The following is a 63,613-nucleotide window of genomic DNA, read 5'->3' as shown; positions in this document are numbered from 1 at the left end:
GCACGCGAGCTGAGGCGGCTGCCAAGTAGGAGGGAGCCGGCTTCAAATAATGTGACGCCGCCTTCTGTCCTGAATTCCCCCTTTCTGCCAAGGTGCGATTGGAAGGACACTAGAATTGGGGTTGCAACTGAAAACTGCTTTATACTTAAAAAAAGAAACAAAGGTAATATAATCGTGCATATAAATAAAAATGATTTCATTTTTTGGTTAAAAAAGGGCGCGTGAAATTAGTAGTAATAATTTGATAGCTTTTTTTCTAGCGCCCTCTTCCGCTCTTGTTGACCCGCGAGCCCACTTAACGTGTCGAACAACGCCCATGCGGAAACCATTTTACGCGCGGGGAGCCAGCGGCTGTGGTTTGGCTTCGCGGCTTTGTTGTCGTGTTGCTTTCTTCCAAGTTTCTGCGTACAACTTGTGTTATCAGTGCGAATCCTTTTGACTGTGTTGGCCGTGGTGAAGATCGTCGTGACAGAAAGGGGAAGGCTGTAAACGCACACGTTCGCGACTGCGGCTTCCCGGACGATTCCATGATGCAGCATCAGCGCTTCGTCGTCGCCTCCCCGAGATGTGGCAAGTGGCGGCGTATTCTGTTAATGCACAGCTAGAGTCACTAGATTATTCTTTGACGCTATGCATAACTGCACGACCGGTATCTCCCTGTGTCGTCAGCTTCTTTCCATGCTGTTAGGCCTTCCGCCCGTTCCTTTTGCTGAGCGTTTTAAATGCTTCGTCGGATTAACGTACCAGCATTACCTGAATGTGCTGAAGCACCTGTTACTATAGCAGATTAGTATCTCTGAAAGGTAATTTTAAGTAGGTATATTAAACGATGAAGTCACTCGAAATTTGTAGCGTTTAATATGATCGCTTTAAAAGCACCTACTGCTGGCAGAGTTGTAAAGATAAGTCTGGTCGACATGCTTCGATGCGCGCTCTCACTGGCGCTGCAATCCGTGGTGCAATTAGACACGCATATGCTTAGGGCATGATGATCCTGGATATGATTTGTACACATTTAGGCTTTAGACCTTAGGCAAGAAGAAATGTTCATTGGCTCTTAACTTTTCGCATTTTCGCTTACATTGACTTCAGTCAGCGCCAATTGTAACGAGAGCAAAACAATGGAATCGCTCAAAGCATGGAGAGTTTTTAGTTGTAGGAAGCGGAACATTATAGCGGAGTTGAGTTTGACTTCAATGTCACTATAAAAGCTCTTTTAGTGCGTTGGGAGTACTAGACGCATTTTCTAATTTCGGGCGTACGTATTCGGATTTCGGAGGTTCGTATGCCCCTGAAGCCAGCTTTTCGGCAGGAGGCCCATCGGCCCACCGGGTTGGGGGCTACCTGCAAGGTATGCATGCACCTGGCAGGCCTTCACATTGGTGAAAACTTGGATGAAGCGTACACCTGGCTGAAGACCTTTAGTGCAAAGGCCTTTGCAGTAAAGGACTTTAGGTCAAATGCCTTTAAGTCAAAGGTGCGAAGGTCTTCATGGAAAATGCCTTCCGGGTTAATGGCCTTTAGTTATAAAGCCTTTAGGCCAACTGCCTTTAGCACGTAAGGGCCTTGAGTGCCCATCGCTACTAGTACTACTGCACGATATTTCGCGCTGAGACATGCTGAACTGTCTGCTAATTGTTAACAGCAACCGGGTTGGAATGTCGCATCCAGGAGCTAATGCATCTGCGTTTGAGCGCTCGCGTTTCAGTTCATCTGTTCGCGTTTCTTTTGACGTTGATGGTACATAAAGTACTTCTCCGTGACTGTGAACATTTTACAGTCTTACCGCGTTTTGTTTGCAGACGCTACGGTGAGATCGTGTTACTTAGCAGAACGATGCTTAGACCAGTCGGCTAAGTATCAACCCAGTCCAACACCTTGTTTTACGAGTTCTCTTAGCGTGGTAGTTAAAAGTTGTGTTAGGTTAAATCGGCTGAAAAGTTACGGTGTCCATCACTCGCCGACATGTCCGACGACCGTTCCGTGTTCGTCGCCGTTGGTTTTGTCTTTCGACATCTGTAAGAATTAAAATATTCAAATTCCGCGCCATATACTCGTGATTATGACGTCCACGTTCTCTTTTTATTTCTTACTGGAAAACAGCAACTCTCCCAAGTGAACGCCATGAAACTCGCACCTCACTCTGTCGTCCCGCTTATGCCCGCTGGGTCTTTCATTTGATACAACTTGACGCTTTCCGGATAAGGCACGGAAAGCATAAACGACAATCTCGTATGTAGAGCCAGTTGTGAGCGGCTACAAGCATTCCAGATAAATAGGAGCGCGTCTATCGTGCCGAACAAAGCGATGTAGCCGCGAGCAGGCGGCTTTGAGCCCGACCAAAAACAATTACAAATTTCGGCGTCAGCTTCATCATCGTCATTATCATCAGCCTGACTACGCCCACTGCAGTACAAAAACCTCTCCCATAGCCTTTCTATTAACCCTGTCGTGTTCTAGCTGCGGCCACCCTATCCCCACAAAGTTCTTGATCTCATCCACCAACCTAACTTACTGCCGCCCACTGTTACGCTTCACTTCCCTTGTAATCCAGTCTGTTACCCTTAAGGACCATCGGTTGTCTTGCCTTCGCATTACATGACCTGCCCAAGCCCATTCCTTCATTTCGACTTAGGACCTCCCTATAAAACCAAACGTGATATTTGCATAATGTTAACGGTGACTGTGCACGTGAGGATCATGAAGACTATGGCGGGAGGTGTTAAGGAGCTCACTAAAAGCCCGGACGGCTTGCAACTGGTCTAGAGTATGCGGATACAAACAGGGGAGGAAAGCGCCAGCGACTTCCGTCCCGGCTAAATGAAAAAATTGGCAGTGGCTTAGCTCGGCTATGCCAGGACATACGTAGCGAGAAGTAAGTTTTCCTGGCTGAGCTTGTTTTTCGGAATTTCGAATGGTGTGATCAGTCACACGACGGGCCTTTGCATCCTCTGCTATTGGTTTTCGTTGACTGACTCCTTCCATGGGCTCCAACTCGGGAGGTTATGCGCCGTCTATACCGGTCGGCAGTCTGGCATCTCCGTTTGGCAAAGAGCTCCTTTCTCTGTTTAAGGGAAGAAACAGCGCAATGAAACACGGACACACGAAGAACTGTTGTGAGTAAGCGCTCGTGTGTGTCCGTTCTTCGTGTGTCCGTGTTTCATTGCGCTGTTTCTTCCCTTAAATGCATTACCAACTAGCCCGGAACCTTGCTCTTCTGAACTTCCTCTCTCTGTTCGGGCGTGTTCGATGCTCTCTTCGCCTTCTTACGCTCATTCTCTCTTTGTTGAGTAGCCATGTGCCAGGCGACAACCTCAGGATCGGAAGAGTTAATCTTCTCTTGTCTATACCGCCTTTTAGCAGCGACTGGACTCTCCTACTCAGCATGCATGTCAAACGTGATACAGCCGCCCATTGCAGCTCCATCTTTTGTACGAAATGCTGCGCATGCGACGCGCGGTTCGGGTGATAGAGCAGCGTGCGGTGAGGCGGCGGGCTTTGGAGTCCCTGGTTACCACGGTATCGGCGCATGCGCACAAATGCTCATCCGCGTAACGTCACGCTCGGTCCCGACGGTGGAGTGGGCGCGCAGCTGCACGGCCACGGCGACGGCGAAGCGCACGCCGAACCTTGCTCCTCTCGGGTTGCCATGGTAACGGCGCATGCGCACAATGGACGTCTCCCATGCACCACGAAATGCTCGACTGGTAGACCAGTGTAGCTCTCGCTACAAAACCTCCGCTGAAACCGTAACTACGTACACCATACGTTGTGAACGTAACTGAAGGAATAATTGGCGCTAGTGTCTGTAGTAAATAACAATATCTAATCGCAAGAAAGTACAGAAAGGAGAAACAATCTCTCTCTCTCTCTCTATTCCTTTTGAATTTATGACCCGCGCCGCCGTTGCAACCGCCACACATCTTTTGTATGTTTCGCGAACTCTGTCATTCGCGCTTTATATCTGGCGCTGTCGCCTGCTTTGCGGCGCCAGTCACAGACACTTTGGCGTCGTGTTCCTTCATGCGTTATGTTGGTGCTGCGACAACTACGATGGTGCTTCGTTTTGTGCTCATGACATTAGAAGCTGCTTTGAGTGCAGCGAGACCCGCACGGATATATGACGTGATCCGCTACCTGCCCTCGCTTTCTTGGGAGCCACCGCTTATTTCGGCGTCGTGGATTATGAACAATGATTCGGTCATTACTATGAACGAAGGAGTCATCGGATTTAGTCCGCGAGAGTAGGCACATAATGGGAACCGATTATGCAACTGTATGTTAACTGAATTTTATTGGTGTCGCATATATCAGCATGGAGAGTAAAGGATATCGCGTGATAGTGGCTTGCTTTCACGCGTTGACGTAAGTACTAAACAATATTTTACAATTGTCTATGTTTGTAAGGTATATCATGCATGCATTAAATTGCGTGCATTCACTGTGCACAGACTGATCGCATATGTATTGCGTGAATGATGCATGAAATGATGTACTGAAAAATCAGTGGCGCCGTTTGAGATGAACTTGACCCCTCTGGCGCGTCGACACGTATGATCTGTATTGTACGGAATGCTGTAATATAGACATGTGTAATTTAAAAAAAATATATCTTGTCTCTTGAAAGCAACACTGCATCAGCCAGCCAACCAGCTCGGGTCGTCGCGTGGTCGCACTTCAGCCGTATAACGCGGCCGATGAACGACCTCGAGCCGCCGTCGCCTAGCAATGCTGCAGCCGCGCTCCAACAGATGGCGCCGCCGTCGACTCCACTGCCGTCGGCGCTTGCTCCACCAGATGTGCTCCGCTAGGGTAGAGGGAGAGGAGGAGTCGCCTCGCTTGGTTTTATATATATATATATATATATATATATAAAGCCACCGGAAGTTGGATGGCATGTCACAGAAGTTCGGTGTCTGCTGCGTATTTCAATGCAAAAAGTCGCGTCTTTCACCCTTTCGTAATAAATTTTTCGCGTTGTTTTCGTGTAACGCCTACTGTAATATCAAAGGAAAAAGCAAGCTGAACGTGATAAATGTGAGCATTGTTCGGGGAACACTGTAATTTCAGAGGAACCGAAGTGAACAGGCATGCATGTCTCACCAAGGCGCGGCAAAGGGGTACGTGCATTAAACACTATTTTCTGACCTGGTTCTTGTCTTCCGAGCGTGATTAGGAGAAATAGTGGAATGACGATGAGCCTAGGTCATCCTGAAAGCAAATTTTTGTGTGGCAAAGAAAAGGCAATGGCGCGGAAATCCTGACACTTGAAGAGCCACTCGTTATACAGCTACCGCTGTTTCAATTTCGGGTTGGTGGAGGACGATGTCTCTTCTCATCGATGACAGGCGATGTTTATCGCTTTAGTGTGCCATTTACCTTCCATACGTGCTTTTAATCTAACTCTATAGCACAGCCACATGTGATCTACACAGCACGAGAGAAACGACTGACGAGAAAGACGAATGCAGCAGCGCATCTGACAAGCGCTGTTAGAAGTCAACTGCACCAAGCATCACGAATAAAAGTCCGTTCAGGCATAACTTTCGACAGTATCAAACAGTACAATTGATACGATCCGTCGAAAAAGAAGTACCATATATATTTTGGACGCGCTAATGTGAACCAGCAGAACACTGACGGCACCTCACCAGATTGTGGCCTCGCCATAGCTCGCTCCGGTTCGGTCTAAACGTAGTTCGGTAAAATGGCCGCTGCAAAGTCGGCTGCCTAATGAAGGTTTCCACCTATTCTTTCTTAAATTTATCCCCCATTTATGGTATAACTTGGGCTTAGAGCGTGACAACGTGCATCAAAACAAAGAGCAGAGGTGGCGACGCTAGCGCAACAGGACGACACAGTTGAGCAGACGAGGCTCCGTACGTACTGAGTGCAGCGACGTTCTGTCGTCTGCTAGTGTCGTCCCATAGCGATGCAGTGGACCCTTATTTTTGAAACGCCTTTCCGGAGGACTTTGCTGCTCTCCTCATGCAGTTGACGGCGCAACAGGTAGGCATTGTCACGAAGAAAGACGAGAACGTCGAAGAGACAAAATGCTAAGCGGGAAACGAAAACTAAAACTGAAAATCCGTGCTGAGGTCAGATTTCGTGCACTGCCAAAGGTTGACTTCCGGGACATGCCACCCAACTTACGGTGGCTTCACTTTCGAGCGCCCGATGCGGCATCCAGCCCCCTAGTGGAGATCAGTGGTCGTTATGGAGGGCGCGAAAAAGACGCAACGACAGAACGAAGCGAGGAAGAGACCGCGCGCTCAAGAGACGCCAGAAGAAAGCGTCGCACGACTCGAGAAGCGTCGTAACGAAGATGCGGCTGAAAGAAGTCGTGCCAGGTCCCGGAGTGATTGTTCAACTGCGCAAGAGACCGGTTTGAGTTCTCGATAGCGTCGGAATGAGACGGTGCGTAGACGATGTGCAGAGGAAACGAAGCTTTCGCAATTCAACTATTGTGAACCAGAGCTAAACTAGAGCCAATTTTTTGAATGACAATAACGTAAAGGATATATATGTCAATAAAAACCGTCAAAAAAAAAGAACCTGTTGGACAATTTAAGGAAAGGACGCCTGTCTCACATATATCGGTGGTCACCCGAACCGGGCCGTTAGGGACGGAAAATGAAATGAACATTGGTTTTAAGGAAATGAAATGACGCGTGTCTCACATTTGTCGCTGAACACCCGGACCGCGCCGAAAGGGAAGAAAAAAAATTGGCTGTGATTTAGCTCTAGTTAACCTTAGTTGAATTGAGAAAGCTTTGTTTCCTCGGCACGTCGTCTACGCAGCGTCTCATTCCGACGCTATCGAGAACTCAAACCGGTCTCTTCCTCAGTTGGAGTCACTCCGGGACGTGGCACGACTTCTAGCCGCATCTCCGTTACAACGCTTCTCGAGTCGTGCGGCGCGTTCTTATAGCGTCTCGTGAGCGCGTTCTCTTCCTCGCTTCGTTCTGTCGTTGTTGCGTCTCTCGCGCTCTCCATAACGACTACAATACACTGCTGTTGCTGCCATTGCTGATAGGAAGAAAGGAAAGGAAAGTGCACGGGCCTGCCTACTGGCTCGAGCCGAGCCACGCTCGCTGCCGCGTGCTGAAAGTAGGAGAGTAAAATGATAGGAGAGCAAAGATAGAAAGAAAATGCTCGCGCTAATATTCCCCGGGTCGATCCCGAAGGCAGTGCAATACCGGGTAGGTAGGTAGGTAAACTCTTTTGTTGCGCCCAAAAACAGGGGACCAGTCAAAGGACCGGTTGCGCTGACTTAGAGGAGGTCGGCGGGGATCCTTTGGGATGCCGCGGCCTCCACCGCGCGCTGGATAAGCCAGCGTTGGTCTGCTGGCTTGGAAGTACACAGGAGAGACTCCCACGTCTCTGGGGTGTTTGCGTTGTCTGTGTTGTAATGTGTACAAGTCCACACCATGTGTATGAGTGTGGCCGGAGTTGAGCAGTGTTTACACATGGGGGCTATCTGTTCCGGAAAGATCCTGCTGTATAAGAGGGGGTGTGGGAAGCTGCCAGTTTGTAGTTTGCGCCATTGGACGGCCTCGCGTCTTGTTAGATCGCGGTGTGCGGGAGGATATGTGCACCTTTGGAGTCGGTAGTGCTGGAGTATGTCCGTGTAAGTGGTGAGTAGAGAAGCGCGTGGGATATTAGTGTCAGCGGAAGCAGGGTGGCTGATCATACTCTCGGCTCGGCAGCTGAGATCTCGAGCGAGAGTGTGTGCCTGGGCGTTTCCGCTGAGCGACTCGTGGGCTGGAGCCCAAAGAAGTAAGCGAGATGTGGAATAGGGTGCTGTAGAACGTAGAATGTGTAACGCCTGGCAAGAGATACGGCCAGCATCGTAATTGCGAATAGCCTGTTGAGAGTCACTGATGACGACTTTGGTATTAGGGTCGGCTAGCGCGAGCGCAATGGCAACCTCCTCAGCTGCGGTGACTGTTTCTGCGTTGCGAATGCTGCAGGCTGTGTACCAGCTGCGGTGAGGGGCGAGAGCTACCGCCCCCATCGCTGGCCTCGATGGATGGTAAGAGGCGTCCGTATACGTGACGTCCGGACGTCCGCTGAAGCGTTTCTCGAACTGACGAGCCCGGTCGGCCCGTCTCTCGGCGTGGTGTTCCGGGTGCATCCGTTTGGGAATGGGAGGAATGCGGAGATTTAGGCGATATTCCGATGTAAGTTCAGCGTAACTTGGGGCCGATCTCGATGGGGAGATCCCAACTTGCTGCAGTACCGCTCGGCCAGCGTGTGTGAGTGAGAGCCGCTCATACTGGGCGGTGAGGGTTGCTTCGATCAGTTCGCTCACGGTATTGGAGATTCCGAGAGCCATGAGCTTATGGGTAGCTGTGGACATGGGAAGACCTAGGGCCGTCTTGTATGCTTTTCGAAGTGACGCGTCTAGCCGTTCGCTTTCGGCATGAGTGAGACGTAAGTAGGGTCCAGAGTAGGTGATGCGGGAGCAGACGAAAGCTTGAACGAGGCGCAGGAGGTTGGACTCTCGCATGCCATGATGATTGTTGGAGATTCGCTTAAGGAGGCGTCCGATCTGCACAACCGACTGGTCGATGCGTTGGATCGTGATGTTGTTGCTGCCGTTGGCCTGTAGATGCAAGCCCAGGATCCTGATGTTGTCTGTTCGAGGAATCGGGTTTCCTTGCACCTGGAGGTTGACGTCCGGAAGTATCTTTGAAGGGCGTCGTCCCGGGGAAGGAATGATGTTATACTCGGACTTTGTCGCCGAGCACGTGAGGCCAACTGTACTTAGATAATCTCCGATCCGTTCGATCGCGGTCCGTAAAGTCTCTTCAATCTGGCCGTCACTTCCGCGCGTGATCCAAAGTGTGAGGTCGTCAGCATAAATGCTGTGGTGCAGGTGGGGGATGTCGGCCAGTAGCTTCGGCAGGCCTATCAGTGAGACGTTAAAAAGCATCGGCGAAAGTACGGCGCCTTGCGGCGTGCCACGGTTTCCCGGAGAGATCATGGAAGGATCTCCCGTGCCGGCTTTAAGTTGCACTGTGCGGTCGGTGAGAAAGTTTCGGATGTACGCATACATGCGATGTCCGACACCGAGAGCTTGAAGTTGTTGAAGAATCGCTTCATGGAGGACGTTGTCGAATGCCTTGGCAACATCGAGGCCGACGATGACTTTCGTGTCTAGTGTACGTCTCATGACTACCTGATGATGGAGAAGAAGCATAATGTCCGGGGCTGCTAAATGAGGGCGGAAGCCGAACATAGTGTCTGGTAGAAGATGGTTGTCTTCAAGGTATCGTGAGAGTCTGGTCTGGATAACGTGTTCCATCAGCTTCCCAACGCAGGACGTGAGAGAGATGGGACGGAGGTTGGCCAAGGTTGGTGGTTTGCCTGGCTTGGGGATGAGGACTAGATTGGCGCATTTCCACTCTTGAGGGATGGTACCGCTGGCCCAACATTCTTGAAAATAGTCGGTAAGAGCATGAATGGATGCGTCGTCTAGATTCCTAAGCATTTTATTTGAAATGCGGTCAGGACCGGCCGCCGAAGTCGTCTTGAGGCGATTGAGTTCTGCTCGGACCTCCGCTAAAGTGATCGGAGCGTCTAGACAGAGATTTTCCGCGCCCTGATAGAAAGGGAGGTTGGTTGTTGGTTCAGGGCGGATGTAAGTATTTATAAGCTCTTGTTTAAGCTCGTCAGACGTTCCAGGATACTGGTGGAAGATTCGCTCGAGCTGTTGGCGTGTTTGGAGCTTGCCTCCTGCTGGGTCGAGTAAATGTCGAAGGAGGTTCCACGTCTTACGAGCGTTTGGAGTGTTGTTCATCTGGTCACATATGTTGTGCCAGCTCTGTCGAGTGAGTTGTATTGCATATTTCTCGATATTCGTATGTGCGCGCGCCAGTCTACGTCGGATATTGCGGTCCCATTTCCGAGTGGCAAGTAGAGCTTCGAGCGACTTCTTGCGCTCCCACAGATGGGCGTAGTAGCGGTCGCAGTCTGGGATACTGTCCTCTAACTCGACGGTTTGAGTGGCGTCGGCCACTTGTTTGACAATTTCGGTTGTCCACGCCTTGATATCAGTTATAGCGGGAGGTTTGTCCTGCTGTTTCCTGTGCGTCCGGAAAGAGTCCCAGTTAATCACCTGAGCTGGCCGCGTACATTGCCTGGTGGGCTCGTGTATTACAATTTCGAGTACGAAGTGATCACTCCCAAAGTTTTCGTGAGTGTGACACCAAGTCGCTTTAACTCCGGAGGTCGTAAAGGCCAGATCCGGCGTTGTATCACGATGTAGGCCCGTACCGTGTCTAGTGGGGTAGGGCACGTCTGTGATAAGAGTCAGCTGGTTCATATGCCAGTCATTCCAAAGGCGTCGACCTTTAGCGGAGTCATAGGGGTAGCCCCAAGCGCGGTGATGCGCATTAAAGTCACCTAGAATGAGGAAAGGTTGCCCCTGCGCCAGCTGCTGGGCTTTGAGGAAAAGCGGACCGAAAATATCCTTATGAGCTCGGGGAGGGCTGTGGACATTAATTATAAACAGACTAGTGCAACGTTTACGCGAGGGTCGGGGTAATATTTCTAAGAAGACGTATTCGGGGAAAGTTGGATCTAAATTGTGTTGGAGGACAGTGAGGTTACATTTGACGAGAGTAGCTATTCGAGGTTTTACTCGTTCCGATAGGTATGTACTGTAACCGGCAAGTTTCGTGTTCTTGTCGCATTCCTGGAGAGCTATTAGTTCGGGGCGATCACTCGTGGCGAGGAACTGCTGGAGGACCGGACGCTTACGCGCGAACCCACGACAGTTCCACTGCCAGATGGTGGTGTTACCCGAGCTGCTCGCCATGATTAGGCGGGGATAGTTGTGGGGTTTGAACGGGTGTCGGCGCAGGGGCCGCGGGTACCACGGCAGCGAGGAGTTTGCCCTGTGCTTCTATAGCTTTGTTCAGCATGTCAAATTGTTGCGTGACTTGTGAGCCGATTGTGTGGAGTGAGCGTTCGATGTGTGCTTCTAAAGCCTTGATGCTAGTTTGACTGAGGTTGCAGCTTTCCTCAACTTTGGCAAAACGCGCCTGCCAACCCTCCGCGGGTGAGTCGGTGTCGGACGTTGCTTTGCGTTTTTGTGCGGATCGGTTGGGAGGAGCGATATCCATAGGTACTGATTCATATGATCCCTGCGGATGTGGGTGAGACGAAGGGAGTGTGGCCATTGGCTTTTCGAGAGCCTCTACTCTGAGTATAAGTTGTTGGATGACTGCTGTCAGTTCCATAATCGCTTTGTGTGTGTCTAGAGTAGTGTACAACAGCATAATTTTACCGGTACTCACCTACGGGGCAGAAACGTGGAGGCTAACGAAAAGAGTTCTGCTTAAGTTAAGGACAACGCAGCGAGCCATGGAAAGAAAAATGATAGGTGTAACGTTAAGAGATCGGAAGCGGGCAGAGTGGGTGAGGGAACAAACACGGGTTAATGACATCCTAGTCGAAATCAAGAGAAAGAAATGGGCTTGGGCAGGGCATGTAATGCGAAGGCAGGATAACCGCTGGTCTTTAAGGGTAACGGAGTGGGTTCCAAGAGAAAGTAAGCGTAGCAGGGGGCGGCAGAAGGTTAGGTGGGCGGATGAGATTAAGAAGTTTGCAGGCAAAGGGTGGATGCAGCTGGCAAAGGATAGGGTTAATTGGAGAGACATGGGAGAGGCCTTTGCCCTGCAGTGGGTGTAGTAAGGCTGATGATGAGAGTAGTGGGAGTCCCTTCCTGCGTACTCACCGGTTCTTGACGTTCTCGTAGATCGGGTAGAGATGGTAGTAGCCCAGGTGGCTGCTGCAAAGGATGAGGAGAGTCCCCTGTCTGCTGGACGACTGCAGGTGACCCGGGATTGGTCCGGGAGGTCCCCTGAGAACCCATCCGTGGAGCGGGAGACTTGAGCGGTGGAAAAGAGCTCGAGCGGTCTCGGAGCTGCCGCTGCTGGCTATCGGAGCGTTGCCGGTCCCATCGGCTGGTGCGCTGGAGTGTGATCCGCTTGGCGGTCTCTTGGGTCTTGAGTTTCTCTGCCTCAGCATTTCGAATTTTCTCCCACTTCCTGCGCCTGACTTCGTAAGGAATCCTGAAGATTTCCCTGCAGCGACTATCGCCCGTGAAATGTTCTTTGCCGCACAGGCGGCAGATTGGTTTGCACGTGTGGTCGGTGGTAGGATTGGATAGTCCGCAACCTCTACACTACTTAGTAGTTGTGCTTGCACAAACATCGGCTCGATGACCGAGCTCGCCACAGCGATAGCACACCTCGTACTTCCTCTTGAATAAGTTGCATCTGTGGCGACTATTGCAAAAGTAGACCCAGGTAGGCACTTGGCGCTGAGCGAATGTGATGAGTACTGCGGTGGTGTTCCCGAGCCGCCGAAAGTCCAGAATGGGTGGGTTACGGTTGTCTTGTAACTCTGCTTGGATTGTATTTCGATCCAGTCGGAGGTCGACGCCGCGAATTACACCACGGCTCGAGCTATCATCTGGAGCGCAGTAGACGGATATCTCATACGCCTTGTTGTCAACGGTGATCTCTTTGAGTTGCATCATCCGTTCAGCTCTTTCGACGACTGGGGTGCAGTACGCGAAAGTATTCTGGATCAGGTTAGCTTGTATTAGGTCTTCGTGACGAGCAGCGTCCCTGGTGAAGCGAGCAGCAGTGCAAATTGCTTCCAGTAGTCGGTAGGTTGTAATCTTGGAGAGTAGCAGTCCGCCCCGTGGGCGCACAATTAGCTTGAGAGCGTTGCTGGGTAAGCGAGGCTGGTTCGATGCTACAGATTTTTTGGCTAGTAAGCGTCCTCGTTGCCGAGGCGTGAGTTCAGCTTCCGTCTTCGCACGTAGCCCATTGTCGATTTGGGACGCTTGGTTCGGTCCTGCTTTGTCTCCAGGGAAATCTGGCACGGCAGGCCCTGATGTTGTTCGCGCTTCCCGGAGCTTGTTAACTTTAGTCAACCAATCACTGGCTGCTAATTCTTCTCGAGAAATTGGGATGCCTTCTACGGTGACCCTCATGGCGAACTACGGCGCGCGGGCACGGTCCACGGCGCAGCCCAGCTGGCGAACGCTGCTGCGACGCAGGTGGCGAACGCCACTGCGACGCAGAGCTCCGTATTCTTCGGCGCGGCGCAGTAGGCCTAGCGAGGCATCTGGCTTGGTCACGGGGAAAAGTTGACCTAAAATGGTCAAAACTTGTTGTACGTACTTCTGGTTGGTGTCCCTGGATTCCGCTCGTCTTCAGGAAACCGGTGATATCAACGGAAGTATTGTAGGGTCTCACTGCCTAGGGTAAAAACACGGAATCAGCGGAGCTCACGTGGAGTTCGTCCGTTGTCACTCGCGCTCGCAGCGCCCCCCCCCCCCCCCCCCCCCTGCAATACCGGGCCGACTCGTGCCAGAGTGCTTCAAGCCCAGCACCCCGCCACATTCCGAAAATAAGTTTAAAAATTGGAGGACGCTTCAGCTGCGCCTTTAAGAGTGGAACGTGACAGCGCTTGAATATTCACGCACGTGGCTGTACAAATAGTGAAACCAGAGACAAGTGAGATGTAGTTGAGCTGTGTGCTGTATGCCTGATTTCAAAGGAGATACGCAGTGTGCATTACATTTTTAGCCTGCCGTTTTTTTGTTTACAACAACACGAATACGCAACTGTAGTCTTTATCGGGAAACACACGCGAAAAGGAACGCGCTTTGCATTGTTTGCAGGCGTCGTTATCATACATTGTGCGGTTTGCACTTCACTCGAGGGCTTCGAAAACGTCAACCGCTTTCGAAGCAGCTGCAAACGCAATGTTTGCCGGAACACGTAGCTGTCGGCAATGCGCTTCGGAAATATTCTTTCCCTTACGGCCTGGTCTGGGTGTCCACCGAGATATGTAAGGCAGGCGTCCTTTCCTTTCCTTAAAACAAATTTTCATTTCACTTTCATTCCCTTAGGGTGCGGTTTGGGTGTACACCAAGATATGTTTCGTTTCCTTACATCGTCCAACGGGCAAGGCGTCGCGCCGAACGGATGATAGCGTTCCGTGGACCCCTTGGCAACGCTGCAACACGCTTTCGCGCACCACTCTTAAAGACGAAGCTTAAGCTTCCTCGAATTTTTGATTTTTTACTTTCTTATTATTTTTAGCCACTAATGCTGCCGCCATTATCAAACATTATGCGGTTTGCACTTCAGACGAGGCCTTCGAATCGTGAACCCCTTTCGGAGCAGCTGCAAACCTAATGTTTACTGGAACGGTTCGGACGGTGTTTTCATTGTTCATACGCGAATTATCATTCACCATGCGGTGTTGATGCTTGTTTTGTGGTCTTTCTTTAGCCTGGCCTGTTTTGCTGAGGACGACAAGAAAATTTTCTTGGGCGGTAGAGGCATACAGTTTCGCTGTAAAAACGAAATTGGCCGCACCTACTGCCGCGTGCAGGAAGAATATAAAGGACAGAGGAAAAATCGGCGAACAGACGCGCGTCGCAATCACCGCGTGCGCCGCTCAGAATCGCATGGCTGTGTGAATCTGAGATACCCCCTAACGTATATGCGTGTAGTTGTACGTAAGACGCTCAGCTAATGAGATCGCAGGACCCGGGTTCAATCCTGGCCGCGGCGGCAGTGGTTCCATGGAGGCGAAACGCAACAGGGGCCTGTGGGCTGTAAATTGTAAGGGTTGCGGAGATGCCGCGTGGTCGAAATTATTCCAGAGCCTTCCACTACTATTACTGTTTCTCTCTTTGTTCTTTCTTTCCTTTCGCCTCTTCCATCACACCGCGGTTGAGGTGTCCACCGAGGTGTGAGACAGTTACTCTTTCCTAAAAATCATCTTTCCGGGTTGGCAGCGTTTCGATGGACACAACGCTAGAGCCCCCGTGTGCTATGCGATGTCGGTGCACGTTAAATATCCCCAGGCGGTCGAAATTATTCTGGAGTCTTCCACTACGGCACCTTTTTCTTCCTTTTATCTTTCACTCCCTCCTTTAAGCCTTCCCTTACCACTCGGTTCAGGTGTCAGCCTGTATGTGAGACAGATAGATACTGCGCCATTTCCTTTCCTCAAGTTCTCATTTTGTTGAAACTAAACGCTTTACTGCGGTTTAAAATAACGCGTTTGTCGCCTTGCATGTGTGTCAGGAACACTGACCCAGAGGAAAGTGCAGTGCTTGCATTGGAGGCGTTAAGTGTTGGGACGCTATATCCTGCTCGTTTGTACACTTTATGGACGCGTGGTGTGGAACGCGCTTCTTTCCCAAGCTGCACCGCCTTTTTGCAGTGCATGCTGGGATAGCCTGACGAAATGATATAAATAGGGGAGGTGGTGCGGCGTTCTGTCAGTCTGCCACACTGCTGCCCAGCAGAAGCACGCGTCGTCTTTCTCGTAAATAGTTTTGGGATATCGCTAACCACGGACGCCGTGCTGCTAGGTGCTAGTAAACAGGATGTCTGTCGAAAATAAGCCTTCCGAGAGGGACCTGGAAAAGGCTGCGTCATCCCAACAGGCTAGAACGGATACATCGCCTGAGGCACCGTTGAAGCACCCCCTCGAACATCGGTGGAGCCTCTGGTACTACAGGAACGACGGGAACCGCAGTTGGGAAGAGAACCTTGTGGAGATCTCTTCGTTCGACACGGTGGAAGATTTCTGGGCCCTGTACAACCACCTCGAGCTTCCCAGCAAAATAGCTCAGGGATGTGACTACTCCATCTTCAAGTACGGCATCAAGCCCATGTGGGAAGATAGCCGTAACAGGCAAGGTGGTCGTTGGCTCATCTACCTGAACAAGGACCAGGCGGCGAGTGAAGTGGGCACCTACTGGCTTGAAATTCTCTTGTGCTTGATCGGCGAGGGCTTTGACGAACTCGGCGCCGACGTGTGTGGAGCTGTCGTTCAGAACCGAACCACGATTGACAAGGTCTCTCTGTGGACTGCGGACTATCGCAGTGCGGACAGGAATATCCAGATCGGAAGGACCTTGAAGAAGAGGTTAAACATGCATCCAAGGAGCCGTGTTGAGTACCAGGCCCATGTTGACACGCAGGCCAAGGTCCATCCTGCAGCAAGGGCCAGATACGTAGTTTGAGAGCATCTCGGCAGAAGCAAAACAAGACTGCAAAGGACTGCAACCAGTGGACATAGTTCGCCTTAAAAAAAATCTCGCAGAAAGAGCTTTTATGAAACGTTGGTTCGCTGGGAACGTGATCGCCCTGTTGGAAAACATTTCCGAGAACTGTTTGGTTCAAAAAGTTTCAAAAATAAACTCATTTTTTTCTATTTGCTTCATTAGTTGTCTCATTGCCTAGCGATCTACAACACCCTAACTTGCATAAACTGCCACTCCATTTGAAAGTAGTTGCAAAGTAATGAATATGAGATCTTTATCGTAATTCTAGGGAATACCCTTCGGAAAGACTGTGCTAGGTGGTATTCAATAACCGTTAAGGCACTCCAAATTTTTAGCGACCTGAAGACGACTTCTGCGTCTCTGGTAGCGTTCTTTCGCTCGGTGCGCGTAGCGTCCATAGACGGGTTCTTTCCACAACGTGCGGCAGGCCTATCTAGTACCCAGCGTCTCCGAGTCGGCTATTGTGTGGGTCGAGGCTCTATTTGAGTGCACGCGGGGCAATGCTCTGTAGCACTGCAATAGAAGCAGCGGGCGTGAGCCTCGCCAGCTTCTAGATACTGGTTGCCGACGTATGCGTGCGTGAGAACAGCACGCTCTTGAGAACCAGCGTCTCGTGGTCTTAAACAGGATGCCTCGATGCGCGCTCAACACCAGCGCCAGAGAGCGTTGTCTGTGAGCATAGCGCGACTTAGACTTCCGGGACTGGCGTATTCCAGTTCTGCAGTACGAGCGGGCATTTAGTTTAGCAGATATCAGATGTTCTCGCTTGTTATACGTTTGGGACCGTGCGGAAGCGCTCGAGACAAGAGGGACCAAGGTACCACTGATGCGTCGCCTGACCAGATAATAGAAAATGGTTCGGTTTGATGGGTTTTAGTATCTCGAAGCAACTCAGTCTGTGAGCGGCGCCGTAGTGAAGGGCTACGGATAATTCTGTCCACCTGCAGTCATTTATCGCGCCCTACCATCGCACAGTACACGGTGCGTCTAGCGTTTCGCCTGCATCGAAATTCGACCTTCGCGGCCGGGATCAAACCCTCGTCTTTCGGGTCAGCGGCCGAGCGCCATAACTACTCAGCCACCGCGGTGGCCTGATAGCGGAAAATGAAAAATTTGGACGCTTAGGCTTGACCATTAAGACCAGGACGCAACAGCGTGTTGCAGCATTGTCAAGGAATCCATGGAACACCATCGTCCTTCGGTGTGAGCCCTCGTCCGGACAATTAAGGGAAAGGAATCATCTTGGTGGACACCCGCACCGCTACGTAAGTAAAGGAAATTGAAAATAAAATTTTTTAAGGAAAGGAAAGGACGTCTTTCTCACATATCTCGGTGGACACCCGAACCGGGCCATAAGTGAAGGAAATTGAAATCAAAATCGGTTTTAAGTAAATCACGGCTGTCTTACAATTCACACTGGACATCCGCTTCGCGCCGTAAGGGAAGGAAAATACAGGGCAGGGTATACAAGTCACAGCTTTCCTTCTCAAAAGCTGCTGTTTCTCTGAATAGGGGACTGGAGTCTGTCTCATTTAAATCCGTAGCTCTTGCAATGCGCGACTAAGTCCTCGCAAAGCAGCGAACCCGAAAGGGTTCGCGCAAGTGCCAGGGAGGAGTGCACAGAACGCATAGATATACCTCGAAAAAGTTTTATTTTGAGCGAAACGACGCTTGGCAGCTTGCTCGTGGAAACCAAGGTCTGCCTGCACAGCCACGGCACCTGCACCCACGCCACCCCCAACAAGGGGCAGCCACCCATCTCACGCTGCTGCTACGTGTGTTGTAGGTTTGCATGCAATGTGTTCTACGGCCAAATCCACCAGTCATTGACACCAAGCGCAAGCCTGGCGATTGAACCGAACTAATGATTAGTGAAGCTGAAAGCTCGTGTGGCGCTAGACTGACTACCGCTACTCCCCGTGTAGGGAAGTGTACGGAGAGGAGCAATCAAATTATTCGTGTTGGGAATCTTGCAGCCATGCGCTCGCTCACGCACGCACACACAAAGCACGCGCGCAGACAAGCATCCATTCACATTTGCTCGCCCCGCGTCAAAATCGTGTAAGAACACTAAAAGCCCCACCAATTCCCCATTTATTTCATGTTGTACAGGGCAAATACAGAGCAATACAAGAAAATGTAGTACACACAGTTAAGATTAAAACCCTAGCAGTTAACTTACACAAATTAAAAAAAAGCTTTGAACTTCAAAGGGCACTGACCAAATCTTGCCATCGAAGAGGAGTCTTCACTGATGCTTGAACCAATCGCGCGATGCAAAAATTGCGCGCGACGCGAAAACCGAACGAGTGAGAACGCAGGCTAGATGTGACGTGACCTGGCGCCATCAGAAAACCAGGACGCGAACGCAGCTTCTTCAGGGCGGCTTCAGGGTCCAGAAAACCGAAAGCGCTTCGCGACAAAGCGCCGATGATTGAACGACACATGACACCCGACAAATGACTGGACGTCTTCTGGGCAGCCTCTGCGCCGGAAGCAGCAGGCGAAAATAACGTTACTGCTGTCTATTTTGTACACGGTATGGCGATACAGGAAAATGGAAAACATTACGTCTTACAGCTCCCTAGCAGAGTTACAAAATAAACGGCGGTCTCGGAACAAAATGAGGACAAAGCGTCTCAGAGTGAAATTACAGCCAGGACAGCTTAACCAGAGACCGGCATTCAGTGGGGCCCGATACAATCGTAGCATGTGCACAGCGCCCGGCGTTGCAGGCAAAGCTGAACCCCGAAGCACCACAGAGGCTAGGATCGCCGTGGGGCAGACGTGACGCAGAAAAAAAAGGTGGAGGAGGGTTGGGTGGTCAGGGACGGGATACGTACCATGAGACGGCGTCGACTGCTGATAACCGGACGGGCCGGCGATAGCAGGAACGCCAGACGCGTCCATGACCACCATGGCGTTGACGCGCCGTCTCTGGATAACGCGGCGGCAGGAGAGGCGGCGACCACAGGTGATATCGTCTGGTCATCGCATGGTGTTAAACTAGACGGCGACGGCTCGATGCCTACTGCAAATGACAAGTAACGAGGCGGTGTGATCAACAGGGCCGACAAACTTAAGCAAAACTTTGTTTACCTTGACTCGTGATAGACTTCTCTGAAGGCAATGAAGGATGTACAGGAGCAAGTGCAGAGTTGTCGGATGTGGACCCTGTGTGATGAGACTGCTGTGACTCGTTCCCTAGTGCTTGTGATGATAAGGCGACGTCCGGGAACTCTGGAACCTGAGAAGAAACAAAAAGGCGCATCGTAAGAACTAAGAACATGTTTGGCAATCGTTACGGGAATAACGGAGTCCACCGCAAAGACTCTTAAACGGGGAGCACAGCAGCAAGAGGCCACCTACGTTCTCGGTCGTCGTAGCTTGTTCCACAACGTCCAAATGCTCCACATTGTCACCCTCCCCCGCGTCGTCACCAATTGAGTCCTGAGTATGCTAAGAGATGCTGGCCTGAACATTTGAACCATGATGAGTGCCTGAAAGCAGGGCCGTAGACGACGACGCCGCCACATTGGAAGTGCGACTCGAAGGAGACGCGGCGGGAAGGTTGGCCAGGCGATCACTAGACATACTACCGTCCTCAATAATTTTACGACTCTCGGGCCCCTTGATACGCGTCGCCGGCGGAGCGTCTTCAGAGTCGCTCTTGTTGGAGTCGCTAGGTGAGCGCCGCCGTGGCCGGCCCCTTTTCCGTTTCCTGAGCGGCGGATATTCGGCACGCGGCGTATCCACGGGTTCAGCGTCCGCAGCACCGTCCACACTGGTTACGGGCCCACCATTCTTGTTCTCGTTGGTGTCCTCCGCGAGACCACTGACCTTCAGAGTCTCGGCAGTCTTGAGGAGCGCCGTGAGATCGTCCCGCGACACGTCTTCCTCACCGCGGTACATGAACTCGACTATCGCCTTTAAGTTCATGTAGCTCATGTCCTTCAGTATCACAATAAGGTGCTTGCAGGGATTCTCGACAAAAAGCGCTTGAAAAAGGGGCTGCAGGCGGAGAGGACCATCTTGTGCGCCTTCAGCGATAGACCTTCGCACGCCAGCGTAACGTCCACCAGCGCCTCTTTAGACAGCAGTTCGTCGAACACGGCTAGCATGTTCGACTGGTGGTTCTTCCATTTCAGGCAGAACTGTTGCGACCCAATCTTTTGTCCGAAGTGGTTGCTTCGGCTGCAAAGGAAAAAAAATTGCTACACGCACTCATAGGAGAGCCACGCCGCACTCAAATCTGCGACGCGGAGCAATCTGTAAAACTGGCTAAAAGCACAAAATCCTCATACTCACGTGAAAATTCCAAAGGAAGCCGACCCAAACGCCAGTGTCGGCGTCAAAAATTATAAACCGAATCGTAAAAAAAAGTGGGCCTAATAATTTTGTCACAAGTCCTTGCGGCCTGGGGATAATTCAAAATGGCGAACGCCAAGTTGACAAGGCGCCACGCCTGTCTTCCGCCATTAATCTGGCCTCCCCGCCTCCCTCATGCAAATGTACACTCGAATGACTATATTGGCTTCCGCAGAAATTATTTCCACCCGCCAAGTTAACGTACAAAATTTTACATAGCCGCAAAAAACGCGCCTAAAGAGCTGGAACAATGAACCCCACCACTCCGGACATTGCCAAAAATCTTGTAACTGGCCTATAAAAATAGAACTCCGCAAGTCAGACACGGCGAAGGGTACGAAACTGATTAAAAAGATGGAATGTTGCAAATTAACGAGTCGAATGCGACTAGGCCAAATTTCTTTGAATATGCCAATACGGCCGCTCAGGAAATCTTGAAACTCAGCATTTAATAATAATAATAATAATAATAATAATAATAATAATAATAATAATAATAATAATAATAATAATAATAATTGGTTTTTTGGGGAAAGGAAATCGTGCAGTATCTGTCTCGTATATCGATGGACACCTGAACCGCGCCGTAAGGGAAGGGATAAAGGAGAGAGTGAAGGAAGAAAGGAAGAGAGAGGTGCCGTAGTGGAGGGCTCCGGAATAATTTCGACCACCTGGGGATCTTTAACGTGCACTTACATCGCACAGCACACGGGCGCCTTAGCGTTTTTCCTCCATAAAAACGCAGCCGCCGTGGTCGGGTTCGAACCCGGGAACTCCGGATCAGTAGTCGAGAATTTTCCCATAGAACATTTGCGGCGAGGAGCGTCAGTACACGGTCGGCACAAACGCAGTTGTCGGGAAAGTGTCGTAGAACTAAAAAAAATACCTCACTGACGCGAGAACGGTATTCCACTACGCGAAATTTGTTGAAAATACTTCGAATCGGCCGTCTAGCTTCAAAAAAAAAAAAAACCAAGGCGTAAAACTTTCGAAGGTCTTCTCGAGGAACAAAGCGCTCGACTGAAGAAAAAATCCTGCAAAAATGCCACGAAAACCCACCTAAAATGGACAAATAGTTGACTAAACCAAGAATGATAATTGTACGAAGGCAAAATTCGTTGAAATGAGCTAGGAACGCGTCCCAAGAGGAATCGAACATTTAAGCTTAACATACCTATTCAAGACTAGGCGTTCGCGTTGCAGCGGCTCACCGTAGTTGCGGCCTCACGGCACGGCGTCTTCGAGTCTACTGACGACGAAACAGCAGCACGCCCGCGGGAAGCAAGCAAACGCCAGTGGCGCCAGTAAGCGCCTCGGCCAATCAGCGTCCTCGACGTGCTGCCCTCTAATGGCGAGAACCTCAATCAACACTAAAAAATTGGAGGACGCTTAATAATAATAACAATTGTTTTTGGGTAAAGTAAATGGCGCGGTGTCTGTATCATATATCGTTGGACACTTGAACTGCACCGTAAGGGAAGGGATAAAGGAGGGAGTGAAAGAGGAAAGGAAAAGGGGCCGTAATGGAGGGCTCCGGAATAATTTCGACCACCTGCGGATTTTTAACGTGTTGTGACATCGTACAGAACACGGGCGCCTTAGCTTTTTACGTCCATAAAAACGCAGCCGCCGCGGTCGGGTTCGAACCCGGGAAATCTGGATCAGTAGCCGAGCGCGCAAACCACCTAAGCTTCGTCTTTAAGAGAGACGCGACAGCGTGTCGCAGCGTTGCCGAGGGGTACACGGAACGCCATCGCCCGTTCGACACGACGCGTGGCCCGTTGGACGCCTGTCTCACATATCTCGGCAGACACCCGAACCGGGCCGTAAGGGATGAAAAATGAAATCAACAATTGCTTTTAGGGAAAGGAAATGACGCTTGTCTCACATTTCTCGCTGGACACCCGGATCTCACCGTAAGGGAAAGAAAAATAAATAAATAAATTAATCAATCGACCAATCAATCCGTCAATCAATCATTCAATCAATCTATCAATCAATCAATCCTTAACGCTGTCGCGTTAACATCTCTTCCCTTACGGCGTGGTTCATTGGTCCCCCGAGGTGCGCCATTTTTCGCTCACTGCGAAAGACGCCGACGCCGACGACACCGGCTTTTCTGCGGCACGAGCTCCTTAACGTCGCGTTAAAATTTGGAGGACGCTTAAGCTTCGCCTTTAAGAGTGAGGCGCGACAGCGTGTTACAGCGCTGCCAAGGAGCCAACGGAAGGCCAACGCCCATTCGGCGCGATGCGTGGCCCGTTGGACAATTTAAGAAGGGACGCCTGTCTTACATATCTCGCTGGACACCCGAACCAGGCCTAAGGGAAGGAAATTGAAATGAAAATTTCAAGGGAAGGAAAATCCCTTCCCTTACCGCTCGGTTCAGGTGTCCACCGAGATGCGCCATTTTTAGCTCACGGCCAAAGACGCCAACGACACCGGCTTTTCTGCGACACGAGATCTCTAACGCTGTCGCGTTAATACGTCATGCAGTCCCTTTAACGGGTACAGACATCGATGTTCCATCAAAGCTGCACTTATCTCCCCGCATCCAGCGTCTTAGTACCAGGCGTCAATTGCCAGTAAGCCTGCGTTCATGCCAACGCTGCTTCATTTATCAGATATAGCACATGGCGACTTAGTCCCATTTGCTCTGGGTTTGTGAATAGCAGTATACTGGCCAATATCAACGAGGAATGCCAGAAATACACCAAGGCTGACAATACAAAACATGCTCTTTATTTTGAAAAAGGAAAGCGCTCGAGTGGCCAGGGTTCAGTGGGGAGACCCCATAGAATAGGGTAAGCTGGTGTCAAGCTAATGATTGTGCCTTGGGTGAAATTTCAGAGTAATTTAAAATAAACGGAAGGAACAAAATATCGGGAGAGAATATCTGAGAATTGAATAATTAATTATATGAAAATACCCAAACGCTCTTTTTAGTGCGGAAATTTTCGAAACAATCAGCAAGGGCATCTGCCGATAGCTGATATATGATTGTGGAGGTATTCGCCCGAAAGAGAGGAGGAGGGGAACCGACAAAGGGAGACCCAATTTCGTAATAGGAATTTTTTAAGTGTGCTCTTCTCTGATGCGCAAACCTCCAGCAAGTGAGTAAGAAATGCTCCAATGTCTCTACTTCACCACAAGCCGCACAAAGGTTTGTGGGACTGAACCCGCATTACATAAGTAAAGATTCGAGTCCTGCACCGCATGAGTGTTATCGATACCTCACACTGCCGGGTTTTACGCGCACGAGTCTTCCATGGGTACATGAGATGTTGGTAGTCGACAGTAGAGAGTAAGGGATCGTTGCATGCGGCGGTTATAAACTGAAAACGCTGAAATTGAGTCATTCCGAAAAGAACAATATTAGGGACGCTACAGGCAACTGGTGCCTTTAGAGCTGATTTTGCCAATAAGCCTGCTGCTTCATTTTGTAAAATACCGCAGTGGCCTGGTATCCAAACGAAGCGCACCTCCTTCACCCATAGAGGAATAAAAAAAACTTTAGCGAGTGTCTCAATAATAATAATAATAATAATAATAATAATAATAATAATAATAATAATAATAATAATAATAATAATAATAATAATAATAATAATAATAATAATAATAATAATAATAATAATAATAATAATTGGTTCTGGGGGACAGGAAATGGCGCAGTATCTGTCTCATACATCGATGGACACCTCAACCGCGCCGTAAGGGAAGGGATAAAGGAGGGAGTGAAAGAAGAAAGGAAGAAAGAGGTGCCGTAGTGGAGGGCTCCGGAATAATTTCTACCACCTGGGGATATTTAACGTGCACTGAGATCGCACAGCACACGGGCGCCTTAGCGTTTTTCCTCCATAAAAACGCAGCCGCCGCGGTCGGGTTCGAACCCGGGAACTCCGGATTAGTAGTCGAGCGCCCTAACCACTGAGCCATAGCGGCTGGTAGTGAGTGTCTCAAAAAAGCGTATCGTGTGGACTCCAGCTCCAGTAAAACAGAAAGACAATCTGAGAGGAATATCACCTGAGAAACAGTTGTGGGAATTTTCAAATTGATGATGATGATAAACCTTTATTTGCAGTCAGAATGGAGGCCCCCTACTCCCTACCTCCGGCACGCAGGCCGAGGGGCAGGGGCCGGGACCTCCGCGACTAGAGACAGGCAAGGAGTTTCTGACTCCTCGCGGCAGCTATCGCCTTTTCAAAGCGGCCAGCCCAAGAGCCATAAACTCTGCTAGAAATATGGTTGTGTAATCCGGGACTCTAACCGAAAAGCTCCACGAGAGAGACTCTGAAATAATACCACCCAATGCCTTCCGGCCGGCCCCAGACGCATCTGTAGCAATTACTGTATGTTTCGGGTACTGCGCAAGGTGATCAAAGAGGATTCCAGTTAATGTCCTTGCAGGCAGATGCTTCGCATAAGATAGGAAAATATAAATAAAATTAGTTTCCACTGGGGACGCTGCCCAAGCAACTCTGCATACAAAATTGAGGTCCACACCAATGTTGTATAAAAGGTTCTGAGTAAATACAACTTGAGGGAGGCGGAACCTTGGCCAGTGAGGAGTGAGAAAGAGGGGTAGGTGCGAGACGAAAATAGGTGTAGCCATACCACGAGCCGAAGCAAATGCCCGCAAAGAAGTCCTGACAGTTAAAAGGTGAAAACGGGAGTTAAGGTCAGGAATACGAGTCTCCAAGTACAGAACTGCGGTGGAAACTGATTGAGAGAGACCTAGGCAGAGGCGCAGTGCGCGCCTTTCTAACAGCAACAACTGATAAAATTTTATTTTGAGGAGCCAGAAGAAAGTATGCAGCCAAATTCCGAAATGGGTCTGACATAGGCTTTGTAGAGAAGTACAAGCATGTCCCGGCGCATGCCAAATTTCCTATTATTTATTCGTAGTAGCCTACCTAGTGTACGCTCTCCTGTCTCAACGTTAGTCTTGATGTGGGGCTGCCAATCCAAATTGGCATCATAAATGACGCCTAGATACCTCAACGATTCTACCTGAGGTATTCTGTCCGAGCGATAGTGTAGCGATATATATATATAGAGGCAGGTTGGTTTTAAAAACCAGCACGCTGCTTTGGTGCACATTTAATACCATATTTATTGTATCCAGCCAAACCTCGAGCGCATTGAGGTAATCCCGGAGAGAACGATATAGGGCATGAATGTCTGCTGCAGAAGCAAAGAAGGCTATGTCGTCTGCATAAACATATACTGTAACATCAGGGTGTGCTGGAATGTCGCACATCCGCAGACTGAATAGAAGTGGCGAAAGTACAGAACCTTGTGGCACGCCTCTGGTTTGGGCATAGGTGTCTGAGGTGAAGGAACCGTCAGAGCAAAAGAACTCCCGTCCTGTTAAAAATTCACGGATCCATGCATAAATGTAGTACGGCTGGTGTAATAATGCCAATTTAGAGAAAAGGATCGAATATTCAACACTGTAGTACGCTTTAGCAATGTCAGGCAATGACACTTAACTGGCCTTTGTTAAGGAACACAAATGCTTCGGTGTAACATGAACTGCATGGGGCGAACACGCCAATAAATCACGCCAACTCCACTGCTTCTCCGGCTTGCCCGAGCACATACAGAACTTTTGGCTTCGAAAATATTCATTCAATGTGCAGTCGAATATGCTAGCAGTGTGTGGCTTCCTCTTTCTGTAAGTAATATTTCATGACTTCGGGGAATACAGAACAAAGCAATGAGATTCATCACCAACAGCAGGTATAAACATGCTCACCTTCTCAACTAGATGTAATCTCCGCACCCGAAACACTATGAACAAGAGCGAAGCGCGCGCAACTCCGATTTTGTCTCCAGCTGATTAATAACTTCAACATCGTTTCATCAAATTGCGTTTAATGCTAACATAATCGAGCATTAAAGAGCAAGCGCGCTTTTACGCTAACCGAACATCGATATCACAGTGACATCTTGAAACACTCTTTTGTTCCGCTAGAAACAAGAGAATTCGACGGCCTGGCTGCGTCTGTTAGTATGTGATTAATTTTCAAGTTTTTGTTCCAAACTACACGCTCGCGATTTGAACAATAATTATTTTAAACACTTTTTGAACGTTTTTCTTATTTCATACACTGGACTGTCTTTTATGGTCACGTTTCTTGTTTTTTGAACTTGAAAGTGCGTTTTTCTTTAAGTTACTTGTGAAAATTGGCGTGCCAATATTGTACAGGTTTCAGTTTCTTTGTAGTGTGCGAATTGCCTCGGCTATTGTTGTCTTCTTGCAGTGCTGCTTGAAGTAATTTTATTACTATTTGTTTGATCTCAGATTTGTAATGCCCACCCCCCAAGTCTCGTTTACCGACTGGCACTATTGCATAAAATAATCAAAGGTTTCGACGCGAGAGACTCCATTCAGCCAACTTCCCACCACAATTCCGACGATAGGCAGCACGGGAATTCGCGATTGCTGCCTTGACAACCGCCCTAAAAAAAAAAACAGATAAGCGCGCGCTTTGAAATGTGGGGCGGAAAAAAAAACAGTCCCTGCATTAGGTGGCACAGCGACCGCAAGTCGTGAACGATGCCACCATCATACAGGCAGTACACGCTTGTGGGGTTTTCACCAGAACTAGACTGGAGGACCCTAACTTTCCTCAAGTCTATACCCCCAACCGGGTATGCGGTGCTTGCGGTCTGGTTCGGAAGAGGAGCGCTTTGCTACCCTGCATGCACATGCTGTGCGAATGTTGCCTCGTTCAGTGCTCCCGTGACAGTTCTCAGGTGTTTTTTATGGTTTATGGGGGATTTAACGTCCCAAAGCGACTCAGGCTATGAGGGGCGCCGTAGTGAAGGGCTCCGGAAATTTTGACCACCTGGGGTTCTTTAACGTGCACTGACATCGCACAGCACACGGGCCTCTAGAATTTCGCCTCCATCGAAATTCGACCGCCGCGGCCGGGATCGAGCCCGCGTCTTTCGGGCCGGCAGCCGAGCGCCATAACCACTCAGCCACCGCGGCGGCAGTTCTCAGGTGTGTCCTTTAGATGGTAGCCGCTTCGAAGATGACGATGTGCATTCGTGGACTGCCCTGCAGGCGAGCTACTTGAAAAAGAGGTGAGGATGGAAAATGAGGGGATGCGGGGTCTTGGGTCTTTTTTTGTTGCTTGAGTGCTTGTCTTATAAAACTATTGAGTATGTCTACATTTCGCATCCAGTGGTGTAAAATACGAGCATGTAGGGGAAAGCGCCCAGTAGAAGAGCGTTCTTGCTGAGCCCCATTAAAGGCGCATCGGTATATATAGGCTTGCTTGGAACATTTATGCACTGACAGCGGCGAACGAAACGAGAAAGAGGCAGCTGGCTTGGGAGGAGCGAGACGAAAGAATTTTACTTCAGAAAAAACTGAATATTGCTTAATTTCAGTTTTACTTTGATGGCGCGGTTACCACGGCATGGAATTAAGCGTTGTGTATTTCTTCACTAGCAGCTAATATATTTAGCTTCCTCGCGTTTTCAACTGACACTGACAGACCATTAAAACGACACTGATAGAAAATTGAGGCAACCTGAATCAATAAATTACCGTATTCTAAAGACAAATGCGCCGTTATGGCGGCTTACGGAGCTTATTTTGAGGTAAAGAAGGCGAAAAATAAAATAAAATGTAGGTGTCTCCATCAGCGGCTAACTGAGTCCGCGTGGTTTTTCTGGTCCAGATCCTAAAGGGTAGGCTGCACCGCCATTCATTTTAAAACGGTCATCATGCAGTACCTTTCGGTTGAAAGTCGCGCGTTTTAATTGAACTGCGGTAGAACATTGTTACTTCAAATTTCACAGCAATTAATTCTACTTTCCCTTGCGGACAAACATTAATACACCCATAAAAGTCAATAGAAGCGATTTTTGCGGAGAATAAGAATTTGATGGGGTTCATTACCAGAAATATGGAAGAGCGCCCGCAATGGGCTGCTGGGCCGAACAACCTTTAAAACGGAGGCGACAGATTTTTTTCAGTTCCTTTTTGAAGCGAGAATCTTGACTACGCTAGGTAAACCAGTCGTCGCGTAGGTCAAGAATGACCTTGAACGACCTTCAGCCCAACCACGTTAGGCGTGTATGGCCATATGTGGTAGCTATCGTGTCGAGCCCTTGGCGCCTGACCTTGACCTACGAATTTTAGACCTCTGACGTACGAACCTTTCACCTCTGACCTTGAGTAGACCATTGACATTAGGTGATCTTTGGGTTTACCTGACCTTAAGAACATCCAATGGGGTGATGTGAAGCCACGTGATGACATCGATGGGGGTATCGTAACACCATGTGATGTCACGTCATAGACACGTGGTCTTGTAGGTATATACAACGTATATAGAACGGCTGTCGCGAGCGAGTAGCGGAGCTGTCATGGACGAGCCTCAGACGCTTAGCGAGCGTGCTTGCCTTTCGCTCAATTTCAGGGTTAGCCAAGTTAAGCCACTGCCAGTGTTTTATGCCACGAGTAATGTCAGAGTACTAGTTTTGTAATGTTCAGTGCCCTGCACCACGTGGTGGCAGCCAAGGGAACTAGAAGTGCTTGAGTAGGACACTCTGGAGAGCTAGTTCGCAAATTTGAAGCGAACGAGTAGAACTGCGCAGAGACAACGGGACGACAGGAACACATGACGTCAACTGTAAACACAAAGTTTCCGAAAGTAAATTCGACTTTTAAGAGAATTTGTGCATCAACATAACGTGTATGCTTTCATGCGCTATTGGAAAAGGAACCACTTATTGCCGACTGTCCTTTATACAGAGAGCACAATGTTAATAATCTGGCATTCCGAATAGACATGTGCACCGATGTGAGGCGCTGCACTGCAGAATCCTAATTATGGGCCACAGATAATAGCGTTCAAGTTGCCGAGTGGCGTAACACATGGCGGAGAGCAATGCATGTCTGTCCTACGCGGCCGACATCTGCCTTTTCCGGTTGCACCCGACGTAGCACCATCGGATGTCAATCATGGTTTACGCTACTGATTAACTGCACACAACACTCCCTCCCTCGCGGTCGTTAATGTCGCACCAAGAGAAGGGCAGTTTTCATCTGAGGGGCTGTCAGCTTTTTAGCTCAGATCCGTGGCGCTTCAGCTGATCGAAAAGGGCGTACACTTGGTGCTGCGATGCAGTTTTCGTAGAAGATAGCGTGTCATACGTCACTGTTACACCCGACAGTACCGAGCTGGCCATTTTCTTTTTTTCTTGTTCTATTGTGGAAGAGCGCACCATTTTTAACACTTCGCTTGTCATTTTGCGAGACTATCTAAAGCAGGCACTGGGGTGTCCGTGCTCAGCGTCTGAATTAAGTGTTCGAAATCGCTTAGCGGCAGCGTTGCCACTGTTCTCGGGGTGAGGCCGTCTGCTTCGCTGAGAGAAAGTGCGATCCCCCAATTCTAGTGCGACACAACATTTAAGCTGCGCTCGAAGAAAAACCCCCTGGCGTACTCTGTCACGAAATTAAATGACTGGTCGAGGTAGTTGTTACGTCATCAAGGCCGAGTGACACCAAGTAACAAATCACATGATGACGCAAAATTTCGAAATGCATCACACCTAGAGAAGATGGAAGGCTGCTGAAATAAAGACACTGCTTTTGCAGAAGGCAGTTGCAGCAGCGGGCGTAAGACTGTAAGGGGAAGGGAGGACGTAATAAATAAAATAAAACACTGTATGGCCGCGAATGGGTTTCCAACCAGCGGCGGCGCGAACAGCACCTTCGCCGACCACTGCATTAGACCACTGCCCATCGCAGCTTTTTTAAAAACATTTCTTACAGTGATGCAATGTTAAATGTAGTACATGAGCTATGTGCACACCATGAGGACAACATTGACAAGTAAACACGATACATAAAATTTGCAGTGGGTTAGCGTAGTTAAATATGGTATTTAGCTAAAGCTTCACAGCAGTTGTTACGTGACGTCTTCCACCCGACTAATCTCGTGACCCCCTCCCCTTTCTCTAACACGAGACTGAAAGGTCACCCAAAGGTCATTGCAAGGTCAAAGGTCAAGGTCATGACCATGTGGTGCGGCACCAAGATAGTCCACTGGGTCAGGCTGAAGGACTTAGCTGTGGTGCGACTTATAGCCATGCATGAGATTTAAATCGGTGAAGGTCAGATTTAGTGCCACGCGAAGTGCGGCTTTACCTAGCGAAGTGAAGCTTGCGCTTCAATACTACGCACATAAGTAACCAATCACAATAAAAGAAGCATTGCAGAGCACATCATTAATACTACATGATAATACGACGCACCAAAGCAACGAAGCATTCGGGAAAAAGCAATTCAGAGCACGTCATAAAGATTGAGTGCTGCTCTGTTTAGAACTTGGTCCGGACGAACATTTCATTTCATTTAGATGATTAACTATTCTCCTGAAGTAGCCTTTTACACAAACAAGATTCACAATGGCGGATTCATCATTGTTTTTTTTTTTCAGATGCTATGTAGTAAATTAAGAAAGTACATAACTAAGGGTTCATCAGCAGCGAAGTGAGATATCGTGCCGAATGCGGCGTGAAATTTGTCTTTTTTTATTGTTCACGCCATCGCCGCAGCCGAACATCTCACCTGTTTAACTGCCTGTATCTTGTGCTGTGTTGTGGATCAAGAACACATCGCTATCACACTGTTCGCTGAAGGGCACGTTAATCGGCCCCGCAGTATTTTTTCCCATGAGTATTAACGGTTAGTTTGAAACCGCGCTGCTTGTGGACACATTTTTCTTTGAGGATGATGAAAGCAAAAATTTACATCTTTCATGCCTTAATTGTTTGTTTTTAATTTGTCTATATCACAATCGGCAAGACCGAACGAAGCGCGCATTTCCGCTGTAAATTATGAACAGGGGTATTTCGAAAAAAATATTGATGTTCCAGCATTACATTTCGCAAAATAAATGCCAGCAAGAATAAACCAAGAGTATTATTTGCCTCCGTACGAATAGCTAGCGAGTGCCTCGATACTAGCAGCCTTGATGCATATATGTAGGATAAGAGGGTTCTCGCAAAGCTTCCGCCCTCACCGTTCGACCACGTTGCTACGGACGTGGCACTCGCGGTAATACAGGACGTACTACGTCCGCCACTACGGACGAGAGTGGCGCTGGTGAACGCTCTCTAGGTTCGATTACACTGCACATAAATACCCCCGAAAGCAGCAGATTGAACAGCCGTCGCAGTAGTTTAAGTCGGAGGTCGTGGGTTCGGATCCCACCGGCGGCATGTCGTGGTTTTTTCATCTGCTTTCTGTTCAACTATCTTTAAAACAGTAGCCACCCTATTAAGTCGTCGTTGATTAACACCACAAATTTAAAAAAAAAACACCCTATGCTCGTTGGTTTCGATGGCTGTTTGCTTCCGTCATGCATTAACTAAGTTATATCAAAAAGTAGTGTGAATCGCAATACAAAGGGGAAACATTAGTTGTGTCTCTCGCTCCGTACATACATCTTTTGAAGTTGTATGTATTTTGCACTTTCAGGTCAAGTGCTGGAACGAAGGCAATGGCTGCCAGTACACGACGGCTGCTTCAGGGATCACCCGGCATTTCCAGCTGGAATGTGAACACCACTCCGTCCGCTGTCCCAGGTGCTCGGCCACCGTTCTTTGCAAAGATGTGTGCGCGCATCTCCGGTCGACCTCTTGCTGCACTTCGACGTTTGTGGCATCCGAAAGCCAAGTTCCGGTGTCTCAAGTGCATGAGGCAGCGTCGTTGACTTCTTTCAAAGAACCTTTAGAAAGGCAGGCGGGTGAAATCACAGCATATCTGAGGTCAATGGCTGTTGATATGAGCACGCATGGGGACCGATTAAGCGAAATCATTCACGGCATAACCACGCTCATGGAAACACTGATTCGAGAACTAGATGTTTCAACAGGAATGAATGACGACAGCTTGATGAAGAACGTGAACGAATTGACTTCATCAAACGGACAACTTAAGGCATGTTTTGCCTCGACCAGCGATAGAGTTGATAATATTTTGAGAGCTATAAACGGTTTCCAAACCATTCTAGTTGATAAATACGGCGGAACACATGACAACATGTCGCAGGTTGCAGCGGCAGTAGCACAGATCAGAGCTGAGCTAATTGAAAACGGCCAAAAGCCACTGGACGACGTCAGCAATGTACCTCGACAAGGTGAAATGCAAGTAACGCATTGCGTGTTTTTTGTCAAAGGTGTCAGATCTCTTCAAGAATCATTGACGGTGCAGCAACGGTGGGCTGCCTACAAGAGCGATAAGGTGTGCCTTCGTGGCTACTGCATGACTCCCGGAGTCTGGCTCGTAGACAGCGGTGAAGCTGTGACGCTGCATGGGATGTACACCCTGCACAAAGGTGGCATGGACGACGTTCTTCACTGGCCGTTCGAGAATAAAATATTGATGAGCGTAGTCCATCCCAGAGTAGGTCACGAATATGCTATAGAATGCAAGTAATTTCGGCCCGGGGAAGCTAATCAAAAGCCAACAGTATCAAGTAACCCAAGTGCCTTTTTCCCTGACCAGTCGTTTAACCTCAAAGATCTGATCAGGGATGGATACGTAGATAATAACCAGCTTCAGATAAAATGGGAGCTGCTGCTTTGAACCAAGCTTGAGCACTGGTGATGACCCCTTCTGATGCTTTCGGTTCACTGAACAACTCTGTGTGGTTTATTTTTTTTCTCAATTTGCTTGCGCAGTAGCACGAATTTTGGTAAAAGGTTGTCTAAAAAACTGGTGTGAATGTTTCGGTCACAGCAGTTAAGTGCTTCATCTGAAAATATCGAATTTTTTAACGTGTTCGGAAACCACCCTGTCACCTATGATACGCAATAAAATCATTTTTTTTTGCAATCCTGAAACGTTGTCTTGAATAATAATAATAATAATAATAATAATAATAATAATAATAATAATAATAATAATAATAATAATAATAATAATAATAATAATAATAATAATAATAATAATAAACAATTGGTTTTTGAGGAAAGGAAATGGCGCGGTATGTCTCATACATCGTTGGACACCTGAACCGCGCCGTAAAGGAAGGGATAAAGGAGGGAGTGAAAGAAGAAAGGAAAGAAATAGGTGCTGTAGTGGAGGGCTCCGGAATAATTTCGACCACCTGGGGCATCGCACAGAAAAAAAATAATTTTGGGGGAAAGGAAATGGCACAGTATCTATCTCACATATCGGCTGACACCTGACCCACGCCGTAATTGAAGAGATAAAGGAGGGAGTGAAAGGAGAAAGGAAGGAAGAGGTGCCGTATTCGAGGGCTTCGGAATAATTTCGAACACTTGGTGATCTTTAACATGCACTGACATCACACAGCACTTGGGCACATATTCGTTTCGCCTCCACCGAAACGCTGCCGCCGCTGTCGGGATTTGAACCCAGGAATTGCGGATCAGTTGTAGAGCACTCTAACCACTGGAAAGTGAAAATTGGTTTCCGGGGAAAGTAAATGGCGCAGTATCTGTCTCACATATCGACGGGCACCTGAACCGTGTCGTAAGGGAAGGGATAAAGAAGAGACTGGGAGAAGAAAGGAAGAGGTGCCGTAGTGGAGGACTCCGGAATAATTTCGACCACGTGGGGATCTTTAATGTGCACCGACATCGCACAGCACACTGGCGCCTTTGTGTTTCGCCTCCATCGAAACGCGGCCGCCGCGGTCGGGTTCGAACCCGGGAACTCCGGATTAGTAGCCGAGCGCCCTAACCATTGAGCCGCTGCAGCGGGCATGTGCAAAAAAAAAAAAGGTTAGTGCGCTCGACTACTCAGGCGGGGCTTCCTGGTTAGAACCCGACTGCGGCGGCTGTGTTTCGATGGAGGCCAAACGCAAAGGCGCCGTGTGCTGTGTGATGTCAGTGCACGTTAAACAACCCCAGATGGTCGAAATCATTCCGAAGCCCTCCACTACGGCCCCCGTTTCTTCGTTTCATCTTTCACTCCCTCCTTTATCCTTTCCCTTACATCGTGGTTCAGGTATCTGCCGAGATGTGAGACGGATATAATAATAATAATAATTGGTTTTTTGGGGAAAGGAAATGGAGCGGTATCTGTCTCATATATCTTTGGGCACCTGAACTGCGCCGTAAGGGAAGGGATAAAGGAGGGAGTGAAAGAAGAAATGAAGAAAGAGGTGCCGTAGTGGAGGGCTCCGGAATAATTTCGACACCTTGGCATCTTTAACGTGCACTGACATCGTACAGCACACGGGCGCCTTAGCGTTTTTCCTCCATAAAAACGCAGGCACCGCGGTCGGGTTCGAACCCGCGGGAACTCCGGATCAGTAGCCGAGCGCCCTAACCACTGAGCTACCGCGGCGGGTAGACGGATACTGCGCCATTGTCTTTCCCCAACAAGCAGTTTTCATATCGAATGCAAACAGTGTGCTTTGCGAGGCCAGGGCACATTAAAGACCCCCGGTGGTCGAAATTATTCTGTAGACATGCACTACGGCACCACTACTTCACTACGGCACTCCGGTTGGCTAGAGATAAGTCGCGAAAGCGGGTTCGTCGAGTTGATGAAACCGATGAAAAACGGGAGGTACCTCTGGAGAAGCACAGGCAACAATAGAATCTCAAGCGGAAGAGGGCAGCGGGTGCTGCCAATGTATCCGCGTCGACATCAACCACTGGTTCGGTTGCCTTTCGCTCCGTATAACCTCGCTCAGTCGAGTTGAGCCACAGCCATTTTTCTTGGTTGGTTTTGTTGGTGAGCACTTTTTTGTCTGCGAACAGCGTCGCAGTCTGTTTGGCATAGAGTACTTTCCAGTATTCACTGCCCACTTTCCTGTGGCTGATAATAAATTAAGCCAAAAAGTCCATAAACGAATGAATGAATGAGCTTTATTCCCGTCATCATGGGGCCTCACGGTCTGGGCGCTGCTGCGCAATTAGAAGGGGGTGCCTCCCAGCCGAGAGTCTTGTAGAAAGCTGACTGCGCCTGACGGATGATGAGTCTGCTGATCCGGGTCGTGGCGCCGGATCAGCTCTTCCCAGGTGGCAAGGTCTGGAATTCTTTTTGATTTAGCCCCAGGAGAATCCTGACATTCTAAAATTACGTCATTTTGCGAAGTCATTCTTTGGCAGCTACTGCAGAGTTCAAGCTCCCCAGTGTCTTCATCGTGTAGGAGGAGGCTTCAGGTCGACAGATTCTTTCCAGAAACTCCAAGCACTCATTATTTGTCAGCTTTAAACCGAGCGAGCCGATTTGTTGCCATCGCCTTCGACGAGTTCAGTTCTTTACCACTCAGCCTAAGAATGAGGAAGATTTTCGCTATTTTGCATGGAAAGACTTACGGAATGCTGTCACCACGTCGTAAACATATGATGATGATGAATTTTTTACTGCGCAAAAGCAGCTTTGGCCAAAGAGCGCCATGCCACTAGGTATTTTCGTCTACACAAGTGAGGTCAAGGACTCCTTCCCAAACATTTCGCCCCAGAAAATCAGAACACCAGGCACGGGGAAAGCTTATACCCATTGCACCACCGATTGGTACTCGGAGGCTATGGGGGACCCGCCGCGGTTGCTCAATGCTTAGGGTGCTCGGCTACTGATTCGGAGTACCCGGGTTCGAACCCGACCGCGGCGGCTGCGTTTGAATGTAGGCGAAACGCTAAGGCGCCCGTGTGCTATGCGATGTCAGTGCACGTTGGAGACCCCATGTGGTCGAAATAATTCCGGAGCCCTCCACTACGGCACCTCTTTCTTCATTTCTTCTCTTAGTCCCTACTTTATCCCTTTCACAACGGCGCGGTTCAGGTGTCCGCCGATATGTGAGGCAGATACTGCGCCATTTCCTTTCGCCAAAAACCAATTGAATTTTTTTTTCTAGACGGGCTATGGTGTTTTCAGCACTTTCCTCATGTCAAGCGGGTGCTCAAGCCCCTAGTACACCACTGCGGTGCGCCACTTGTCAATATAGACAAATCACAATGGTTGACATTTCGGCGAAACACTATACCGCGCCCTGCCGCTATGCAAAAGTTGCAGCGCGAAGACAGAGGGCCACTTTGTTTCGTACTGGCTGCGTTAAACATTACATTATAAGTCCCTGTAGAGATATTTTACTCCGGTCACAGGCTTTGTGCTCCGAACACACCACATTAACTCCGTGCACGTTTCGCATAAAAAACTCTTGAGGATTCGACCCGTGGGGTGCTCCACTGCTGTTGGGCTCTCGTACACATACAGGTACGCCTGAAATATTACGAAACACGGTTCGTCGTTTGAATTTTGTCTGACGCGATTTGTGAAGAAGATGCGATGGTTTTTTCGGCTTATGCGTAAACTCACCAGCGTCATGTGCTAAGATATGGGTAAAGAAGCTCCTAGTTTTTGTTAAGTAAAATGACGCGAGTTTTTAATGCGAAAGCATTTCTAAGCTATGTCGACAGGGTCGTGTCACCAAAACATGTCCGCAGCGATTGAGACGTTATCAAAAGAGATCGAGTCAAACTAACGGTTGTGATCGAAAGAGGGACGATGTAAGGATGGTGTCCAAAAATATTGATGTCAACAGGATGATTAGTTACTTAATTAGAGCCAATAATGTAAAAAAAGTCGAAATAGCGCGCACGTCGATATAGTGAGTGGACGGGAAAACAGCCGTATAGTGAAAAAAATAGTGAAAAATAGGTAAAAAAGTGGAAATAAAGTATGAAAGGAATTGAAATGTGTTTGTTGAGTGATTATTAATGAAACAAAAGTTTGATTGACATAGATTAATTAGCTAATTATTTAGAAGCAAACGTCAATGAACTCGATGAGGTGCAAAAAGAGCGACGGATGTCGAGGAGGCGTCAATGCTTTCGCATTCCTCCAATTCGGGTCGCCGTAGTGATTCTTAACGCTTTGTTCCATAAGCGGCCGCATAGTCGGCAGTTGTACAGCCAGACTTTGCGCGTAGCCTGGCAACGCGTTTCTTTTCAATTTCCCGCCTTCGAATTTTATTCTTGTATAATAGTTCTTACTTCTTTGCCCCTTGCGTGCCGAATGGACATGCGGTGTGGCTCAAATCGCAGTAGCTGGTAGCGAGTTTGTGACGTTATTGTATACGCCAGGCTGCAACGGAACTTGTTCCACTGTCAGTGTGCTGTACCAACCATGGTTCTTGCTCGCCGCACGAATTGTCGTTGTTTTTCATTTATTTATTTACACATGTACCTACACTCGCCCGCAGGGGCATCACAGTTGGGGTTGTACCACAGTATTCTTCATACATTAGCGCCGAGGAGACAAATATATAAACAAGTAAAACAATAATAGAGGATAATGCAAGCACTCGGATAGGACATAGCAAGAGCATGCGACAAAATATCAGCGTAAATGAACACTTAGAATTGAATGGAGATACATCGTAATCTCGCCGCGTACACTAAAATTTGGCAAGTTCAATACCTGGTAAAGAGAACGAATGTTCCCCCCCACCATGTCGCATACATACATACAGAAAGTCGACATAGAGACCACGGAAATCAGTGTTAAACCAGAGTAGCCTTTAGCGCAACAGGTTCTTTTAAACAAAATTGCCGAATTTCATTCTCCACATTCTCTCACTTTCTATATTTTTGGTGGAGGGTGTCTTTAAAGATACGAAAATGCTTGTTTTCCACTGGTGCTGCCTGGTGCAATCAGCGCATTATTCAATTCAATTTATTTTACCAGAAGTCGGGAAGAACATCTGGGCTAAAAGTTGTAAATCGCAGCTTCACATGGGCCAGAAAATCTCTACAAGGCAGTACTGAAATAGTTGCTAACAACTATAATTAACAGAAACAATGAAAAAAATGGAGTATAGCAGAGACTGTATACAATAATAACTTTGCGTAGTTTTCCAAAACACAAACAAGCTAAGTTTCAACAGTATCAGAAATAATACCAGAATACATTATATGTACATATTTGAATAAAACTGTAGATTTATACAATCATAACTGAACCCAAGATAACGTAAAAGTAACGGAAATAATAGATGAGTTAAGCAAACATGTACCAAAACACTGCTATTTATAAGTTGAAAAAAGATTCTTGAAGCAGTTTACATGAACTTAGCTGGACATATTGATTTTGATTGAGTATTTATGGGAGGTTGTGCTGTAATTACTGAAATTTGTAGTTTATGCGGAAATTCGAAGTATACCATAAATCAGTATTACAAGTAGGTATAAGGTTTTTATTTTTGTATGTAAGACGCGGTTTGTACTAAGAAGTTCTGCTCAGCGGTCGAGAAGAAGAAAGAACGCAATATACGGAAATATTATGTTATTGGCTCTCACGATTCGCATCTTGGCCCCACCACTCCGGAATTATTATTTGCCTTCTGGGTTTTCGGACAACCCTTTAGATCGATACGAGTGCAGAGCTTTAGGTCAAGCAAAAAACTGTTCACTCGATATCTTTAAAAAATATCACAATGTCACGTTTGTCTCCATGTGTAGCCTGCTGCTATAGCATTTTTTTTTGTGAGAACTGAATATGCAAACATTCCTAAAATTAGCGAGTTCTACAACCAATATCAAGATACAATGTAGAAATACGTCAATAAAGGCCGCTTTTTCATTTGAGCTGCACAGTTTTGAAAAGTATGGCGTGCAGAGTTTCGCATCTTGCCGGCCGCTCGTTCACCAAGAAAAACTTTTCAATCTTTTTTCGCTGCTTAAAAACAGCCAATCCTTTCAACCTTAATCAAACTGTAGTGGAAATCTGGCAGACCGTGTTAGCTAAATCCTAGGTTCTTATTAATGAAAATTTAAAGTTCATAGAGCAATAACTAAATATTGGCCTTTGCCCCACTGCATGCGTATTCCTGACGTGCCGTTTTGCGTTCCTTCTGACAAAATTACTCAACTTCATCTACCTGGCGCCGCTAATACGCCCCGTTAGCTGCCATGTTCTGGACGTGTAAACTTCCATGAGAGCTTCCCTGTCAGTTAATATTATTCTTGATGACGACATGTCATTATATTGGCACGTAGTGGTGACGACAGTCGGGCAGTCATGAAGACAACGAAAATGGCTTAGAAAATAAACTGGTTATTGATGCGAAAGCATTTCTAGGCTATGTCGACGGGGCTATGTCGACCCAAGCGTGTCACCAAAACGTGCCCGCAGCGATTGTGACGTTCTCGGAAGGGATAGCATCAAACGAATGGTTTTGATCGATAGAGGACGACGTCAGAATGATGCGTAAAGAAATTGATGTCAGTAGGATGATTGCTTAGTTAATTAGAGCCAATAATGTGAATAAAAACGTCGAAATAGCGCGGACGTCAATATAGTGAGTGGATGGGAAAACGGCTGTGGATGGCAAAATAGTGAAAAAATAGGCAAAGAACTGAAAGTAAAGTTGGAAATGGATTGAAATGTGTTCGATGAGTGACAGTTATTTGAGTAAGAAGGTTGATTGGAATATATTAATTTGTAATTAATTAGAAACAAAATCAATGGATGGTTGAATAGGCTGGACGGGTATGTAGTAAGTGGTCGGGAAAGCAAACGTGGCGCTAAATTTGAAAGCCCAAAATGAGTGATCGAGATGAAAAGAGGGTATAATGAGAATAAAACTGATTAATTAGGGCGAGCAATTGGGGAAATTGGAAAAAAGTGAAGAATTAAGTGGACGGGAAAGCGACCATGGCGCCAAATTTGAAAGGCGGTGAGTGTCGAGGAGGCGTCAACTCTCTCGCATTCCTCCAATGCGGGTAACCGCAGCGTTCTCTAATTTTCTTGCGGACGGTACGTCATCACATTGTCACGTAGTGGTGACGGTAGTCGGGCAGTCAGGAAGACAAAGGCTTCGTAAAGAATCTAGTTATTCGGCTTTCCTGCGCCCGTAAAGAAAATCAATCGACGGCGATAGCAACAAGCGTGCTCGGCGGTCGTCGAACGGAATGCCTGCCACACTTCGACGCGCGATATTTAAACCTGGCGAGGAACCTTCTAGATAAGAAACCAAAAGCAACTAAAACAATCTGGATCAGTGTGGGATCAGCCGCGCATGGCCGCAATATCGAGATAAGTCCGGCCGTATCTCCCGTCACAAACAAAATGATAAAGCTGCGTTCCGGTTGCTGTGAACGTGAACGAACAAAAAGTACAAAGATTCGCGGAAGTATATGTGAACTATACTGGTTTCTATAAAACTACTTAAATTTCGCGTTTTTTGAGGATATCGTTAAGCTCTTAAAATCAGGTCAAGCGAAATTTTTCACAGAAATATGCGCCTATTGTGCTACAAAAGAATGTGCTTAAGCTGAACACGTTGGTCCTATTTGTTGTTAATAAAGAAAGCTCGGCGGTGTCTCCCAGATAAGAATGTGGTGCTTTTTCCGTTAATGGCCCCTGTTGTTGTGCCGGCTTTGCGCAAAAAATGAAGCTTTTTGATGGAAATCTTCCTGACCGATCGCCCGAGATTATGTTCTTTAGTTGTGTTTTTTTTTTAAATCTGGGTTTAAGTGTTGAGCCGTTTTCCTCGCTCCGAAATCTCTGGAACCAAGTGGCGAGCGCATACAGTCAGCGATTTTGAAGGCTTAATTCCGAGTGTATAGGACACTGTATTCAACATGTAAGCGAAATGACATTATGAAGGAAAGAAATATTGAAGTTCTGCATAAAGCTGCGGAATCCGTCATTTTCACAAATGCCGTCCTCAAGGAGCAACAACAGCCAACGGTGCGCCTGCCTTTCGTGCATTGTGCCGTTCCCCCCAAAGTGTTTTTTCAAGACAGTGTGTCATCACGCAACATGAACCACGTATCCGCCTATGCACTGTCATAAGGTCAGAAAGCTTGTTCACTTCGAAGACGGAATCACTAAGGGACACGCCACTTTTGCTTCGCTAAGTTAGGTGCTCGTGAAATATTCTAAAACTGCACCTTTAGCCGTGTCCGCGATATCTTTACCGCGCGAAAAGTAATCCGTTCACATACTTCGATGGAAGAGAATTTTCCTCTGCCAGCCGTTCTCCCCACGACGGAAGAAAGGCAGCGGATTCGGGCGCGATTACCGCCTTGACGACATTCAGTAAAGATGTCAAATGGTTCTTCCTTTTTTGCACGTCGCTTACGTCGAGGTGCTCGCTTATTTGGCGCTGGACTCGTACCCGGCAGGCAGACGACGGACGATCGAGACACACGCACGAACAAAGAAAGTGTACTTTTATAACCATTTAAAAACACTACACAAACAACTAGACACAAACAACAGGGGCTGCACACTTATGCTACCAAAGCTGACAAAAATTAACGCTCGAGCTCCAAGCTTCACGGCTTGCCGAAAGCCGGGGTCTGCCTACTCCGCTCGGCGAAGCCTGACGAAAAACCGCGTAACATGCCGGTGCTGTTGCTGTTAAGAAGAATGAAATGGAAATTGCATGAGCCTGCCCACTGGCTCAAGCTGAGCCACAACCGCCGCTCACGTGCTGAAAGTAGGAGAGTCGGAAGATAAGATAGGAAAGATAAGGAAAGACGCACGCGCTCTTATATGTCCGAGTCGATCCCGGAGGCAGTGCAATACCGGGCCAACCCGTGCCGGAGTGCTTCACGCACTCCGCCATATTTCCATAAATAAATTTAGTAATGCCGCGAATATTTGCAGTATTTGCTCGTTTTTCAAATCTGCCGCCACACCACTTTATCCCTTTGTTTGCGACGCAAGACGCGACTAGATTTATCTCGATTGATCGCAGCCAGGCAGAGCTGATTCTACGTTGTTCCGGAATGTTCTTGTAACTTTGCACGCTTTATCTCGAAAGTTCGCTATCAGATTTTAATTGAGCACGGCCGACCGCGGCGGGCATTCTGTTCGACGACCGCCGAGCACGCTTGTCGCTTCGCCGCCGCCGAGTGATTCAGTCCATTTTGGGTGCAAGTCAGCCCAATAAACAGTTTTCTTTTCGAAGACCTTTTGTCCGGCTTCATCGCTGCTTCGACTGCTGTCACCACTACGTGACAATATCTTCGGTCCGCATGGGACCCGTAGCAGATATTAAATCACAACCAACCAACCAACCACCATGATGCAACGCGCTCTTAAATAGCCTGGTTCTAAATTTCCAGAAGCGGGCGAGGGCGCTGGGGGCGAGAGAAGGCGTCGCAGCACACGTTAAACTACCTCTTCCTCCCCCCGCCTTCTGGAGGGCTCTAGAAGCATCTAGATCATATGTCCGCGCGCGCCCTGCTTCGCCAAGGTCCGGGGGGGGGGGGGGGGGGGAGGAAGTCCTGGCCCCTGCGCTGGGATACGCTTGCTGCCGCGCGCGCCTGCAGGAATGCCCAGTAGATTTGTTTTTTTTTTCTTTTTCCGGTGCGCGCGCTGGCATCGACTCGCGCTCGCTACAGCCGCTTTTCAACGACCTTTGTTGATAAGAGCTCTCCTCTTGCGGCGCGGGAGCAGACCACGTAGTTCCTGAATCAGCCGGCGGAGCGAGCAGACGGGACGAAGTATGCCTCCAGCAAGCCGCCTGTACACGCTGGTCGGGTTCTCCCCAGAATTGGACTGGAGGCCCCTGACTTTTCTCAAGCCTATTCCAGCCAACCGGATATGCAGCGCCTGCGGACTGGTTCGCAAGAGGACCGCTCTCCTGCCCTGCATGCACGTGCTGTGCGAGTCTTGCAACGCACAGTGCTCCCAGGAGGGTTCGAATCTGTGTCCGGTCGACGGTAACAGCTTCGAGGTCGAGGACGTCGACCTCAAGGAGTTCCCTGGAGACGAGCTGCTGAGGAGAGAGGTAAGCAAAAAATAAAACTTAGAGGTGCACTAAAGACGATTCTGGGGGGGGGGGGGGGGGGGGGGGGGGGGGCTACAGAATGATTTCGACCACCTGGGGATTTTTAACGTGCACTGACATCGCACAGCACACGGGCGCCTTAGCGTTTCGCCTCCATCGAAACGCGGTCTGTCTGTTACTGCCAGGAAAAAAGAAAGGAAAGTGCACAGGCCTGCTCACTGGCTCAAGCAGAGCCACAATCGCTACCACGTGCAGATAGGAGAGTTGTAAGACGGGACAGAAAGACAGGATAGCAAAGACGCGCTAAAGACAAGGCCGTTCCTGGAGGTAGTGCAATACCGGGCCAACCGGTGGCGGGAGTGAAGCAACCTTCAAACTCTCCGCCACATTTCCAAAAATAAGTCCAACTTGGACCCGTAACAGATACTCCACGGGTCCGGACAATACGGATATGTCCATCGAAACGCGGCCGCCGCGGTCGGATTTCGATGGAGGCGAAACGCAAAAGCGCCCGTGTGCTGCGCGATGTCAGTGCACGTTGAAGATAGCCAGGTGGCCGACATTATTCCGGAGATCTCCACTACGACACCTCTTTCTTGTTTCTCTCCCGCCTTTATCCCTTCCCTTCCGGCGTGGTTCGGGTGTCCAACGAGATGTGAGACAGATACTGTGCCATTTCCTTTCGCCAACAACCAAAGTTCAAATGTTTGAGTTGTTTTTACCGCGGGAACTCGATATCTACGTTCCGAGCACGTTTAGAAACTTTGAATTGTTGTCCTGTGTGACCGATTTTCTTCATTTAAATCGATGAAACGTCCCGGCTTCCGCCTTTTTTTTCGAAGTAAACTCCGAGAATACGAGTCAACGAATGCGTGAGGTGCTTTTCGGCCAATCGAGTGGCTGCTCCGTTTTCGTTTTTATTTCGATTTTTAGGTTTCCATTAATGAATAGTTTCAGTCGCAGACAACATATCCGCAAATTGGGCCCACGGAAATAAAAATACGCGTGGACTCTTTGCTTTCACACATCACTCTGTATTACTACGTATTACTCCCAGCACCAGGTAAGTATGAGTTCCCGGGTTCGAACCCGACCGCGGCGGCTGCGTTTTTATGGAGGAAAAACGCTCAGGCGCCCGCCCGTGTGCTGTGCGATGTCAGTGCACGTTAAAGATCCCCAGGTGGTCGAAATTATTCCGGAGCCCTCCACTACGGCACCTCTCTCTTCCTTTCTTCTTTCATTCCCTCCTTTATTCCTTTCCTTACGGCGCAGTTCAGGTGTCCAACGATATATGAGACAGATACTGCGCCATTTCCTTTCCCCGAAAACCAATTATTATTATATTATTATTATTATTATTATTATTATTATTATTATTATTATTATTATTATTATTATTATTATTATTATTATTATTATTACGTATTACTCCACTGATGGAAGAGCGGCGAGCCGCCACGCGAAAATAGTTGGTTGGCCTCAAATAAAGATAGCACATACCCACTACGGGGGAGTTGCTGAAAGGCGTTGGTTGATTAATGCTCTTCTTGGAAGTAAGTTAACAAAAAAGGCGGGAGCCGGGACGTGTAATTAATCCGGTTTAATAAGAAAATCGGTCGCACAGGACAATAGTTAGTTTTTATGAATGCATAAAGCGTGTAGATCGCGTTCCCGCGGTAGAAAAGCTAGTTCGAGATCCTCTTTAATGCACCTTTAAGGTGGTGATGCTATCTGTCTGCGCTATTTTCATTCCTACTTCGATGCTTGCCGCAGAAATAGTCATAGGGTGTCTATATTTCCTCTCCAGTGGACAAAAGTACGAATGCACAAGTGTTCAGTGAAAGAAATTTGTCCTGAAACCTGTTTAATGGCGTCTTGCGCGGCATTATTTCGAAGTATTTGTGCAATGAAGCGGGCATCATGTTAAAGGATGAAACTAGAGAAAATGTTGCGAAGTCATAAACTTTCCAGAAATAGATACGAAAAATCCATTCGTTGCTTTTTCATTTTGAATGCGTAAAGGCTGCATCCGAGCTATTTATGCACTTGAAATACCTGCTGAGCTTCCGGAGAGATGTTATGCAAGCAGCGCTGCAAGGTCCTGAATCTAAATTACGGGCCTGGGAATTTTGCAAGGGGACCAAGTTTTTGACGCTCAAAAAAGCACGGTGTTTTCCTTTCTTCCTGATCCAGTGATCAGAGCTCTCGTCTGAGAGTTGCTGCCAATGTTTCTATAACTGTTGTAAATTGTTAATAAAGACGTATGAAAGTTAGCTCTAGGGTTATAAAGATCTTATATATAGGCAAAAAAATATATTTTTCTCGATCATATAAAGGGCAGTGTAAAAGCGATCTTGATTTTCATAGAGGGAAAACAAGAAGTTCACAGCAGCTTCTGCATTCCTTTATCATATTTTCACCCTAATCAAGCGGCTCACTTTCTAACCCATTATAATTGGCTCGCGGAACTGGTGGCGTTCTGTGTTTCCTATGTTGTGGTACGACTGAATGTTTAGCGGAAAGCTTTACGTGTCAGTAGCGCACGGCCAACATATCCCAATTTTTTTTTCATTTCTCCAATGTCTATAGCCGCGTCTTTTGTTCTTCTTGCTATGCTAAAGATAGGCACGTCCTCCCGGTCCGTGTGCCATTCTATCAGGCCCGCCTAAAGAAAGGGCGATAGAGTTGGTGCGGAGCGCCTCGATAACGCTCCGGAGCTGGACCATTTCCAGCGCCATAAGCGGCAGTGCGCTATCTTGTTCGACGACCAACAGCATGCGATCTGCCATCTGTGGCTGGGAATGTCGGTGCTAACAGAAGGGGTTATTTTCATGGCTTCTCAGGCCACAGTTTCATAGTCTACCCTTCGAAATCGAGCTTGGCTTTGAAGTATGAAAACTTAAAAAATCTTTCATTGGTAAAACGTCCAAAAATGTTTCTGCATGTTCTATCAGTACAATACTGGGCAAGCTGCACGGAGCAACTTCAATACACACCGTAACATATCCAGAAATTGTGGACGTAAGCATTTTTGAAAGGGAAAAGTTAATGAGCGCAGTGTCTTTATATATTGTAAGATTTCAGCTATAACAATCAATATATCTGCAGATCTCCCGTTAGCAGGGTCGCATTTTTTTTGCTATTAATTCTGCTGTAGGCCAAAGCGTTCCCCATTGGTTTTCTGCGGCAGTCTTAAATGCTCAATGCGAGTGGTGGAAACGCTATGAAATAAAGATTTTGCAACATATCGGAAGAATGGACCGTTACTTTCAATATTTCTATACCACTAGCTTACATTCTTCCAGTATTCAAACTTTTTGTCCAAGAAGGTTGGAGATGTATGACGCTGGCTTATTTTGAAAAAGTGAGATACCATGTTCAAGCATTTTATTTCTCAAGAGGAATCAGGAAACAAGAGAGCAGAACATGTGTTTGCCATTGTTGGTAGTAATATAGAAAGGTTTTCAGATCGTAGCGCTAATTGCTGTACTGAGACATGGTCATAACTGTCTCTCTGGGAGGGGATAATGACTTATCTCCAAGCGGCGCCTCTTTTCTCGTCTCGTTTCAGGTCAAGTGCTGGAACGAAGGAAATGGCTGCCAGTATTCGACCGCTGCTTCAGGGATCAGCGAGCATTTTCTGCTGGAATGTGAACACCACTCTGTCCATTGTACCAAGTGCCCGGCCATCGTTCTTTGCAGAGACGTGCGCACGCATCTCCGGTCGGCCTCATGCAACCCTTCGATGCTTCTCCAATCTGCAAGTGACGGTCCACCAAGTCTTGTCGATGAAACGGAATTCCTCTCTTCTTTCAAAGGATCCTTTGAAAGGCAGGCGAATGAAATCGCTTCATATCTGAGGCCAATGGCTTCCGGCATTAGCACGCATGGAGACAGATTAGACGAGATTTCTCACGGCATAAACACGTTGAGACAAGAACTGGCAGTTTCAACAAAACAAAGTAATGAAATTTTAGAGAAAAGCCTTCTTGAAATGGCTACGTCAAATGAACAACTCAAGGACTGTTTTGCCACAAGCAGCGATACTGTTAACGCTTCTTCGAGAAGTGTAATCACTTTGGAGAGAACAGTGAGAGATGAATTGAGAAAAACTCAAGACAACTTGGCGCAGATCGTTGCTGCCATAGAAGAAATCAAAGCTGAAGTGAAGAGAAATGGTGAAAAGACCTCGGAAAACGTCTACAATGTGCCCCGCAACACGAAGCTACAAGCGGCACAGTGCTTGTTTTTTGTAAAGGCCGTGAAATCGCTTCAGGACACTGCAGCAAAGGAAGGCTGGGCTGCGTATGACAGCGAGAAAGTGTACCTCCGCGGCTACTGCATGTCTCCTGGAGTGCTGGCCGTAAAAAATGAGGGACCTGTGGCACTACACGCAAGGTATATCCTGCACGTTGGTGACATGGACGATGCCGTGCAGTGGCCATTCCAGCACAAGATCCGCATGAGCATCGTTCATCCGAAAGGAGGTACAGCGCGCGTGCTGGAGTATGAACCACCTTGGGGTGTCGCAGAGAAAAGGCCTAAAGTGACGAGTAACAGACCACGTTGTTCTGATGATTTTTTCATCCTCGAAGCTCTCCTCAGTGAAGGATACGCGGAAGACGACCAGCTTCGAATAATGTGGGAACTCGTGCCGTGAATCACACTTGAATGCTGACCAGGATCGACGCCGACAACTGCTAGACTCTGAAAACTTAGCACAACTGCTGTTTTAGTGCTTTAGAACTCAACACCGCATTCACGGGCTTCGCCTTCGCTATTCTGGTCTTTCTGGCTGGCCCAAAGGTCCAAGGTGGGCACGTGGCAACCTGCACACCTGAGCAACTTGCCCATGAATCTATATATATCTGAAATGAAAAGACGCCGGTTTCTGGGGTATGTAGCTGTAAGAAGGTACCGGAGAAAAGCACTTCATTACTACCGTTTCGACTGAAGTCCGGCCTTCGTCAGAGGTACATGCGGAACACAAAGCTTTCATAAGTACATGTACGTGGTGAGGGAAACATTCCGGTTGGCGGATCGCAGCTGCGAAAACTTAAGTGTGAGTCGGCAATGAAAGAAAAAGCGTTAGTAAGCACAGTCAAAAATGATTAAGTCATCGTGAAGGATCACTGCAATTATATCATTGCGAAATGATTGGTCGTGTGCTCAAACGCACCAGAGTAGGCGAACAACAACAGAAAAAATCAGATACATGAGAACGCAGATGAATACCATTGTTGATTAAACAACGCCTCATGTGAAAGGCTATGGGGTATGGTGCTGAGATGTCATTTCAGCGATAGGCATTGTACTAAAGAAGCAAAGATAGTGCAAAACAATGGAAAAAGGGGACAAAAATGATCAGCGTAAATGAAACACGGCAGGGTACTATAAAGTAATGAGGTTGTGACGGAAGGCAAGTCACCTTCTCAATATTTTCATCCAGACCTCAAGAGACATTACTGAACTTTTGTATAAGGAATTATTCACGAACTTCGCGTTCATGGTTGGTCTTGAAGCCTGATTATAGTACAGTTACTTGGATTTTTTTCAAAATGGTTCTTAGTATCGTTGACGTGTTTAGAGATATGAAGGTTAAGCACTGTCTTTCAATGAGCTTTATGATTATTAAAACGATATTTGAACGGTGTTTATGTTTGGCCAATATATTGAATTCCACAGATTGAACATTCAAGCATGTAGATTACGTTGCTGGTATCGCATGAAATGTTGCCTCGAATTTCCACAATAAAGTTTGATGCTGTGCTGGAAGTCATTACTGATGACGTCATCTGCACGCATACTTTACAACGCGATTTTTTTGCATAGGTGACAGCCGATTGGCACACTTGTGCTTGTTTTAGAAGAAGTGAGAATGTCACGGAGGTTTTTCGCGCGGCGGAAGACAACACGGGACGCTTGCTACAAAATGTGCTAGAGTCGTTCACTCTGCATGTGGATGATATGGTGCTTTTACGAAATGTCCGGCCATGTTGAGTGAGTTAGTACCAGGTTAATTTGTGATTGACTAGATGGTTGGTTTTCCGCTTTGAGGAGTGCCTCGCGGTCAAGAAGGTCTGCGTTTATTAGTCGCGCTGGAGATTTCCGCTTAATTAGAGCGTCTCGGAGGTTGGTACAGTTTCTATTGAAATCGCGCTCCTCAGAACATATTCATTTAATGCGGACGGCTTGTTCATATGAGATGCTAGTCTTCTAGTGTTTAAGATAGCTGCTTTCGAAGTGTAAGTATTGAGGTCTGTCACTAGGTTTCTGGTATAAATCCGTGATAAGTTTGCTATTTTTTATTGATACTGTCACATCTAGAAAGCTAATTGTGGTTGGCGAGTTGAAATGAGAGAAAATAATGACCTCATGCGCGTTACTAAAAGTAGAGATCAATTATGGAAGTTCTGCTTCACCATGTTGCCTAATGAGAAAAGTGTCGTCATGAATCTCTTGTAGTAGAAGGGTTTTAATGGTTGTGTACAAGAAACTGGTCTTCTAATAAACCCATAAATAATTGGCATAGTAAGGACCGGTCCGTGTACCCATCGATGTCCCGTTTATCTGAACATAGTGTCTGCTATCAAATTCGGAGTGGTTAAGTTCGAGTTTTAATTTCACAAGTATGGCTAGCGTAGAGCCATAAACATTAAAACTTAAGTTTTGCTTCTTGAAAAGCTGCACAACTGACCGAATGCCATCGGAGTGAGGAATGTTGGTATAAAGCGACGCAAAATCAAGGGATACAAGCAAGGCACCATGGGGAATGTTGAGTTCGGCTATGTCAGATAGGAAATGTGCTGTGTCCTTTATGAAGGGCTGAACTGTAGTAGGAATTTTGTTGATGAGGGTGTCAACGTAGCTTGACAGCATTTCAGTTACGGTTCCTATTCCGGAAATGAATAGTTCGCCCAAGGTTGTTAGGTTTGTCAATTTTGGGCTGTAAGCAATATCTGCCTGGTACAGGGCTTATGGAATTATTGAACTGATTGTACTTTTATCTAGTGTATTACCGAGAATAAAATTGGATAGCGTCTCTTCCAAAACAATTTTAAACTTGGCAGTTGGATTGCTGTCTAGGAGAAGGTAAAATGCGGTATCTCTAAGTTGCCTTTCCGCTTCAGCGACATAATAAGTTCTGTTCATGACCACGAAGGCACCACCCTTGTCTGCGGGCTTAATAACAATGTCAGTTTGAGAAGCTAGTTTTTTTTGTTGCTGCAGCTTCTTTTGCAAAAAGTATGTGGCGAAAGTTCTTTTTGGTATTGCATGCTTCGGGTACATCTTTTTGGACTGCGTTAATGTTGATGTCGAGGCAGTTTTCTCTCTGAGTTGGCGGGGTCCAGAGATTTTGCGACGGCAAATTTTCATCACGTTTGGGATATTGTGGTCGGTCATGGAAGTACTCCTTAAGTCTCATATTACGGGCAAAATTTTCTAAGTCACTAAACAACTGAAACTCATTGAACCCACCGGACGCGGGCAGAAATTTAGGCCATGTGTTAGGGAACTCTCGTCGTCATGAGTCAAGGTGAAGTTGGAAAGATTGATAATTGAGTTTTGCAACAGGGATGGCAGTAACAGCGGGGGCTGGCATTGCGCGGACAGGAAGACCTTGTCGCGCGAAAGCTTCTTGTACTTGATGGCGTTTATCTCGGCCCACTTTTTGTCTTTGTATACATCAAGAGTGGCGAGTTCTTCGGAAGACAGATTAGAGCGGCTGAGCAACTGCTTTTCTGTATTTGTTAATGACTTTAGGGCTGATTGGTGTTGATCCAGAACACACGTAAATTCCAAAACCGCCGTTGCTGAAATGCTTCCCCACTTTGCAGTGTTGCTGCTAGACTGTTTGGACGTTGCTGGTTTGACATTAACAAGTATAATAGAGAGAGACGGGCTAGTTGGTGACTATTCGTAGAATGCATCTTGAAACCGCGCAAAAAAGGCAAGGGACGAGGAAGAAACCAACAGGACAGAGCGCGGAACTTACACTGGTTTATTACAACAGTGCGTCACATTTTTACAAAAGAAAGACAGTGCTGGAAAGCAATACGATTTTAGAGCAAAACAAATCTACAGAAATGGCATTGCGTAATGCTACAGAAAAAAGTTATGGCTCCAATTCACGCTGTGAAGGTGGTCGTACAGCGAAGCTGTAAAACGACACCAAATTACTCATTGCGACGTCACTCGAAAATCACACACGTGGATATACTGTTTGCATTCAATTTTAAGCCTGGCGTTTTTTGCTGATGACAACGACACGAAAACGCAACCGTATTATTTACCATGAAACACACGCGGGGAAAAGGAACGCGCTTCCCATTGTTTCCCGGCGCCGTTATCATACATTATGCGGTTTGCACTTCACACGAGGGCTTCGGATGACGTCAATCCCTTTCGAAGCAGCTGCAAACTTGATGTTTACGGGAACGCGTAGTTGTAAATGTCGGCACCGCGCGTTGGAAATATTCCTTCCCTTAAATATACCGATATATGTGAGACAGGCGTCATTTCCTTTTCCTAAAACCAATCCGACTTGCAAATAATGCGGCGAGATAGCCGGATACGACCACATTCTATGGAGCTGTAAACAGGCGCCGCCATTGGCGGACCTACTACCAGTCAATTTTCTAGAGCGGTTGGAGGCTATACTGGGCAGTTCAGACCCGTTGACGCAAGTCCAGGCTACTGAGTGGCTCACAAGGTCGCCGAGAGCCATGGGCTCGTAGCAATCTAGTATAGTGCCCACCAGGGCTCAGTGCTGACAATAAACGCTTTCCAATCTAATCCAGTTGCCTCACGGCGCGGTTCGTGTGTCCATCAAGATGTGTTCTTTCCTTAAATTGTCCCACGGGCAAGGCGTCGCGATGAACGGACCATCGCGTACTATGGATTCCTTGGCAATGGTGCAACAGGGTGTCGCGTACGACTGTTAAAGACGAAGCTTAAGCGTACTCCAATTCTTTAGATCTTTTTTTCACTTCTTTATTATATTTAGCCAGTTATGCCACCACCTTTATCATACATTATGCGGTTTGCACTTCACATAACGGCTTCGAATGAAGTCAACCCCTTTCGAAGCAGCTGCAAATCTAATGTTTACCGGAACGCGTCGGATGGCGTTCCTATTGTTCACACGCGCCTTATCATCGATCATGTTGTTTTGATGCTTGTTTCGTGGTATTTCTTTAGCCTGGCGCTTTTTCACTGACGACGACACAAAAATTTCTTTCGAGGGTAGAGGTATACGCTTCGCTGTAAAACTGTCTAGTAATTTTGACAATAAATTATTTACACTTGGATTCCTTTTTAATCTCAGAAAAGCTTTGTACTCAATTAAGCATAATATTCTTTTCCGGAAACTCCAGTTGTGTGGGATTCGTAGCGAGCCGTCGCGGTGGATCTGTGGTCGTCGTGCTCTGCTACCGGCCCGAGAAACGCAAGTTGGATCCCTGCCGCGGCGGTTGCTTTTCGATGGAGGCGAAATGCTGGAGGTCCGAGTACTGTGCCTAAGATCCACCGCTGAACGCTGTTAATTCAGTTTGATATCTGTTGCTCGGTGATGTGCACACGAAATAGTCGGGTTATTCTCGAACCCGGTGCGTCCACAGTGGTGCGTCGATAGCTGAGCGCTTCGCGTGCCAGTCCAGCGTTGCGCGTGCGAATGGTGTGTGCGAGGCAACGGCGATAGAGAGCGTGGCGAGCACGAGGAGCGGAGAGGTGACGTGTCGGGAAACCAGGGTGTAAAGGAAGATAGCGCGGCGGAGATCGGATCATTCAAGCGTGGAGGTGGCAGCCGTCAGACGTTGGGTCCGTGCTGCCGTGGACCTCCCTCGGATCACCGACGCAAGCCTCTTGCGTTCCCTGCAAGCGTGGAGGAGACTGATGGACTGAGGATCCGTGCTGCCGAAAGGCACCCTTGAATAGCTTGCATTAAGCCTCCGACGTTTCGGGACACCGTCGATGGGTCTCGGCTGTTTTTTTTTTCATGCTGCTGCCAAGTTTCTGGGGCTGCTGACGGGAATCCACCGGCGTCTTCCTTTGTGCCTCTCCGCTCCTACTACCACCTGGCTCCCTTCCGCCGCTTCCTTCGACGCAGCGCCAGCGACGCATCGCACTACCACCACCCGCGTCCGCCCTGTCTGCAAGGCACCTCGCTTCACCTGGGACGCTCAGTACTTGAACCCTTTCCTTCGTTCTGTAGCGTTGTTTTCGTTTCGTGTCGGCTCCTTTCTTTAAATTTTAAATACGGCTTCGTTTTGTTTTGTATTATCTCTTTGTTGTTTAGTTCGAACCTGCACGCGATAGCGTTGCGTTCCCCTTCGGCAGTCGGGGACGCGTTACCGATTCGAGACATGCTCACAACCACAGACGCAGCTTGTTAAATGTCATCTCCGGAACCCTCAACATGACGCAAGCAGCGCTCACGTGCCGGTGCAAGCTTCGTCACTGGCTCGCTTTATTGTGCTGCACTGGTGTGCTGGTGTCTATAGCTTTTGGTCGTCCTTACGTCACTTAGTCACTTTTTTCATGAATGTACTTTCAACGTGAGCGCACAGTTCTCGTTCCCTTTGAACTGCATGACGCGATTGGAAAATAATGATGCGATTTGGTCAAATTGTCGACAACGAACAACTTAAGAAGTTTTTTTTTGGCCTGTACAGGTGCTATCTGAGTACACACGTGAGATTCGAGTTGCATGACAGACATTTTCATAGCATGAAATTTTTGCACCTTTTCTACCACTAATTCCTTGTGACGTTTTGTATGCTACACATGCGTTCACTAAGCAATCCGCATTTTAATTTTACCCGTAGGATAACGTGATCCAGTTGGAAGCGTGCCGGCATATCTTCACCAAATTCACTTCTTTGAAAGGACGAAAACGAAGAACGCTTGTCCACTCGGCTAACAAGATGGCTCCGAAGCGCTCACGCCTCGGACCAGCTGCGAAGTACACCGCCCCGAAACGTGGGCGCGCAGCTAGAGGACGCCTTCATCCGGGACTGTGTTCGCCAGCACCGGGCCTTCGTCTCGAGACTGCAGCGCACTCTTCCGCTGTCCCGCCGCCAGAACCCTATGCGTCCACATCGCGTGAGCATTCGCCACCAAGTGAGGTCTCAGCAGCTACGGCTTGTCCGACGTTTTCCGAGCCAACTACTTATTCAGCGCCTGGGATCTCGGAGACAGAAGAAACTGAGACCATGCGGTGCAGTCAAGGCGACAGTGGCGACGGATTGGAGGAGAGCATGGGATGCTTCCTGTTCAGCCTGCACGAACCTTGCAACGAAGCTAGTGTTCCGAAGAGACACAACGGTGTGGTTCCGGAGGCCATCGGCCCGTTCAACTCCACCATGGTGGAAGGTGGTGTGCCCATCCGCCGGATGGTTCCTCCGACCGTGGCAACAGCGGGTCTGCCCAGGCAACCTAGGGGTGAGCTTAACGTGGCCGACATTCCACCGGCGGTGGTGCCCGTCGAGATCCCGCCCTGTCCACTCGGTATCTACGCGGAAATGCAGTGGGAAGAACTGCGACGCACCGGGGCTCAGCTGTTCTACGGTGCTAAGCGGATCTAAGCTTGTGACGATGGACAATGCTGCCTGGTGGAAATGTTTAATTTTAAATGTTTTACTTTTTATTGTTTAGGCTTTTAGGAGTGACAGCTTTTATTCCTTGTGTTCCTATCCTTCCGAAGACCTTGCGAATAAACTTCACGTTTACCGCACATTGAGCGTCCCTTTTCAGTCGAACCTGCATTGGTACGATGTCACGAGGTCAAGTGGCTAGTGGAATGTGATGACTGTAGCGCTGAATAGTGCGGTCATAGGCATGCCGGTCTGCCTTAGCCATCTTCAGCGTTATAGAATTTAACAGCACTGATCATGCGCGCGCTTCCAGCACACTAAGCAAGACTGAGCACAGTGACATGAATAATTCCGGCCGAGAGCGTTCGCTGGAAATCCGATCGTTCCGAGAGTTGCCTTTTTGAGGCGTCTTGATTATATGGCGTTGCGTTGGCGTCATGCTCTAGCATGGTGCTCTCAGAGCGGGCATTACTCATGGGGTAGTGCCGTTGCAGCCTTCGGCTCTAACATTCTTCCAATGGAGGCGTACAGTCGGCGGGGAACGGCTGCATACCACCCGCCACCGAATATTCTCATGTACCACCCAAATTTATAACGGGTGTTATTTTTAGATGAGTGAAAGTTTTTAAAGAAGGGTAACTTGCTTTGGATTTATTTGAGCCGTGGAGTCATATATTGGAGGCAATACGGATGGCACTAGGTGAAAGTCAGAGTACTTTTATTAGTTCGCTAAATTAGTTGGTTTATGGTGTTTAACGCCCCAAAACTGCTCAGACTATGAGGGACGCCGTAGTGAAGGGCTCCGGAAGTTTCGACCACCTGGGGTTTTTTAACGTGCACTGACATAGCACAGTACGCGGCAATACCAGTTCTTGGGCGAGTTGATGTTCGCGGTGGTCCATAACAGCGCGACAGACGGGACAGAGAAGAAGGGACACAACACAGAGCGCTGACTCACAACTAAAACGTTTATTGGCCGCCAGCCAGTATAAATACCGCCCTGGGTTCCGGGAAGGATACAAGCACGCTTGAATTGCGTGACATTCAAAATCGCCAGTAGATCAGGCACGTGTCAGCAGGTAAGAGTCATACGTGGGAAATGTCACCGCTACAGCAGGCACAATTAGCATTCACAATCAAGTTAACGGTTTTCTTTTCTGACAGCGCTACAGGGGGAGTACTGATACATTGGTATGAAGTCCTAGCTATGAGGTGGGCTTCTACTATTTCCCTTGCTTGCGAGTCGCGGTTCTTTGCTGTCACAGAGCATTCCTTATAGAGTGTAAAACAGAGTTTAGTGTCGTCATCGTCTTCCTCGCCTTCGTCGGCTTTGCAGTGTCTGCACTGTTTCGCTACGTGGCCTGTGATGGCGACACGAGAGACATTATATTCGTGCTCCTTTAATCTTTCGTTGACACATTTGCCAGTTTGGCCGATATAACACTTGCTACATGACAGAGGCAGAGAATAAATTACTCCTTCCTGGCAAGCCACTAATTGTTTCGCGTGCCTTATCAAGCGGCTGCCTGGTTCTCTTTCCACTGAATTTACTTTTCTGACCAGGCTAGACAGTCGCTTAGGCGCCGAGAAGACCACTTCAACGCCAGCATGTTTGCCAATTCTTTTCAAGTTGCGCGATTCTTGTTGCAGCTACGGCACCACGGCAATATTTCTTCTCTTTTCCTCTTGTCTCGCTTCACCTATCCTATCTAATCTGAACTTTTCTTCAGTTTTTGTGCAACGGTACTTAAAAGGTCTGCGTGGTAGTCAGCCTTTCAGGTTGTTTAGTTGGTCGCAGATGTGCTCCAGCCTGTGCACATAATATTTCTTTACAGCGTTGCAAAGCACAAAATAATCAAGTGCTCTCTTCACCAGCTTTGACTGAGCAAAGGCAAGATTGGCTTTGCACTACGGGGCTCATTAGCCCAACAAACATGAGATGAAGTGAAATGAAGCGAAAGATAAAAAAAACTAATAAAATCATTCACTGGTACTTCGTTGTGATTGCCGTGGTACTGTATGTGCACCAAGTCTCGCCCAACTTGAAAAGAATTGGGAAACATGCTGGCGTGGAATTTGTCTTCTCGGCGCCTAAGCGACTGTCTAGCCTGGTCAAAAAAGTAAATTCAGTGGAAAGAGAACCAGGCAGCTGCTTGATAAGGCACGCGAAACAATTCGTGCCTTGTCAGGAAGGAGTAATTTATTCTCTGTCTCTGTCATGTGTCAAGAGTTACATCGGCCAAACTGGCCGATATGCTAACGAAAGATTAAAGGAGCACGAAAAGAATCTCTCGTGCCGCTATCACAGGTCACGTAGCGAAACACTGCAGACACTGCAAAGACGACGAAGATGACGAAGACGACGACGACGACACTACAGTCTGTTTTAAACTCTATAAGGAATGTTCTGTGACATCAAAGAATCGCGACTCGCTAGCAAGGGAAATAGTAGAAGCCTACCTCACAGCTAGGGCCTCAGACCAATGTAACAGTACTCCCTCTGTAGCGCTGTCAGATAAGAAAAATCGTTACCTTGATTGTGAATGCTAATTGTGCCTGCTGTAGCAGTGACATTATTTCCCACGTATGACTCTTACCTGTTGACACGTGCCTGATGTACTGGCGATTTTGAATGTCACACAAGTCAACCGTGCTTGTATCCTTCCAGGCCACCAGATTGATGTTGGCTGGCGGCCAATAAAACATTTAGTTGTGAGTCAGCGCTTTTTGTTGTGTTCCTTCTATGTCCCGTCTGTCGCGCTGTTATGCATCACAGTACACGGGCCTCTGGAATTTCGCCGCCATCGATATTCGACCGCCGCGGCCGGGATCGTACATGCGTCTTTCGGGCCTGCAGCTGAGCGCCATAGCCACTGAGCCACCGCGGCGGCCTATACAAGAGGCGATAACTGCTACAAACACATTGAGTAAATATTAAAGCTGTTGAGACTGCAGTGATGGCCTAGTGGCTTGAACATCCGCCTAGCATGCGGGAGGTGCGGGCTTCGATCTCCAGTGCCACCGGGTACCCACCGGCGATACGATGGGAACAAGCTTTCCCCTGCCTAGTGCTCGGCTTCTTTAGGGCGAAATGTTTAGGAAATGGGTCTTTGACCCCACCTTGAGCAGAAGAAACTACCTTGTGCCATGGCGCTCTTTGGACACAGATGCCTTAGCGCCAGAAAAATTCATGATTAAAGCTATCGATTAGAGAGTATGCAAAGAGAAGTTGGTTTAAAATAAGTGGGAAATAAGCATCTTCTTCAACTATGCGAGTGTCATGTTGGCTAAAAAGCAGACAGTTAACTTCTGCACTTCGTTACAAATTGTTCTTGAAAACGAGCGCTAATTCATAACAGTGAAGTGTGTTTTTGCTACGGGCTAGTTACTGATATGCAAGATGCAAAGCTTAAGCTAACCAAAACCAATTTGCGTAGTTAGGCCATGTGCGAATTAGGTTCGATTGCACTCTGTAATGCACTGTTTTGCATTGTTTATATTTATATTGTATTGTTTATCGTGGTTACGCTGGAAAGAAGCCGACACTCGCCGAAACCAAGGACTCTAGGGGAATGTTTTTTTATTCTCTGGTGTTGATCAGTGAGAATTTAAAAATCGAATTATTGTTGGTATTTATGATATTGTTATCCAATAAAGTTTGTATATTGCTACGTGACAACCAGCCGAAGAATGACACGGGTTGACTGATGGCAATGAGATGATTTAATGGCCGCTGGCCTAGCGCGAGCGCTCCGTACCGCGCCACTGCCAACTTCGTCTTCCTCGTCACAATATTAGGCGTATTGCAGCCCGCACCATTTACTCTTACATCATACCTTGCTGCTATCTTTTTGATGCTGTGGGACGGTTTTTGGCAGCACGGAACGATTGCCACAGGTTTCTTTTACTTTCGCTTAGTTCACCTTCCTTCAATTTCAGGAGTATAACTTTGCACAGGCCAGAAAGAGAAGGTGAGTAGCCGGCGGGGTAAAGGCGTTGAACCTGACTATCAAAGGTAGATTAGCCAGGTTGTCGCAACTCCGTTAGGCAAGCATGAAGGCACCAGTATGGAACGACTGCAGACCTTTGTTGGAGTGCTCTTTGTATCCCCAACTCACATCCACCTCGGTAAACACAAGCATCACGTAATGCATGCTGTGTTCCCTTTCGTGTCCCTGTTTCTTTCTACAGGGCTAATCTGTTAATGGAAAGCAAATAACTAACTCCGACAAATTCTGGTTCAGAAATAGAGTATCATCTTACCAAAACGTCCGGGACAGACTTGCAACTTTCGGAGTGAAAGAAAAAAGTAGTTTATTAACAGTTTTGAATATACACAGGCATATTGGTGCGAGAGCTTAAGTAACGAATCAAAAAGATTAGATAAGTTGATAAATAACTACTGCGACAAAGATTAATTAATGTACTATATTACTGCATTAATGTACTATATTGGCACCAGCCGAACAAAAGACAAAACTGTAGCAAAAAGAAGCACTAATCGGACGCAAATTATTAGACGGACCCCTGCTCCCGCTCAGGTGTAATTCAAAGACGCATCTCCCACTTTATACGAAGCTTGCGATATTCTGTGTATCCGTCGTTGATAAGTTCCTGCCAGGCAAGAGAACTGTCCTCAAAGCACAAAAATTTGTCTTGCCTTTTGGGCCTTTCCAAGATGTGGGGAAAATTTGTTCCACAAGCCAGCACTCTGTCCTCGCCTCCTCTCGGGTGAATCACAGTCAGCGTTACAATGGGCTTCAATGGCCATTGAAGAACATCGTCCATTTCACCTTTGTGCATGATGTACGCACCGTGAAGTACCAGAACTCCACTCTGCTTTCTGAGGCTGACACCGGGAGACATGCAGTAGCCGTGAAGGTACGCCGGCTCGCCGTAGCAATCTGCGCTGCCTGTCTCCTCCGCGGTGTCTTCAAGGATGTTCGTGCCTGGTACAAGGAGGCTGCAGTGGGCCCCTTGCAGCTCACACTGCCGAAGCACCCGGTTGACGCACTTCAGTGCCTTTTGACCTTTATCCATCACTCCAGTTTTGATCTGATTTGTGGCAGCTACAATCTGTGAGAACTTGTTTCTATTTTTGCTCAATTCATCTTTTAGAGTTTTCTCTAAAGTTTCCATACTCCTCGAAAAAGTATTACTTGTAGTAGCGCTGCTTGCGGCAAAGGACTGCCTTGCTTCCTCGTTAGACGCAGCCATTTCAGTTAGAGCTCTCGTCACACTCTCAGAATTTTGTGCTGAAATTTCGAGCCCTTGCCTTAGGGTCTCCTTGAGTGTGTTCAAGGCGTGAGAAATTTCGTTTAATCTGTCCCCATGTGTGCTTATATCAAGCACCATTGGCTTCAGATACGCTGCAATTTCATCCGCCTGTCTCTCAAACACAGCTCTGAAAGAAGTAATCTCAGCCTCTTGCGTGTGATCTGTCGGAACATTGCTTTCGGATGCGAGAGGCGTGGAAGGGGCGCAGAAATCGTATCTCAGATGCGCGCACACCTCTGGGCAAAGAACGGTGGCCGAGCACTTGGGACAGCGGACGGAGTGGTGTTGACATTCATGCAGGAAATGTTCGGTGATCTCCGAAGCAGCCGTCGCATACTGGCATCAATTTCCTTCGTTCCAGCATTTGACCTGCAATGCGAAATAGTAGTCACTTGAAAAAGGTAATAATTTAGTACAGAAAGATACTGCAACGACCTCCATTGGTGTAGCACTTCAAAATGCTAACGATAGACTCCTCGGTTCAGGCCCCAAGAAAAGAAAGGATATATTACGTTTTTTTTTCAGTTTTCTTGAGAAATGCATTGTTTGATTTGGTTTACGGTGCTTAGCGTCCAAAACCGACTCTGGCTATATGGGACGCCGTAGTGGAGGGCTCCGGAAAATTTCGACTGGCTGGGGTTCTTTGACGTGCATCGACATCGGACAGTACGCGGCCCTGCAGCATTTCACCGACATCGAAATGCGACAGCTGCGGCCGGTATCGAACCCGCGTCTTTCTGGTCAGCAGTCGAACACCGTGACCACTCAGCCACCGGAACGGCTTTCACAAATGGATTGTTTGATAGTGGCGACTTTTAAATCATGAAATGCATCTAGCCCCCGTTCTCGGCACAGTAAAGCGAACATTGTTCGAAAATTGTGGTGAAACTGGAGGCCGCCATCAAGACAGATTTTTTCCGGGAAATTCGAACACATCACTCAAAAGTATCAAGCAGAAAAAAAGAAACCTCACCGTAATATTGCCCGAGCAGGATTCGAAAAAAAAGGGGGGCGCAATCAGCGCAGCTTGGCTTTCCGACGCCTTAAAACAACTCGGCCATTGCTGCAGCGCTTACAGCTGCGTGATATAACGGATAGGTTCTCGTGTTGACACCGGCCTTTTTCTGAACGTTCGTCCATTCTTCGGAGCGCATATTTGCTAAGACAATGAAGCGCAAACTAGAGTTCTGACACGCAAGCGACATTCCTTAGGTTGGCCTATCAAAATAAATGAAACCCTTGCCCTGTCCTGTCCGTACCGGCCACAACAGATACAGAAAGCACTTAAGACACCCTGAGTGCAGCACACAACACTGAGTACAGAAACGGCTTCACGGAGCGGTACATAACGCACCGAAATCAGCGAAATTAGTCAAGCGCGCTTCGGAGCTAAGGAAAGCGACTGATGCATCAGGCTCCTGAAGCCGCGAGAAAAGCCACGGAGAACACGCGGTATTACGAGATAGAACAATTCCACCTGGCGAAGACGGAAAATCAGGGACGACAAGATAGGAGATCAAGGAATATTTGCAATATAGTAAGGTTCACATTTGTAGTAACCGCGAATATGGAGGAGCAGAAAATACGTTTAGCACGAAATACGTTTAGAGATGCACTAAATAAGCTGAAATTTCAGCACTAAATTTTGGATACATATTTAGAACGAATTTGATATCCAGGCTAATTTGAATGTGCCCAAAAGGTCCGGACAACCAAACTTGGCCGACCCCCACCCCGGATATTTGAGCTTCTCGGATTTGCACCAAAATCAATGTTCGGGCTAATTTGAATAGCTCGATACGATGGGGAACTCTGATCTTGGCCTTGTGAATAATCCCTGAAAAGATGACTATAATCGAACTGCAAACTATAGCCAACTGCTTCACGGACCATAACACAGTGTTCGCCCGACGGTGCTTGCCGGAAGAAGCTTAACTTCACAAAATAGTTAAAACTTACAAACTCAGTACCTAATCCGTTGCACACAGCAGACGCAAGCAACAAGTCAAGCCGAGAGATAAACAAAATCTGAGTAGAAACAAGAATAGCTGTCGCTTGAGCATTCAGTGCAACAGAGTTAAACCGCTGCCATTTTTTCTACGCTTAACGTAGGCACGGTCTGGATTTTCCTACGGCAAACACCGATGCACAAGAAAAAGTAAGATAACGGTAGGAGCCATAACAGCTTCTCTTTTCCATTCTCGCTCACCTCTCTGCGAAGCAGGTCGCTTGCAGGGAGCTCTTTGAGGTCGACGTCTTCTTTCTCGCAGCTGTTGCCTTCGAGTGGACACAAGTGCGAACCGTCCTGGACGCTATGCTCGTAGCAACACTCGCACAGCACATGCAGGCATGGCAGCAAAGCGGTCGTCCTGCGCACCAGTCCGCAGGCGCTGCATATCCATTTCGCTGGAATAGGCTTAACGAAGGTCAGGGGCTTCCAATCAAGCTCCGGGGCGAACCCAACCAGCGTGTACTGTGGGCTTGCAAGAGGCATCGTTGTTCGCGGGCGTTCGCTGCGGCGGTGTTTCTGGAACTGCGTTTTCCGGGCACCGAAGGCGGGCACTTGTCTTGCGCGGTTTGGTCGTCAAGGCGACAATCACGACTCGATCTGCCACCTCTCGTCGAAAATACGGCAGGCAGTGTCACCGCGAAATCGCTGCAGGCGACGTGACACATCATGTAAGTTTGAAGACCCAGCACAATCAGGGTGTGTATCAGCTGATAGCGAAGCTTTCGTTGGAGGCCACAGGTCCAAAACATAGCAGCACGAAGGGGATATCAATATTGAATGGCAGATGGGGAGGGCCGTCGCTTATCATAAAATACGTGACAAAAAATGGTTGGGGTTCAGCCCGGCTGTAAATCTAGTTTACAGAGCGGAAGCTTGATTAAGCGTGGTCAGACACGGTTTGCTGTGGTTTAACACTTCCTCGCTCTGCCCTTCGCCACCGCGCCCCGTCAGCGTTCTTGGTCATAAGAATAATCAGATTCAATCACCCGTCTTTGATACACAGCCGAAGCACTGCTTCCGCCACCACTCTTACGAGTGACAGCGATGTTGAAGCAAAGAACATCCTTTATTTCCAGCAGCGTCATGTGCTTAAAGGCGACTGATTAAAATCACTAGCCAGCCAGGCGCTGCTTACATGCATACATGCGTGACGACAGTCTCAAGGGTGGCTCTATACGCGTTGGCGCAATAACAAGAATAAGCACGACTTTTGCGTGCAGTGTGACATTCGACCGAGTTTCCAATATTAAGACGACAGAGGTAATTGCCCATGGCGCAGAAAAGCCGGCGTAGGCGGTGCTGCTGCTGTTGTCGTAACGCGGAAATCCCCAAAGAAGCAAATAATAAAAAGTAAAAAAGTGAGATAAATTAGCGTGAGAGCATTGGTCGCAACCGCCATAGAATAGTTAGAACATGCAAAGTAAAGTAATCGAATTGAAAAGCAAATTTGTGGGAATTAGGACATTCGCATTGCGAGGCGCGA

The 63,613-nt window shown here is 47.9% G+C and overlaps 1 protein-coding gene and 3 pseudogenes across 1 annotated transcript; 2 read left to right on the top strand and 2 right to left on the bottom strand.

Annotated features, from left to right (window-relative positions):
• The first annotated feature begins 15,396 nt into the window (after nt 1-15,396).
• Nucleotides 15,397-16,075, top strand: LOC144105364 (eukaryotic translation initiation factor 4E pseudogene; annotated as a pseudogene).
• Nucleotides 16,076-16,761: 686 nt separating this feature from the next.
• LOC144103599 (uncharacterized) lies at nt 16,762-30,605 on the bottom strand (annotated as a pseudogene).
• A 12,315-nt stretch (nt 30,606-42,920) lies between these two features.
• Nucleotides 42,921-47,908, top strand: LOC144103598 (uncharacterized). The gene is made up of 3 exons (XM_077636273.1): nt 42,921-43,248; nt 46,820-47,008; nt 47,525-47,908. Exons 1-3 carry the CDS (start codon nt 42,964-42,966, stop codon nt 47,906-47,908), a joined length of 858 nt encoding a protein of 285 aa, XP_077492399.1. The 5' UTR covers nt 42,921-42,963.
• On the bottom strand, nt 43,554-43,703 carry LOC144105813 (U2 spliceosomal RNA; annotated as a pseudogene).
• Nucleotides 47,909-63,613: the final 15,705 nt, after the last annotated feature.

This window comes from Amblyomma americanum, chromosome 9, assembly GCF_052857255.1.
Source record: "Amblyomma americanum isolate KBUSLIRL-KWMA chromosome 9, ASM5285725v1, whole genome shotgun sequence".
Lineage (NCBI taxonomy): Eukaryota > Metazoa > Arthropoda > Arachnida > Ixodida > Ixodidae > Amblyomma > Amblyomma americanum.
This window is presented reverse-complemented; position numbering and strand designations above follow the sequence as displayed.

Coding starts and splice junctions, on each gene's coding strand:
- LOC144103598 (XM_077636273.1), top strand. CDS start 42,964: ATGCCTCCAGCAAGCCGCCTGTACACGCTGGTCGGGTTCTCCCCAGAA. Junction 43,249..46,819: donor ACGAGCTGCTGAGGAGAGAG/GTAAGCAAAAAA, acceptor GTCTCGTTTCAG/GTCAAGTGCTGGAACGAAGG. Junction 47,009..47,524: donor CTTCGATGCTTCTCCAATCT/GCAAGTGACGGT, acceptor AAATCGCTTCAG/GACACTGCAGCAAAGGAAGG.